A 72,089-nucleotide genomic window follows, 5' to 3' on the forward strand; every position below is an offset into this window, starting at 1 on the left:
ACCACTGCCATTGCCCTGGAGAGACCAGAACACCAGGGTCTGAACATACCTCAGACCTGCTGAGGTGATCTCAGTTGACATACCGGGGACTGCAACCCAGCACCTAGTCTGACAGTGAGAGAATTGTTTGATACCATCCCAACAGAAGAGATAGCCCGAGGCCTGAAATATTAGGGGGCACACGTAGGAAGGTCAGAGATACAGTTTTCCCAGTAACTGTGATGTCATACCCGGAAGTTACTCTGTGTACTGCAATCAGGTGATGTGGGCCTTGGCTGTTATAAAACTAAAACTACTTGTACTAGTAAAAACTACTTCTAATTCAGAGCAGATTTAAGTAAAAATGCAACTAAAAATGACTTATTTTCCTGTCTTCTCTCCCTAAGATGGGGTTTGATTTATATATGGCAAGGTGTACTGTAGGGGCTGAGATATAAAGCACTTAAAAATCAAGAAAGATAAAGTTAAGGCAAAAGCTGCATCATATTCACTCCATTCCGTTGTGCTTATACCAAGTTTCCTTCATATGGAAAAACTATTTACACAACTCTTTAAAAAAAAAAGCCGTCAAACCAATCAACACTATTTGGATAGCAATGTAAACAAGTAGTGGCCAGGAGGAAAACTAAGAATACTTTTGTTTGGTTTAAATGAGCATGCAGAATTTTATCCCCAGTTACCTGAAGCATATCCAGACCTTTTGACTGGAATTCATGAGAACATGGGCTCTTGAAATTTAGAATATTTTCTACTTCTAGTTAGATTACAAATACCTTGAGAAAGGGAGTTCTCATGGTATTTTTACACTTCCAATCCTTGCTAGAAATGGGAGTTGTAGAGGATGTGTAACAATGAAAAATTATTCAATATTTTTAAAGTTATGCCTCAAAGGAACAATTGTTTGGATAGTGTCGGATTTGGCTATAGGCAAGGGTTTCAAACATAGAGACTGCAGGCTAGATCTCACCCACCTGATGTATTCATGTGTCCCTTGTGAGTTATTCAGGTTGTGCAGAATCTCATCTTTCATTGAAACTATAAAAGTAAGTTTCTAGGCTTGTGGCTGCAAAGAAAACCTTCCAAATGTGAACCTAGCATAAACCAATACAGTGTTGTCTTTTGGAGTCTGTAGACAGTCTAAAACAAAGGCTCAGAGAGGCATGAACTCCTTTGTCCCCTATTCAGCTCATTGGAATCTCTGCTACTTTAATGTCAATATGAACTATTGCATTGCTGATTGTATTAGCAGAGGGAATGGAGAAGATGGTGGGAATGAAGTCCGGAGGGATGAGAATTGCTACAGGGAAGGAAATGCAGAGAGGGAAACCAAGACAAACACAAAGACAAAGAAGTTGAGAAACCAAGAAACAAGGGTGGAGAAAGGAAGAGAAACAAAAGGTGAAAACAGGAGTGGCCTAAAGGGGGTGGAGTGCACAGTTTCCAGCTCAGTGATATTGAATGTGCCAATATAAAGTACTAGGAACAGTGACTAAAAGTTTAGTTTTTATATAAAGGCCTGATTCTACCCTTGATCTCTGTGCAAACCTCCCATTGACATCAGTGGGCATTCTGCTGTGGATGGTGGGGGATTTCTGCCTGGGGCCACAAACCATAACTGAGAGTAGAATTCACCGCTCTTTACCGAATGAGTTTGACACCCCCAGTTAAGGCCCACTTAGGGGTTCTATATAGTCCCACACTTAAAGGGCCACCACTCTGTGGTTTGGGGCTCCTTTGTTTTGCTTTTACATTTACTCACTTTTGTGCAAACAAGAGGGGGGGAAATGAGGTGGCTAATGATGGAGCCAAACAGTTCAAGATATCGGGGGTAGGCCTGGTCTCAAGTGATGCTCTCTGACTAGTAGATGAGCTGTGTCATATCACTTATTCCTGCCCTGTCAGGGCCTCCACTACTGCCTGATATCAAAGACGCTGTCCTGTTCACAATGGTTACAGACAGATATAACTAAAGGATCCTTGGGCAGGCCACTGGTGCTAAAGATCACTTACTTTGGAGTGCAAAGTTGAGCAGAACAGCAGGAGGAAGAAGATCCATCCCTAGACTTCTTTTCTCTCAGGGAGTTGCACAGTGATAGCCAGAGGCAGATTAGGGGTTTGTGGGGACCTGGGCCAGAGCAAGTGGAGGCCCCTCCCCATCCCTTCAATCTGCAGTCTCCCCTGCCCCCCGGCACTCCTGCCGGGGAAAATGGGGTCAGGGCATGGGGGCTTGTCCCACTCCACCTGCCCAGCGCTCCTCTTGGGGATCGGGTCACGGGGGCTTCCCCCGCTTCCCAGCAGGAGTGCCGGGCAGGTGGGCAGAGTGGGGCAAGCCCCCACGCCCCAACCCCATTTCCCCTGTAGGAGTGTCCGGCACCTGTTGATGACTTCTGATGAATATTTAAAATCCATCCTATTTAAAGACAAGTTCAGCATTTTATTTCCAGTTTTCTTGTTACTTAGGGAAATTTGCAGGACACCTGGAACTTTATTTCTTAAGAGTTTATCTGCCCCCGCTACTTTTTCCTACTCTATTTATCAGAGATTTAGATACACATGTTTTGTCCAATAGCTGTCTGTCCTCTAAAATGCAATCTTGACTGCTCTGTTGTCAGACTGGAAAATTCTGAAAGCAAATAGAGAGTGATTTTTTTTTAAATCTCAGCAGATTGTTCTTCCAGCTATAGTCCTGACTCTTTCTTGCTTCCCTTTTTCTGCTGCCTCCAGTTATAAGCCTGAGAGTCTCTTGAAAAGATACAATTTTGAAAAGCACATTTAAAAGCCAGAGGTTAACATGCTTCTTTTTAAGAAGACCACAGTCTGCACATACAACCTTTTAAACGCCATCAAAAAATGCTCCAGAGTTTGTAAACTTAGCAGAGACCTCAAGCTTGGAAAAAACTTGTAGAAAGTGACTCTAAAATTAATGCACCAAAGTTTCTAAAATGATCAGAGGAACTAGTTCTCCTTCTAGACACATAAACCATTTTTGAAGCTTTGAAGTCAACCTGTGTTTGAAATATGACATTTTTAAAAAATTAGGAAACCTTTGCAAAAACTAAACCCTCCAATTATCTAGACTCCTATCTAAAGCACTCCTTGTCCAATTAACACCAGACTTCCAGGTAGTAAAAAATATTTCCCTGACTATACACACAAAATTTTTGGTGGAGTGGCTTGGGGGGGGAAGTAGAGATCAAATATGAAAATCAGAGAACTAGTCACAACTTTAATATGCGGTCAAATCCCTGTACGTTGATCAAATATGGGAGTAAGCATTGATTCAAAAATCAGTTTTCATCTGAGGTTTCACTTTGTTGGCATTGAAACAAATCTAATGTTTGTTTCTTTCCCTCCATCCATCTTACTCTCCAGCACTAATTCACTGGCTCTCTAAAAAAGCCTCTCGCTTCAAGTTTGTTTATAAAAATGGGACTATTATATCAAATAGGAGGAATATGCCATTATTACAACTAACAAAACTGAGGACAAGCAGGGTATAGTTTATCTCAAATTGATTTAATTCTACATGACTTGAAATATCCTTTTATATTCAGATAATTAAAATCAATTTCCTGGATATCATCTGAGGGAGTTTAACTTCACTCCATTCAATAAGTCAAGATCAGTCATTAGTCTAAGTAGCAGCTTTAGTAGACATTTTATTATACTCTGGTGTCTTAGTAGAACAGCTCTTTGATAGTTTTTGTAACAAGTTTCTCATTTTCATTCATTCAGTTTAATTTAGACAATTCATTTGCACTGTCTTTATATGAATACTTTACCTAAATGTAGACCATCTCAAATTCTTCTGTTCCCAAATCTCTATTTTGATTATACTGCAAATTTAATTCAATCCTCCTCTCTGGAAAGAATCTATTCTTTTCTGAAATTGATGGAGGAAATATTTAACACTAAGTTATCTCATTTTAATGTTTTTTGGCAGATTCCTCCCAAAATTGTAAAGTCTTCTTCCCCTGTTTCCCTTCTTAAAGGATGCACACTAAGGCCCTATCAAGACTAGGAAAATGAGGTGTGTTTCTCAAACATGTTAGAAAACGTTTTATTTAAAATGATTTTAAGCAGCACTCTGCACCAAATGTAGGCAGAAAGTGGTAAGAGAGACAAGCTCTTGGGCTTATACAGAACAAGTCATGCTGTTAAATCCTCACTTCATTTGCATGTGCTTACATTTTATTCCCATTATCGCCTGGGATGCAAGGCAATAATACAATAAAGAGGAAAAGGAGATTATTATTTAGCTTGAGTCAGTTCAAAATGAGTAGTGGACACTGTAAACCACTCCATGTCTACATAGACTGTGTATCCAAAAACAAAAGCAGGAGGCTAGGTTTTGGGTTTTTTTTCTTGAAAAGTCCTTTGAGACCATGTATACTATCCATGTCTAACAAAAATTCAATAAACAGTCATAAAGATCATTACTAAAATGCACACAAATATTGTAGCATATAACAATGCAAGAAGACTGTAGGAAGAAAAAGCATGTTCCATAACTCTCAGCACTTTACAAACTGATGAAGGATGGTATGATTCTGTATAGAAAGAAAGATGACCAGATGTACCCTGAGGTATCCCCACTGTTGCACAATTGTGATAAATCTTGTACAAAGTATCTCATGTAAGCCAGGTATAATTGGAAAAGTTATAGTCTTCTAAGTATGATTATCCTGTTTATATGCATGTATCATTGTATATGAAGTTATGAAACTTTTCTATATGTTTGTATCTCAACCCTGCTGTGTTTCTGGGTGACACCCCCAAGACAGATTTACATCAAGGCTAGCCAGCCTGCTCAATGGCCCATTAAGGACAATCAGCTCTTCCAGGGACCCCTCCCAAGGTCTCTTCAGGCAGCAGGTAGGCAATGAATGCTTCATGACTCAGCAAGGCGTGTGACCCAGGACTCCATGTTTGTGCCAGTAACTGTCTATGTACCTGGACTAAGAGCTATACATTGCAGACTGTGACATCATTCTTGGCCTTCATTCCTGTGCCACATCTCTGGACAATGATTTCTAGCAAAGGGAAGCTTTGAACAAAGGACTGGTGACCCCTAATCTTTTGGGTGATCCAGAGAAACTTACTGCAAACTAGCAGAATTACCGTCACTGCAATTATCTTGACCTACAGATTCTGAACTCAATTGTGATGCATGTGATCCCTTTAACCAATTAATAACTTTCTTCTTTTTTTATTAATAAACCTTTAGTTTGGTTTACTATAGGAATTGGCTACCAGTGTGATTTTGGGGTAAGATCTGAACTACACAATGACCTGGGGTGTGTGACTGGTTCTTTGGAACTGGATAAACCTTATATTATGCTTTTGGTTTTAATAACCTTACATCAAGAAAGTCCAGTTATCTGGGTGGTGATAGAGGCTGGATTGCCTATAGGGGACTATTGACTCCTTGTTAACTAGTATAGTGATACAGGAGCTCATTTGTTACTGGCTTGGTGACCTCTAATGACAGAATAAACCACCAGTTTGGGATGTGTCTTCCCTGTTTCCTGCACTTTGTCCTGAATTTGGCATTTTCAACTGTGACCCCAAACCAGACACAGTGACAGATGGTATGTAAAGATTCCTGTAAAGTTAAATAGAAGTTTCCAAACCTAAAGGTGGCAACCACAGCATCATAATGAGTTGACTCAGGAAGGAGTAGCTTGAACCAAGATAGAGCCTAGTCCAGGGGTCGGCAACCTTTGGCACACAGCCCATCAGGGTAATCTGCTGGTGGGCTGTGAGACATTTTGTTTACATTGACCGTCTGCAGGCACAGCCCCCCGCAGCTCCCAGTGGCCACAGTTCACCGTTCCCGGCCAAAGGGAGCTGCGGGAAGTGGCGGCCAGCAAATCCCTGCAGCCCATGCCGCTTTCCGCAGCTCCCATTGGCCGGGAATGGTGAACTGCAGCCACTGGGAGCTGCACGGGGGCCATGCCTAGAGACTGTCAACGTAAACACAATGTCTCAGGGCTGGCCAACAGATTACCCTAATGGGTCGCATGCCAAAGGTTGCCGACCCTTGGACTAGTCCTACAAATTGTTGAGCACCCTCAGCAACAGTTTAGCCAATGGAAATTAAGGGTGCTTAGCCCCTTACAAGATTGAACACATAAATAGAAAGGCCCTGTATGAAGTGAAAGGGATGACAACATAATTCGCTCTAAAACTGCCCTTTTCCAGTCTTGAAAAACAATTGAAAATAGTAAGCCAATTTAGATTGTAAGTAATTGTAATGACTCCTTAACTCCTTCACTGCTGTGTTGCTGTGGCATTTGGTAGTTGTCCTTTCAAGGTCTAAGTTTCACTGAACTAGCAATAGAATGTTATGATGTAGCTGGCACCTTGGCTGCCCTGGAAAATTGTGTTTCTCCTGGGACACCTGACTCTTAGGGCAGCCATGAAGCTGTTTACTTCATAAATAAGGAAGATCTGATAGTTAAGGCAGTGGACTGGGACTTGAGAAATCAGGACTCAATTCCTAGCTCTGTCATAGACTTCCTGCATGACTTTGGCAAGTAACTCAGGGTATGTCTATGTTAGAGCTGGATGATGTAAACTCCAGCTTGAGGAGACACACTCGAACTAGCATGCTAAACATAGAAGTATAGCTGTGGTGGTGGGAGGGGCCCTAACAGCCCATGAGTACAACCCTGTCTGAGACCATAGGTACATGTTCAGGGCACCCATCCCACTCCTGTATCTATACTCTATTTTTAGCATGATTGCTAGAGCAGAGCTAGCACAGGTATGTCTCCTTGAGTTGGAATTCACACCCTCCAGCTCTAGTGTATTCATGTCCTTAATCTTTGTGTCTCAGTTCCCAAATGTACTTTTCTGATCTGTTATCTCTTAAGATTGTAAGAGACGTTTTCAGATCTCCTTTACAATGTACATGTACTATGCCTAGAACAATGGAACCCCACCTTGGTTGGTGGCTCTTAGGATTTCTATTATACAAATAAATGATGGTAGTACTCCAAGAGTGATAATTTTGCAATATCTGTGTCTCTGCAATCACACTTGATGGAGGAATAACGTGTGAGACTCAGTTTAAAAAACAAAATCAGTTCAAGTAAGAGTTAATCAAATATTTCAACAGAATTGTCTGGAACTTCTTTCTAAAGGTGAAGGAATATTTGACAGAATAGGTCAAATAAAGCCTACCAAGACAGTGATAAACTTTGTTGTTGTTTACTACCAGCCTTTTGTTCTAGAAGGAAACTTGGAACTTTAGGATTGGATTTTAAAATTTGGCATGAGAAAATTAATTTCAATTTTGCTGTTTCTATGTTAGCTCATGTAGGAAATGCCAAAGCATGTTTAACCTTATGTGGAAACTAGAAAAGATTCCAGTAAATTCAGCAAATGCAATATAAATGGCTAGAGGGGCAGCAATTTTGATTGTAAATTGTTGGAAACGAAGGATGTTATGCCACAAGGTTCAGTAAACCAGTCTAGATGTTGTACTAGATTTGAAATACTCACTAATGGGAAAGGACTCTGGGCCAAAGTCAGACCTGATTTTAGTGACAGTTGTGCTCACTTACCTCTTTCCCTGCTCCTGCAGCAAGCTGTCAGGAAAAAAAAAGGATCCGTGAGAGAGGAAGAGGAAGTAGTCTGCAATGTCCTGTAGGTGGACCAGTCAGAGTGAGGGGGAGAGAACAGTATCAGTGACAAATGAGTTGGGAAGAAAAGAGTGGGGGAGACCACAACAGAAAGAAAGGAGGTATTGTGGGAAGCATATCAGGGAGGGGAACTGAAGGATAGGGGGCAGATTTGGGCAAAGGGGACATTTCCCCCCCAATTTCATAACAAAAGCTCACATGATTTGCTTGTTCTGTGAGTAATGGTATTTGAGGAGCTCAGGATATAATGGTATGCTGCGGAACGCAGCAACTATGATTCAGGGCCCAGTCATGTTATGTGTTCATCTCTCAGCTCCCTTTTTTTTCCCCGGGTTGTTTGTCTTTCGAGCCTGTCTCACTTTCTTAGGCTTGAGGGCATTCTGGGCAGGATTATTTGCAGAACCTCTGTGCATATGCAGAGAGAAATTGTAGTGCTTGAAGCATGAGTCAAGCAGGAAAAGAATTGAGGTGGTGAAATATGACCTCCATTTTACGAAATCTGTCGTGCTCATTAGCTCTGAAAAGAGGTGTGCCCATTTTCTCCTATTAACTGACTATTCCTTCGTTCACATTGTTCTTGGATCGTCTCCCCTTCAAAGAAAAAAGTATATTTGTTAATATTTCAAATATATATACACTGAATGAAACTCTGGCCCTATTGAAATCAATGGTAAAACTCCTATTTACTTCAATTGGATGAGAATTTCACTTGTATATATAAACACTGAATACTGTATGTTTAAAAATAAAAACCCACACTCCTTTTAACTTCAATAGGAGTAAGACTGAACTCTTAGAATTACAAATTCTAAGTTTTATTGTTTTTATACTGCATGGGGAAAAATGCCTTGAATTACAGGTTTTGGGGGAAAAGAAAGTAGAAAAATGTTAGGGATATGCTATGCGTCGCCACTACTTAAATCCCTCAAGTAGTCTCGGTGATAGAGCATATTTTTATTTACAAAACTTAATTTGAATTTTCAAAAGCATTTAAGAGATTTAGAAGGATGTGCTCCTACATCACTTTAAATGCTTTTGAAAATACCATCCCTATTCCCTTTTGGCTGAACACATGCAACTCCCATTAATGGGAACAGAAGTATACATGCTTCAAAGGGAGAGGAGATCTCATAATGTGTATAGAAAAAGGCAGGTATACAGCACATCACTTTAGAAATATGCAGGTGCATGGGTACATAACAAATGGAGTGAACACATTCTATGCTTTCCAAACTGTGGATTAACGATACTAGTACCTAATGTCAATAAGGTTCCCTCTTATTAGCCATTGGATAAAATTACAGTATTTTAAATGTTTTGTAGCCTTCCACATGAGGTTGCGATTTTTTTTTTGGTCAGATCTCAAACGGGGCAAGGCCATGCTTGATCAATACTTGCTGTTTCAGGGAATTTTGTGGGTGATACAGTAGGTGGTACTATTCCCTCTGAGCCAGTGGTAAGCCCTTGACACAGCATGGTATTGGAGGCTTTCTGCTGCTGGAAGTGCTGGATAACCCAGGTCCTTTTCATTTCTGGTCACTAAAAAGTCTATGGAACATTTCTGATAAGTAGCACTGTTCACTCTGGTATCAATCAGATATTCCCATTTGGATAATTATATCTTCATGCCATGAAGTTTCAGTTGTGACAAATCACCATTTTTCAAGGAAAAGAAGTTTCACTGCAAAATTCCCAATCAGCCCTACTTAGAAATGACTTCTAGTGAAAATTGAAGTCCTGATCCTATCTGATGTTTATGCAAATTCCACTGTCTGTCAGTTTGTTGGGCTTTTGTACATATATTGTGTTTCAGAATGCAGCAGGACTTGCATGAGATAGGAAGCTGAGGCATTTGATTAACAAAGGCTCTCATTAGAGAAAATTTAATAAATTAGACTGTGTAGCATGTGCTCTTGCTTCTTATAGAAATACCAGAATAAAACAGCAGGTTTCCTTGAAGGAAAAGCCATGCAAACAACATCAAAATCTCATCAGGAAACTTTAAAACTTCAGAATGAAAGGAACGGATTACCTGTAATTGCCAACCTGTGGAGGAGAATACAACTGCAGCAACAAAGTACCTCTTACACGCTATCTGCATTTTTGCAAGAAAAGCACATTTTCAGAGTTGAGCTCCATTGCAATAGCTCCCTATGTCTTCATAGGTGGACAACTCCTGCAGTCAGATACTGCCTAGGAAGAAATAACACATTTCACAGTAATGGGAAAACTTAACTAGTTCACTCAGTCAGTATATTTCAATATAAAATAGACATGCTTACAATAATGAGTGATGCTGATCAGTGCAGTCTCATGTATGGTAGACAAGTGGCAAGCTGAGATTTGTTCTCCTGCCCCCTCACATTGTGTAAGTCTCTTCTACCTGCTAGCTATGGTCCGACACCCATATTGCAAGTTCTTTAGTGCAAGCGCTGTCTTCTGTGACTTGCCTGTAGAGTGGCTAGCACAATGGGTCCCTGGTGCTTGATTGGGGTTCCTGGATGTTACTGTAATAGAAATAATGTTCAGTATTCATTCCAATGCAATCAAATGTGTGTTCACACTGTATTTCTGATTTTTTTTTTGTTAAGCACCTAGTAGCATTCTATTCTGATCAGCATTGAATACATTACTTCCTAATACATCGAGACTTACTGTAACCACTTCATTGTCACCTGCCCCTGTGTTTTAGGTATCTAATATCCAGGGGCCAAGTCCTGATAACACGTTTTTACAGCAATAGGGGGTAATTGGCAGACAGCTATGTTCCATACCAGGGCAACTAATCCTCAGACTAATCAAGCCCAGTGTAGGTCTGGGGTAGAGAAACACCATGTTCATTAGCTGGGGAGTAGAGGGAGCTCATGCCAAAAGCTGAAGAATTCTTTGCCTGCTTAAAAAGAGAAAAAAAATCTGGGTCTTAGTTTTGTCTTGCTCTCCCATCTTATCATTGTGCTAGAGCTCTAAGGATTATCAAGCACTACCTGACTCTAGTTACACCACAAGTGCAACAGAAGCTGGATGGTTCACCCATTTCCGTGGTATTCTTGGGGAACCAGGGCCTCGGAAGCTCCTGCTGAAGATTGGAGGCAGCAGAATTCCTACTTTATGGCCCACCAGTGGGTCTACTGACTGAAGGAGTGGCTGTCCTGAAGACCCTGGGGAAGCTCTGGAAAGGAACTCCAAGCTCCAGAGGGTGTTGGAAAGAAGAAATGGGAGACCCAGGGCCATATAGACCTCTATCAAGAAGTTGAGGAAAGTGTCTCTTCCTTTTGATGGCTGGAGGAAAGGAACTGGGAAACATGGAAAAGAGGTACATGGACCAAGGCAGTGTGTATACCAACCCTCCACATCTACCATGTACATGTGGACAAGGTCTGACATCAGTTAGAACAGAAATCCAACCCCACTCTGATGTCAAGTGAGTTAAGGGTTCTGTGTAAATGCCTTAATATGGCTAAAAGTGTAAATGTACATATCTAGGAACAGAGACTGTTGGCTATACTTACAGAATGAACAAGCAGAAGTAAGAGGTCTGCTTCTTCTATCACTTGCACTGATGTAAATTGGGAGTAACTCCAATGAAGTAAATGACCCTGATTCTCCGCTCCAATTGAGCTGCACTCTGCGGGAGTTCAGGTATGGAGCAATGCTCCACCTTGACAGCTTCCTGATTCTGGGGCTGGCCAGGGGCTATTACAACCTTTAGCATAAATTAAAGTCATCTCAAGTCAGCTTGAAATTACACTCAGCTGCCAGTGGCTTCAAAGGACTGTTCCGTCAGCTAGGAACTGACTTCAGGGGACCTACTCAAATGAGTAAATGTTACGGATGTGTTTTTGTTTTCAGGACTGAGCCTCAGTTTCACTAGACTTTTTTTGAGAACTCAAGATTGTATTAATAGTTGCTGCTCTAATTTTTATCCTTTGTAGGCAGTGAGCTTCCTAAACCTGGAAACTTATTTTAAAATAACTGCTTGTTTGACATTTTCTTTTCAGCTCATTCAGATCCAGTTTTTGTTCACTTTGCTGAATAGTTAATAAAATTCAAACAGATGTTGAATACTATGATAGTAACGGTTTGAAAACAAACTTAACTGAGCCGGAACAATTGTGGCATCTTTGGTACAGCCACAGAGTTTGCTATCTATGCATTTTACTACACAGGACAGAAAATGCTCCTTAAAGCTTATTGTATTCATCTTGCATAGTAATTAACTGGCTTATTGCTTATAGGACTATGTAGACTTCAAAGTACCCATTCTTGCACACTGAATAGATCTGCAAACCTTTGCTTAATTCTTGTAGGCTCACGGTTGGTATTATTCAGAGAAAAAACAAACAAACAATGGCAGTGATACTATTTAGAAGATTCCTGACTAGACAGAAAATGTTTTACATTACTTTTTCCAAATAGGGAAGAAAATCTAGGAGGACAGAAGAAGGAGTAGGTTTTTGTTCACCCTCTCCCGAACAAATCAAGCCCTTTCATATTTTAACTGTGCATGTTTAATTTCTGTCTAACCTGTCTACCTACCTCTCTCTTTAGTACCTAATACATGATTAAGACAATAAGATGTTAGCCAAAAAGCCATTTTCAGGAAAAAATAATATTTTCAGCTTTCAGAGTTGAGTAACTTGGTAGACTAGAAAACTGGCTTAACAGTTGTCAAAATTGAAGATATTTGTTTTCAGGAAAACATTAGCAAAAATGTTATTTTTATTTAGGGATGAGCTCTCTTGTCAAACATGTTACCGCATGAGAATGTAAGCCCATGCTCTGGGTCTAAGCCTGATGGATGCTGGGACTGCGCAACAGGGAATGGATTGCTTGACAATTGCCATGTTCTGTTCATTTCCTTTGAAGCATCTGGCACTGGAAGACAGGATACTGGGCTAGACGGACCCAGTATGGCCATTGTTATATTCATAATCACAGTGTAATTACACAAATATTACCACTGTGTCTTGAGCTCTCAATTGCCTCCTGAGAGTGAAGATATGTGTAGCTTGCTACTCCTCAGCTCCTTTGCTATCCCGCATAAAGACATATGCGTGTGTCTGGTTCCATTTGTGTACTATCATGCCAGCTGCCAAATGTCTTTGATGAATGATTTAGGAACAATCTGGAGGATCTCATTATGAATTTCAATCTTAAGCCCCCGGCATATATTAGCCAAGAATATCTTCTGAATATTTACGAATGTATCCCATTAACCAGAAGGAGACGCTGACTTGCAGATGTCTTTCCATACAGAAAAAAAGCCAGCCAGAAGTTTCCATTAATTTTTCTCATTATTTGTGATGCATTTAATATTATACTGTTATATGATGCTCACTTAAAAAAAGAAAATAAAGAACAAACAAGTTTAGATGTAGGCCATTTGTGAAGAGGGAATTGTAGCACTGATGAAGAACCCTTAAATGGAAATGCTACATTTGTATCATAGTATAACATACCAATGTTGTTGTTGCTCTTTTTCCCCCTAGATATGAGGATTATTGCAATAGGGAAAGAAAACATTAAATCTTTCTTATATTCTCTCATCCTTTTCCCTTGGGTATGCCATTTGCTGATGTGATGCACTTTTAGTTCTTCAGCTGTGGATGATATTGCAGGTAGACTATGAAGTTGTATTTTAACCTGATCTCCGTTACTACTTAAGATCTTTCAAAGTCTGTTAGAAGTTGTCTAGATTTTTTGAAACTGTGGCAGGACTCCTCTGAGCCTTTGAGGAAAAAAACTGCAATGCCACTGAAGTTCTGCTGACTCATGCTAGGTGTGCTTTGATACACTCAGGATATGAGGCAGGGGTGTGTGTGTGTAGAGACACAATGTGAAAAGAACAGAGACTGAGGGGAGTCAAGTTGAATCCTAGAAATGGCTAAACTTGGGGAAGACGCTTAGGCTTAGGTTTATGTTCTGTTCATTATTTTGGATTTATCAGGAAAGCAAAATCCTTGGTAAGGGGTTGGTTTAGGTTTGGTGTGTGCTGTTGTGTGGGTAGAACTCCTCCCATTTTAATATGTTCTTTTATGTTTCTAGAGCTGGTCAGAATACAGAATTCCTGTCCTAAGGGAAAATCTGACATTTTAACATTTCTCTGTGTCCCAAAGCAGAATGGACAGTTGACATTTTAAATTTTACTGTGGAACAGAAATTCCAACATATTTTGATGTGCAATATTGAAATGACTTTATCAAAACATTTTGATAATGTTGAAACTTTATAATATATATATTTATAATATTTTATAAAATTAAGAGTTGGAATGAAATGAGAAAAATCAAACCACATTACTCCATTTTGATTCAAATGATTTCAAACGCTGTTTATCAAATTTCATCAAATCAGCCACCATGAAACTCTTGGTTTTTGATGATGCAGCATTTTTCAATAGAAAATTGTTCCTCTGAAATTTATGACTAGCTCTGTGTTTCTGATGTAGTCTATATTGTGTTTTCTATGTTTGCTTTGCCCACTCTTCAATTCTAGCACTCTGATTTTGCCTAGCTTAGCACAAGATGGTACATCTTTCCCTCAGTGTTGTTTAATCTTCTTATTTGGGATTGTAGCAAGGCGGTGTGGCTCCCTGCTGCCCCGGAGAGGGTCGAGCCCCTCCAGACACAAGAGTGGACGGAGCCAGGAAGCTCTGAGCCCACCCCTCAGAGGGACAGGCGGTGACCCGGAAGTAGAAAGGCGTGACACGAAAGTATAAAGGCGGGCCCTCAGAGTTCACTAGAGGACCAGCCGCTGGGGAGCCCAGACGCAGCCAGCCTAGCCCATGACTAGGAAAACCCCACAGCCCCAGGTCCACGCAAAGACTGGACTGGACTGCCCTGCAGGCGCTATCCAAGGGAGGTACCGGACCTGCCCTGCACCTGCTATCCAGGAGGGTTATCGGACCTGCCTTGTGCCTGCTATATAAGGAGTTACCGGGCCTGCTGCTTGTCCACTGCCCCGAGGAACCCATAGTGCTGGACCCCCCAGAGGACACTGCCATGACCCAGGTACCAGAAGCAGAGGAGTTAGCAAGTAGCCTGGGGACAGCCGACCCTAGTCTGGCTGTAACTCTGCCAGAGCCCATGTCAGTATGTTGCGGTCAGGATCCCCACTAACCCAGCAGCGGGTAGTTTGCTGCTGTTAGGGCCCCAGACTGGGACGCAGTGGAGTGGGTGGGCCTGTGTCCCCCCTGCCACCCAACTTGTGGGTGACAGTCTCCCCCTCTTCCAGGTCCTTGGAGGCCTGGGCTAATTCATATATGCTGTGTTGCTCTGTTGCTGCCTGAGGGCCTGAGCTACTGACTATTTGGTGCCCGCCCTGACTCAGGGCCCCGGGCCTATGATGCTCATTCCAGTTACCGCAAGGACTGCCGAGGGAGACTCCAGTGGCTGGACAAATTCCCCAAAGTTAACTGTGTGTAATGAGCTGGTGTGGCTCCCCGCTGCCCTGGAGAGGGTCCAGCCCCGGCTAGCCCCTTTACAGGGATATGCAGGTGTACAGCCCATAATATAACTAAGCAATTTTCTAAAATAAGATCTTCTAGCTGAAAGTCTGAAAATAATTAAAATGCATCAGTCGAGCATTTCATGCCAAGAATAACAGTTCATCAGGAGCACTTCACTGTAGAACAATCAATATTCACAATATTTGTTAATTGCTCTCCCTCTCAATTTAACTTACAAAGCAATTTGTTTGGCCCAAATCCAGGTTTTGACTAGAAATTCCATCCTTGACCTGAGAAACCATCCTGATGAAATTTTTCATTGAAACCAATACATTCCAGGGAAACATTTAAGTTTTGACTAAACAGCATTTTTCTACAGCAAAAAGTTTTGCTGAAGTTCTTTTGACCAGATCTACAATACCATAGTAAGGTATTAAAAGGATAAATTACCCCTAAAGTCAAAGTAAAAAAAGTGGGGAATAGAAACCAGACGATCGGACTCCCTAGACCACACAACATGCATGTAATTCCCTTCTAAAGCACAGGCCTAAATAAGGTGAGGATAACTTTTCAGGATGAGCATATAGAGGTCTAAAGCTTACTGTTCACTAATGGAGTTCAGAAGGATGCCTAATGACCAAAATTATTATTTTTATTATTGTAGCGGCCAGCAGCCCCAATCAGATTGGGGCTCCACTGTGTTCAGTGCATGGCAAACACATAATAGTCTCTGCCTTAAGAAACATACAAACTGAAGATGTAACACGTGGTTGTTGCATATAGCCGAAGAGGAAAATACTAAGGCAGCTGGAACAAGACCACATGGCTATGTAGACTAGTTATGTACATAGATTGCTAGTTTCAAAATCTTTTTTGTGATGGGAGGAAGAGATTGGTAGAATACATGAAAATTAATGAACTTGACAGTCTTCAGTAATATTACTTGTTTAGCTGTTGCCTGTAGGTGTTTTCTCCTGACATGTTGGTAGCGATGGTTTTGAGATGATCAACTTGGTCTTGAGAAGCGATTTGATGGAAAATAAGTTTTGTGAATTGATTTTGGGAGCTCGTACCATGCATGAGGGCAACATGGAAGAAGGTAGAAAGGCAGTGATGGGAAATGGATGGTGAAGAGTATGGTGTTGGCTGAACGGAGATGGCAAGTTACAATTCAATAAGAAAGAAGAGGGTAAGTAGGATGGAGTCAAGTTGTGAGTGGCCTTAAAACAAAAGCTTTGGTCTGATGCATTGCAAAAAGGGGGAGCCAGATGAGGGTTTTGGAGAGTGGAAAGATATGTTCAAAATGAGGACCCTGAAAACTGGCTTTAGAAACAGCATTTTGGATGGACTTGTGGTGTAAGTTAGGTGACAGGAAGCAAGTCAGGAGAGGAGCAAGTTACAGTAGAGAAGATGGGAGATAAGAGCTTGGGGAAGGGTTCTGGCACTGTGGACAGAGAGAGAAGGCAAGATTTTGATAATGTTGTGAAGAAATGGTAAGATATGGATACAGCCTGGATTGGCAGGTCTTAAAGGAGATTGGACTCAAAGTTGATGTCCCGGTAACTCCTGGAATACTGGGAGGAAAAAGGTAGCATTTGTGATAGAATGGCTTTTCAATGGATGGTAAGCCAGGTATAGCCAGTTCTGCCTGGGTTCAGTCTATTAGTATAAGGTAATCCATAGCATTTACCAAAAATGAAGATGGATAGAACAAATAAAAGGAAAAGTGCCCTTTAAAATACAAAATACTTGTTAAAATTGTACTAAGGCTGTGTTTGATTCTAGATAATTCAATTTTTCCTGTATGTGGGTTTCTTCTTCTCCGTATATAAACTGGTTCAGACAAAACAAATCCCCAAAATGAAATTGAAAAGCTTCTTGAACTGAACATAAAGTCATATTGGACATAAAGTACCTGTTATACAAAACTCTATTTTAATTTCTTGCAGACAATTCACTGTCAGACTTACTAGTGTGAAGAGGGTATTTCTGGGAGGGATTTGTGAATTCTGCTATCTTGAAGCTGGCATTTCACTGACTAACATAGAGAAGTGAAGGCAGGCTGATTTATCAAATCGCTTTCAGGGATATTAGAGTTAATAAGACCACGGGAGAAAGCAAAAAAATTTTTGTTCATTCTAAGTAATGCAAGTTATTCTGCAATGTTTATTTTCCCCCTCTTTAGATGTCGACTAGGGCTGCAGGATTCACATTCTCTGATCATTGTTCATAGCAAATAAAGGGATAGCATCATCTTGCTTGCCTTTGAGTTATGTGACTATGCCAAGCGGATAAATAAGCATAAAATAATGTGCATTAATTTATAATGGTTTTCCCTTTATTGAGTAATAATGCTTAAGAGCTGTCACAGCAAGTGATCAGTGAACCTCAAAAGCTTTGATTCAAATAAGCATCAAAAATTATCAGACACTTATGACTTTACTTTTGGATTTTAGAAATCAGACACTGCATAAGGAGGATTCAACATAACACTGGCTGATCCCAATTTAAAAAATAAGGAAGAATGAGTATAACTTAAAAATTGGAAACATGTCTATTTGCCTTTTCTAAAAGATTGACAGTCCTTTTGCATAAAGTTGGCATTAGAGAGAAGAATGAATAGAAAAGTTATAAATACATGAAAGAACTCAATCTACTCTTAATTAACAGCATGAAAGTGATTACTCTTGTGGTCTGCGTGATGTTTTGGGATTGAGGAGCTGGGATGGGAGGGTGGCAAAGCACTTTCCTAGGAACACAGATATTGTCATACTGAAACAGACCAATTACCAGCAACAGACCAGCTATTACCAGCAGGATAGTGAGTTTGTGTGTGTGTTTTTTGGAGGGGGGTGAGGGGGTGAGAGAACCTGGATTTGTGCAGGAAATGGCCCAACTTGATCATCATGCACATTGTGTAGAGAGTTGTCACTTTGGATGGGCTATTACCAGCAGAAGAGTGAATTTGTGTGGGGGGGGGTGGAGGGTGAGAAAACCTGGATTTGTGCTGGAAATGGCCCAACTTGATGATCACTTTAGATAAGCTATTACCAGCAGGACAGTGGGGTGGGAGGAGGTATTGTTTCATATTCTCTGTGTGTATATAAAGTCTGCTGCAGTTTCCACGGTATGCATCCGATGAAGTGAGCTCTAGTTCACGAAAGCTCATGCTCAAATAAATTGGTTAGTCTCTAAGGTGCCACAAGTACTCCTTTTCTTTTTGTCTCCACAAGTGGCCAGGACTAGCAGTCTACACCAGGCAATAACATGGAATAACCACAGAGGAAGTGTCTTCATATCCCACTGAAAATTAAAGGTTGACTTATGCCTGAAGCATGAGGATTTATGTCCCTCTCTAAACTTCTGGGTGTCTTATATATATAGGCCTTACTATTGTAGCTCTGGATGGTCTTATTAGCCATATAAATTTCCAGCCATTTCTGGAACCCTGCTAAACTCTTGATGACAGTGAGTCCCCTAGCTAATTGTTCACTGCAAGAAGTATTTCCTCCTCTCAGTTTTAAATTTGCTACCTTTTCAGGTTCACTAAATGTTCCCAACTCAGTCTGACTCTGCTTAAGCTTCTGGAAAGATCTTGTTCAAACTGGGTATGCTCAAAGGCTTAACACAGAGTCACTCCCATGTTCAAAGTTCATAATTTCATTTGCATGGCCACTTTGTCTAATCGTACCAGCCTGATACATATCCTTACAGTCTGCCTGCTCCATGTTTCCACATCATATAGTCTTTGCAAAGAATGTTATTGGTTTGAAAGAAAAGTTCCAGCCTTGCAACTTCACATACGAAATTCATTTCAGTTCATGTAATTAAGTCAATAAAGGAAACAGATACAACAGTTCTAAGCCTTGGACCTTCTGTGAGAATAACTTCACATATGAGGAGTCTAGCCTTCCAGGGGACTACTTAGGAGCACAACGTTAAGCACAGAATCACGCTAGTCCAGTCTCCCTTCTTTTCTCTCCTGTTGGTGTGACAAGATTATTGTTGATCACTGGCTCCTGGCACTCCACAGTCCTCAGGATTGGGCTGGCATTGCCTTCTCCTGATGCTCAGGCTGGCATCATTGCCTGCACTTGCAGGCTCCCCAGCCAGCTACCCCCAACCCTCCCCCCCCCCCACACACACACAAAGAACAGCCCTACTAAGCCTCTCCTCTCCTCAGTTCATACTCCAATTTCATGTATATCAGGGAAAATCAGTCGTTCATAAAAGTCTTTCTATCTTCAGGCAGAATGAAATACTGTGAAGGAATTTGCACTTTATTGGGACCATTCATTGGGGAAAAGGTTATCAAGAAACAGACTGAAACTTTGTCATTCAGTTTCCATTCAGGAATATGTTAAAATCAGCCACATGTGGCATGAAATTTATTCCACTTAATTACATGAAGCAACATGAAAACACTAGCTTGTTTTTTTTCCAGAAGCATCTTATTTTAAATGTGGTATTTAAACTAGCATTGGCCTGTCCCAGGAATCTGACAGAATTCCAGGAACTAAAATGTACATTTTCTTTTAAATTTTGCTTATACTGCATTAAAATAAAAGGTTATTTTAAAGTGCTGATTCTACTAAATTGCACAACATCCAGAATAATTGCTTCCATTTATATCTTGTTTGATCCCCTGGGTTGCTTACTGTATGCCAAGGATTATGCTCTGCAGAGCAAAAAATAAAACATTTAAAAAAAAAAAAAACAATAACCTTCTCTTGCCAAAGGTATTCTGTTCAATGGTAGAAGGCATTTCAAGAGGGCCAATTTCAAATAGCTCAGTTGCATTTTAATTGTTGGAAGCAGCAGCTCATTCCAAAGTGTAAAAAAAAAAACCAAACACCACCACAACAACAAAGCAAAAACACACTTTATTGACTACTAGGGATGGGTGAACCAATAGATATAAAATAGTACTACGCTGGGGTTGGGTAGAACCTTATTGAAGCTAGTGGGCATAACAGCTGCCCTTTATTCAAGATAAATGTAAGAAGCAATTAAACTCCTTTTGGAGTAAGATAGCTGAAACAATAGGAGTCGTCACTCAAAACACAGACCACGTGCAAGGCTGATCAGAAATTGAGCTATGTGGGCAGAGGGGTTTTACTGAGGGTTAAATGAAAATAGAGGGGTGGATATTATTTTGATGGAGCTCAGCGTGTGAGAGACAGAAAGCATAAAAACATCACAGAAGCAGATAGTCAGGACCATGGTATTGAACCCAGGTCAGGAGACACCATCCTTGCGTCCTGTGCCATGAACTACTGCCCATGACCAACAGCCTTACTGTTAAAGACCAACAGGCCCATAGCAGCCACATCCTAGGCATCTGATTGGATAGATAGGAAACACTCTCATTGGGTACCTGGACTATACAAAAGCCTCCACAGGAAGAGGAAGCTGTCTAAGCGGCAAGCAATGCTCTGTGACTCAAATGGCCTTGCCTGACTCTTCCCTACCTGATCCTGCCTTGCTTGACCTTGCCTTCCTGACCTGACCCATTGGATTGGCTCTTCTGGCTACTGATCCCTCTGAGAACTTTGAGCATTGCCCTGGACTGCCACTGGTATGGACTGACCACCTGCACACACTTGACTACTGCTCTGGATTGCCTCCAAACCCCCCTCAGCAATTGGGCATTACACAAAGACAGCCAAAGAAGCAATTGTAACATGACCATGAGAGAGGTGAGAGGGCTTTTTGGGTAGAGAGCTGCCTGGAAAAAGAGTCTTTGAATACTAAGGAAAGACACTGTCTCCTGTTAGATTCATACTGTGTTCATGGAAACACAAAGAATGTACACAAACAAGATTGTAGCAAAGAAACACCTGCCTCCAACTTCTCCTTGTGACTGAAACGACCTGAAAGACTTTGAATATTGGCTAACCAAATGGATTAAAAAGGGTAATATGAACTAATCTTTAAACTTAAATCAATCTGAAAGTATGGATAGCTGGCTCACACCCATGACTTCAATTTTTTGTGAGCATCTGCACTCCACATTTGATAGTGAAAGTGCCGAAGGATGCTTTTCTTTTAATATATCCATCCTGAAAAGAAGCAGGAAGCACTGGAAATCTCATGAGACCGACCAATCTTGCAAAATTTTCAAGCCACTTTTGCAAACCCCAGCAATTTGGGTATTTCATATTGGTATTCAGAACTTTGGCTGTTTGTCCAAACAAAACATCTGACCCTCTTTGAAGTTTGTCCCTAACTACAAAGTTAATAGATTTTTAAGGCCTGAGGGGACCATTATGATCATCTAGTTGGACCTCCTGCATAACACAGGCCAAAGAACCGCAACCAATAATCCTCCATCAAGTCCTCTATGAGTTATAACAATTTGTTTGAAAGAGATCTAGTATTGATTTAAAGACTGCACATGATGGAGAAGGCACCCTGGGTAAGTTGTTTCAGTGGTTTACCCTCATTGTTGAAAGTTTGTGCCTTATTTCAAGTCTGAATTTGATTAGCTTAGATTTCCAACCATTAGATTTGATCCTACTTTCTGCAAGATTAGGGAACTGTCTTTCCTACGTGGGGGCTTGTAGACAATGATCAAGTCAGGAAGCTTGTACCAGAGCAGACGTTTGAACCCAGGTTCCTAGAATCCTAGGCTAGTGTCCACACTACTGGACCAGTCTTCCAATGACTATGTTACACTTTCAGTAGTAATATTTTCACAAAATTGCACTTCTGTTAATTTCAGAAGGCCATTGGGACTGATTGTTTAACAACAAATTGTACAGCCCTTTGTCACGTACTATCAGAGGAAAATGCATTAAAGTAACAACAACTGAACTTAGAGAAATACAAAACACTGAAAAATAAGAACCACCCAAAAAAACCCAAAAATGAAGGTGCAACTTACCTGTCTTTACAAATGTTTTCAAAACTCTAGCCTACTCTTTTCCCAGAAAACAGGAACTGCAGTTGATTGCAGTCATTTTATCTCCAAATTATCTGATGACAGAACAATATAATTACAATGAAGCAAAGCTTGCAACAAGTCAGATTTTCCTGAGTACATAATTTCTCTCTCCACCCACACACAATTAAGCTATATGCTAAAAGGGCTAATTCCTGCTGGTCCAATACACGGACACTCTTACATCATTGAAGTTGTTTTTTTATTATTTTGCAAAGCTGCACCAGTTAAACTAAACTAGCTAGCACTAGTTTAACAGCTAAGTCTAGCTTAATCGAAGCAGAGCAGTCTCTCAGTGGATATTGCCTTGGCATTCTCAGCTGTGACACCAGTTTACTTGTGTGACTCGGGCAAGCAGATGCTAGCCTCTTGGCCCTGTAGCTTATGTGCAACTTAAGAAAACAGATTTCTCTGCCTCTGAAAAAGTTCAGTCCCTCTCTGCACACCTCTAAATTATTCTGACAGTGACAACACACTCATGCAAAATAATTCCTCTTTGGCTGTAGAAGGCACCAGTCTGAACTCATGCCAGATACTCAAGGTATTTAGATGGGCCTCTATTTTTAAAACATGTCTTGGTCAAAGATACTAACAGTAAATTAGGAGCCCCCTGTGAAGTTCCATTATATTAGACTGCAGGGCCCAAGATTTAACAGCCAATTCTCTGGTTTGCTGCAGCCCCTTCATGATGTCCTGATGGCATAAAGGTACCAAATAGTTGGTAGAAATACTCCAGTGTAGGGGATTCCCTGCTTGGCACAGACATGGTGGAGTAGCTCTGTGCCACCCTCTCCTATACCCCTGCAGCTCATCAAGGTGGGTTCTGGGATTAGGGAGGGGATGTCCTTCCTGAAGGAGAAATTCCCCTACTGGCACTGCTCCCCACTCTATAGCCGGGGTGTGAACTCCACAGTTATTCAGTGGGGGGTGAATCAAAATGTGTGCTTGAAATTTTCACATGCTATTTGCCAAGATGTTTTAAATTTACTAAAGTGTTTGGCGAAGTGTAGAGAGGTCATCATTTCTTTAAAATTGACAGGTAAGAGTCATCTGGCACTTTAGTTGCTTCCAGACATTCAGATCATAGTTGTAGTGTGTTACAGCTCTAAAATAGTTCATTGAATTTTTTTTTGCTTAGGACTACATATTTGAGCAAAAACTAAGTGTATCTCTTATTCATCACTGTGAGTGTGTGTGATTAATGAATGTTAAAATATTTAATATCTTCATTCCCTTTTCTGATAATCATTGACCTATGACCAATATTACTTATGTTGCATTAGCTATTTACATGAACAATAGCTGGTTACCTTTAGGGAACACATAATCAATAAAACAAATGTGACTTACATATGTGGTGAATGTCACTTCAGACCATAGATATTAATAAATCAAAATGAAAAGCTATTGTGTGCAAATATTTAAGTGGCTTTACAAAATCATTAGCCGTCAGTGAAACTACACAGAAGTCTTTAAACTATTTCAAGTGCTAATATTTAGGGCAAAGGAATGACACTAATTTGAATGAGATTAAGTTTTTACTTATTATGAGGGTTTATGTTAAAAAAAAAAAAATCTTGCCTGAAGTTGTGGGATCAGATCATCATTACATTCAAAGGTTGGTTCATGTTTTAATTAGAAGGCTTGTTACAACACTAAAAGTTTAGCACAGCATTTGGAGGTGCTGCTGAAGACTGGAAAGATAAGCATCCAAGGAGTGCTAATCCTTCCAGTGGGATTATTTATATAAAGTTCTGGGATGTGTTTTCCAGATTAGCATCTGAATGTGTCTAGGAAAACCTGGAATGATTGGCCATGAATCTGATCTCACACACCCTGGTTTAAATCTGATGTCCTCCATAAAGTCAGTGAAGTTACATAGGCATAAAACTCAAGTAAGTGGCCTTTTATACTCAGATCAAAGTATCAGACAGATTTGGGAATAATTCAACTGACCTGGGGAATCTGTCTGTATATGGAAGTGGTGTGAAAGATACTAATTGGGGGAATCAGGCTGGTGTCGTGAAGGGGGAGAGTCAGAGAGACATTTAGCTTTGGGACAGTGCTTAATTGGATCAATTCTTAGGGAATGGTACATGGAAAGTAGGAATCAATATGGAGTTATTAATTATTGCTAATCTATTTTATTGCGATGTTCAAGATTTTAGAGTTTCTGATTTGATTCAGTAAGTTTGGTTCAAGTCAGTCCAGAGATTTTTCTTAATTGTTATGACAGTCATTAGTTTCAGCAAGTTGCAATAAACCTCTAAAAGTTGTTGTTGTTTTTTTTAACCTTGCTGCCTCCATTACTACCCACTCTACGGGTGCATGCCAGGTTCTTCTCATTATTCTCAGACAATACAACAGAAATGTTGATTCTCTGTTGCTGTAAATGTTATTGCCGGAGATCTGATAGCATCTTATTAATACTCAATTTGCTAATCTACAATTCTCACAAAACACCCAGAACACACGAAGCCTCCTCATTACAAGTCCACCCGGGACCTTATGTGCATACTCAGGGTTGAAAGTTTATCTGCTATCTTTAGCAGCTAGCTCAATCATGCCTGTCTGTGCTGCAATCACACTCCCAGTTGCAGTGCAGACATACCTTCAGAGGTCTTGTCCTGCTTCTCAAGTGTAACTTTCATAGGAGATACTATAGTGAAGTTACAAATCCACAAACATTATTACAAAATATACTACAGTATATGTCAAGGTTCCTTCCCCACTCTGAACTCTAGGGTACAGATGTGGGGACCTGCATGAAAGCCTCATAAGCTTTCTTTTACCAGCTTAGGTTAAAACTTCCCCAAGTTACAAACTATTTTACCATTTGCCCCTGGACTTCCACTGCCACCACCAAACTTTATCTGGGCTCCTGAGAAAACTTAGTTTGGATACATCTTTCGCCCCAAAATCCTCCCAAGCCTTGCACCCCACTTCCTGGGGAAGGTTTGGTAAAAATCCTCACCAATTTGCATAGGTGACCACAGACCCAAACCCTTGGATCTTAGAACAATGAAAAAGCATTCAGTTTCCTTACAAGAAGACTTTTAATAGAAGAAAAAAAAAATCACCTCTGTAAAATCAGGATGGTAAATACCTTACAGCATAATTAGATTCCAAACATAGAGAATCCCTCTAGGCAAAACCTTAAGTTACAAAAAAGACACACAGACAGGAATATTCATTCTATTCAGCACAGCTATTTTCTTAGCCATTTAAAGAAATCATAATCTAACACATACCTAGCTAGATTACTTACTAAGTTCTAAGACTCCATTCCTGTTCTGTCCCTGGCAAAAGCATCACACAGACCCTTTGTTTTTCTCCCTCCTCCCAGCTTTTGAAAGTATCTTGTCTCCTCATTGGTCATTTTGGTCAGGTGCCAGCGAGGTTACCTTTAGCTTCTTAAGCCTTTACAGGTGAAAGGATTTTTCCTCTGGCCAGGAGGGATTTTAAAGGTGATTACCCTTCCCTTTATATTTATGACAGTACATTTATTATTATACTACAAAGTCACTGATTGAAAGATAAATTACACTTGTCAAATAGATGAGCGAAGTTTGATACAGTCCATCTTGTGATACCCAAAAAACACACTGGCCTTGGGGTTTTCAGTTTAAATTGTATTTTGTTTGTGCCCATTCAGTAATTCTCAAGAGGTCAGTAATTTGCAGAGTTTCCCTGATATTTAGTGTGAATACAGTAGAAACTTGTTTATTAAGTTCTATGGGATATGCTCTGGGGACTGATGTCCCAGCACAGCAGTGAATAAAGCTATTGTGGAAATATTGGTGGGGATACTCAGTGTTACAGACCCACAAACTCCTTATGTAGCCTTGACACTTTTTTTGCAACCCATGACTTAATCATGTGGCTTGGCTAGTTTGTATTTGTAACATCATCTGACCAGACGGCAGTCAGAGTTTTCAGGCAAACAGACCATACGTGAGAATCAAATTCACATGAGCAAGTCAAGCAAGATTTTGCTCACAGTTTATGTAAGGGCCTAATCCAAAACCCACTGAAACTCAAAGTAAAGAGAATTGACTTCAGAGAGCATTAGATCAGGCCTTAAATCATTGACCCAATAGCCCTCAATGTCCTATGGTACATTTATTTGGCTTTCTGAAAGCTTTCATTATGCACATTATACACATCCCTTCCTATACTTGCTAACAACAAATCTGCAAAAATAGCTATAAAGTAGCAGATTCAAATAAGAGTGTGATTTTTATTAACCTCTCCTGAGGTAGGTTGTAACAGGGTACACACTGTGCCCCATTGGATTCAGCCCCTTGGCCCTACTCCTTAAAGATTCGGGGACCCTCCAAGCTGGTACAACACCCATGCTCTTAGCTGTATGTCTGTTCCACACCACCAGTATCCCACTATCTACACAGCTTGGCCTCACACCACTGAGCTTGACCTTTCCCTCTTGGTCTCCACCCGCCTTCCTCCCAACCTTATAGCTCCTGCTAACAAGGCTGGCAGGTGTGGTCAGTTACCAGGCAGGCATCAGGCTATCTATCCAGCCCCAGTCCAATCCCCCTGATTGGGGCTGGAGTGACAGGAGCGGATTAAGGCCTCTCTAGCAGCACCCTGCCATATATGTACATATATTACACTAAATAACTCTGGATTGCACGCTTTGAAATTTTTAGATTTGTGTAGCACCTTTTCTCTGTATTCCAGTAGCATTTTCTATAATACACAGTAACCTGGAGCTGCAAAACTGTAAAATGTACATGTCAGGCAGGCTCTCTACTCTATTTTGTAATACAGATTCATTTATTAAAGAAGAAACTTCAAAAATAAATAAGAACTAACTATGGCTGTTTACTTCAGACCCACTGTCTGCTCTGGCCATTTACTGTAAATGATTTTATGTTGTGCTGATTTATATAAAATGACCATACAGCTCTGGCTATCTTTGGGAAAAAAAGACACATTCTTAATAAGAAATAGACAATGTTAGCATTTGTCCTGTAGAGTCGACGCTATGATCATAAAGTGATATTTCCCCATTCTGTTGTTTGCTGTTGCACAGCTAAGTATAACCCACTTTGGGTTGTTTTCTTTATCTACATTTTCTGTTGGAGGTATTACATTTAAGGTAAAGAAAAGGGCATTTATATGTTTATGGAAAGAAACAATGAGATCTGCAAAGGACAAATGAGGCTAAACTGTGATTACTCAACTTTATATCTTCGGGCCCATTTAAATTTCAATTTGACATTATTTATTACTTGTATTACAGTAGAAACCAGGGCTGAGCACAGTAAGGGCCCTCCATGAACAGAGTGGTGGAATTTACAATCCAAGAACTGAATCCTACATGTAAATTTGCCCAAGCACAACCCTGATCTTGTACAAAGCCTCATTAATTTCAGTTTGCAGCTTCTAACCCTGAAGGGAGAAGGCAGACACACAGTGGGAAGGAAACGGAGACCCAGACAGATGAAGTTACTTGCCCAAGGTTACATAGTAGGTCCATGGTGGAGTTGAGAATGGAACTCTTAGGGGGCAGATTCTCAGATGAAGTAAATGGCCATAGCGCCGTTGACTTCAAAAGGCCTATGACAATTTTTACACCTGCTTAGGATCTGTCCCCAGCTTTCCTGACTCCCAGTCCTACGCCTGATCCACTAGATCACTCTGCCTCTTCCACTACTACTGTATGGAAAAGCAGGGTATTTTGCTCTTTATTGGAGATATTGTTTACTTACAACCTGTACTCCTGCCTTTTGGGTCCTGTCCTATGTTTGGATTTAGCCACAGCTCCCACTGAAGACTGAAGGAATTTTTGATTCTGGAATCAAGTCCCATGTTGGCATATATTTTTGTCGACTATATTTCCGGGTTAGTACTTTGTGCTAAAAGTTCAGTACTACATGAATGTAGTTTTATGAACTGTATTCCTAGCTATCTAGTGATGTCTATATTTTAAATTACAGTACAAGGCAATTGTGGCATCAAAGAAAGATACATGCACATCCAAAGTGAAAGGTGTGTGTATTCACATACAATGTTGTGTTCTCTTTTTAAAACGGATTCAGCAGCATTAGTGTCATGGATAGTGCCACAGCTTTACTGCTTGAAGAAGGTAAAAGCCAAAAATATGGTGGATCTGTGCTTTGATGGATTTATCTATTTGAGTAAATTGTCAGCCATGCACAATTGTACCTTATGCAGCATTGTTTAGCATTTGCTAAATTACTGTCTTGTCTACTTCACATTCATTTACTCCAAGGACACATCATTTTTCAAATAAATCTGTTTGTGTATTTTTTGTTTACCACAGAAAATACATTAAACAACCCTATCATGATTTACTGAATGTTTTTCCAAAAGGAGGTACATCTAGTAATGTGCACATCATTCTGATTTTGATTGAACAGTTATTTTTCCACTTCCTTCTGTGCCCCTCTCTTCTGTAAATATCATGTGAGAAGCAACATAATCGAGTGTACACAGTATTGGACTGGGAGTACAGGAGATCTGATTATATCTCTGGTCTGCCAGTGACCTCTCTCTGCCTCTTTCTCCTTCCTCCTTTTGTCTGTCTTGTACACTTAGATTGTGAACAATTCAGTGGAGGGCCTGTCTCTCTCATAGAAGAATGGAGCCTCAATCTCAGGTAGGGCTTTTTGTGCTATTTTAGTACAAGGAATAACAATGACCATACTTTGACAAGACAGTTTTGCAAGATGCACCAGAGACCGGTCACCCATTCTATGTGGAAAAAAGTTGTGGTCTGTTCCTGTGAAAACTTGCACCAAATGTAGTGCTTATTCCTGTGGGAAGTTCCACTGATGGCTCTGATAGTGTACATGCCCCCCCGACTAAGCAGGCAGGGAAGGGGTGAACTGCTTCAAAAGGGAACCAGATGGAGGGTCTTTCCCACTTTGAAGTTATTCAATCTGCCTGCTAGACTCAGAAGCAAGGAGGCAGATAGTAGATTTGGTGTGAGTAGTTGCTGAGGGACTTCTCCCACAACCCTAGGCTGAAGCAAACTCTTCTTGGTTTGCCATTTTGCTCTCTGTTGGCCAGGAAGGCAGCTGTTGGTCCTGACTCTCTCTGTCTTGTCCAGGTTAGAGGAATGCTCCGTGCAGAGAGGTGAATAACTTAAAGTAGCAAGATACAGCATTGTGTGTTGCTATCTGAGTCTGAACCACACCCTTACAATGTGATTAATCATGGCTGCAAACAGTAAGCTTGCTAATACATGTTTTCAGGTTCTGGCCCTTAATTGTTATAACTCCCTCTGCTTGTCCTTTGTAAATACATTAAAGCATCTAATCTGATGATCTCAAAATACCACTGAATCAACGAGTTACCTACTGCTGTCTTAGATAGTGTGCGTATGTAGCCAAGTTTCCCCTTATGATAAAAAGCAGGAAGAGTTTGTGGAAGAGATTGTTTTGTTACTGATTTAATATCAAATAAATAACACAGGGATGACTATACTGATTCCACTTCTCATTTCCACATTTAATTTAATAACAATCAAAATGCATTTGAAGTATCAGCAGACTTTCCACCAGCAATGTAGGGAGATTGTTGTGGCCAACAAAAGTAGTGTAGTCCTTTTAGCACAGGGATCGGTAACCTTTGGCATGCGGCCCATCAGGTAAATCCGCTGGAAGGCCTGGACGGTGTGTTTACTTGCAGCGTCCTCAGGTTCAGCCAATCGCAGCTCCCACTGGCCGCGGTTTGCCGTTCCAGGCCAATGCGGGCTGCGGGAAGCGGCAGCTAGCACATGGGAATGGCGAACCACAGCCAGTGGGAGCTGCAATTGCCGAACCTGAGGACGCTGCAGGTAAACAAACCATCCTGGCCCACCAGCGGATTTCCCTTATGGGCTGTGTGTCAAAGGTTGCTGATTCCTGCTTTAGCAGATGGGTCTGAAATCAGATAAGGTAGGTACAGGGAGTCAGAATGCTCCAATGTTGCTAGAGCTTGTAACAGATCTGTGTGCTGCAGAACTATTGGTTTTAAGCCTATCTGCACATACGTTGCATTGACTAGAGCCCAGAAACTTTGAGTCCAGGAACATAGACCTCACTCACTTGAGACCTTGATTGGTTGTCAGTAATAGCAGGTCCTTCTCCTCTTCAGGTGTTCTGTCAAAGAGCAGTTATTAAATGCAGTTATAGCTACACACAAATCCCACATGTTGAAAATTGCCTTTCCACAAGTTTCTTAACACCTCTGTTAAACAGGAAGATTCGAGACCAGGCAATTATTAATGAGATTGCTAGAGTCAAGCAAGTAGAGGCTTGACTACCACAGCAGCCTATCCTCCCTGAGGTAGGTGTTGACAGGGTAGCATTAGATGCAATTGGCAGGGTAGATGTGGCAGTCATTCAATATGATTGGCAGGGTAGCACATTGTCAACTACAGCTCTGCCAGCGTCTCACGGCAGCAACTGCAAGTCTCACTTCTTAATACAACCTTGCTACCATGAACCAGCCAACTGATATTTTTTTAATAGTTCTACTGAGGGGAGGATGCAAGCACGAAATAGAAAATAAAGTAATTAGCACTGAAATAATCAAGATGTTAGCATAGAATTCCAAGGGTGAATGAGTTTCTAATGCACTAGCCCGATAAGAAAGACTATCTGTCACTAAGTACAGAAATGTTTCAATAAGACTAATTTTTAAGGAACTGATTCAGAAAAAACTTCTAGCTGATCCGAACAAGCTAAAATATTAGTGTCTCATGCTTTTGGTCTTGTCTCGTCTCACCTTATATGTCTTTAAAGCAGACAGGCCAAGGCAAATCCATGAGTCAAATTCAAAGCAAAATATTTTAATATGAACACCAACTGTATGATACAACTTACATTTTTAAAACACTAACAGCTGTCAAGAAAACTAGCATATGCTTGCTTATAATTTCATCACTTTCTAACATTCTTCTGGCTTCTTCTTTGACATTTCAAGCAAGAGTTAATAGCTATGGCTTCTTTGGGAACACATTTGGCTGCTGCAGGATTACTGGATGCCAAAGTATAGAATAAGCTTTTCTCTGTAGCAACATCTGGGTCTGTGCTTCACGTGTTGCTAGGTGCTCAGCAGGAAGGCAACAAAGTAGTGCAGTGAATTTTAGATATTACATCAACATAAGTGTTCTTTTTCCCCAGCAATCCATGAATGAAGTGGTTTGAAAAATTATTTCAGACAGCCTCCTCCTTTAGTACTGATAGCCCTTTAGTACGGTGTGTGGAAAATTTAGTATATAAACATTTTTTTAAAAAAATCCATATGAAGTCTAATGGGATCATTCTTTACTAACCCCCCAAACCAGCTAAATATTTCCTTGGCTAAAAATTGGGTTTTGTGGATCTTTTCTGTGGGAAAAGATCTATATCAACAACATTTTCCCTTTGGAAAATCCAAATGAAATGTTTTGGGCTGACAAACTGAAATGAACCAGTGGCCACGGTCTGCCGTTCCCAGGCAATGGGAGCTGCGGGAAGCGGTGGCCAGCACTTAGATAGTTGGGAACCTCCTTCCAGATGATGTCATGGTATCCTCTCACACTGTAGACACCTTGCTGGGGGAGGGAATCCTAGTTATTAGGAAGAGAAAAGTAATAGTAATCATAGGCACCGACGCCATGGGTGCTCTGGGGCTGGAGCACCCACAGGGAAAAATTGGTGGGTGCTCTGCACCCACTGGTAGCTCCCTGCCCCCCCACCCCAGCTAACCTCTCCTCTGCCGCCTCCCCAGTGTGTGCCCGCCTTTTCCCCCTAGCTCCTAGCGCTTAAGCTGTGAAACAGCCATTTCACGTGGCAAGCGGTGGGAGGGAGGAGGAGGGGGAACGCGGCATGCTCAGGGAGGAGGCAGGGCTGGGGACGGGATCTGCAGAAGGGGTCCAATAGGGGCAGGGAGGAGGCTGAGTTGGGGCGGGGACTTCGGGGAAGGGGTTGGAATGGGGGCAGGGCAGGGGTGGGGAAAGTGTTGAGTCGGGGCGGGGCATGAGCACCCACCGGCACTCGGGAAAGTTGGTGCCTTTGATAGTAATGGGGGATTTGATCATTAGAAATATAGATAGCTGGGTGGTTTGTGATGACCGGGAAAACTGCATTGTGAATTGCCTGCTTGGTGCAAAGGTTGCAGATCTCTTGAGACATCTAGACAGACTTATGTGCAGTCCTGGGGAGGAGCCATTTGTCATGGTAGATGAAGGAACCATCGACACAGGAGTGAGGTCCCAATGGACAAATTTAGGCTTCTAGGGGTATGTCTACACTACGGAATAAGGTCGAATTTATAGAAGTCGTTTTTTTAGAAATTGGTTTTATATATTCGAGTGTGTGTGTCCCCACAGAAAATGCTCTAAGTGCATTAACTCGGCGGAGCGCTTCCACAGTACCGAGGCTAGAGTCGACTTCCAGAGCGTTGCACTGTGGGTAGCTATCCCACAGTTCCCGCAGTCTCCGCTGCCCATTGGAATTCTGGGTTGAGATCCCAATGCCTGATGGGGCTAAAACATTGTCGTGGGTGGTTCTGGGTACATATCATCAGGCCCCCGTTCCCTCCCTCCCTCCGTGAAATAAAGGCCAGACAATCATTTCGCGCCTTTTTTCCTGAGTTACCTGTGCAGACGCCATACCACGGCAAGCATGGAGCCCGCTCAGGTAACCGTCACCCTATGTCTCCTGGGTGCTGGCAGACGCGGTACGGCATTGCTACACAGTAGCAGCAACCCCTTGCCTTGTGGCAGCAGACGGTACAGTACAACTGGTAGCCGTCATCGTCATGTCCGAGGTGCTCCTGGCCACGTCGGCTGGGAGCGCCTGGGCAGACATGGGCGCAGGGACTAAATTTGGAGTGACTTGACCAGGTCATTCTCTTTAGTCCTTCAGTCAGTCCTACTGAACCGTCTTATGGTGAGCGGGCAGGCGATACGGACTGCTAGCAGTCGTACTGTACCATCTTCTGCTGAGCAGCCATGAGATGTGGATGGCATGCAGTCCTTCTGCACCGTCTGCTGCCAGCCAAAGATGTAAAAGATAGATGGAGTGGATCAAAACAAGAAATAGACCAGATTTGTTTTGTACTCATTTGCTTCTCCCCCTCCCCTGTCTAGGGGACTCATTCTTCTAGGTCACACTGCAGTCACTCACAGAGAAGGTGCAGCGAGGTAAATCTAGCCATGTATCAATCAGAGGCCAGGCTAACCTTCTTGTTCCAATAAGGAAAATAACTTAGGTGCACCATTTCTTATTGGAACCCTCCGTGAAGTCCTGCCTGAAATACTCCTTGATGTAAAGCCACCCCCTTTGTTGATTTTAGCTCCCTGAAGCCAACCCTGTAAGCCGTGTCCTCAGTCGCCCCTCCCGGCGTCAGAGCAACGGCAAACAATCAGGCATCTGAGAGTGCTGTCCAGAGCAGTCACAATGGAGCACTCTGATGGGGCTAAAACATTGTCGCGGGTGATTCTGGGTACGTATCGTCAGGCCCCCGTTCCCTCCCTCCCTCCCTTCCTCCGTGAAAGCAAGGGCAGACAATCATTTCGCGCCTTTTTTCCTGAGTTACCTGTGCAGACGCCATACCACGGCAAGCATGGAGCCCGCTCAGGTGACCGTCACCCTATGTCTCCTGGGTGCTGGCAGACGCGGTACGGCTTTGCTGCACAGTAGCAGCAACCCATTGCCTTCTGGCAGCAGACGGTGCAATACGACTGGTAGTCGTCCTCGTCGTGTCCGAGGTGCTCCTGGCCACGTCGGCTGGGAGCGCCTGGGCAGACATGGGCGCAGGGACTAAATTTGGAGTGACTTGACCAGGTCATTCTCTTTAGTCCTGCAGTCAGTCCTATTGAACCGTCTTATGGTGAGCGGGCAGGCGATACGGACTGCTAGCAGTCGTACTGTACCATCTTCTGCCAGGCAGGCAAGAGATGAGGATGGCTAGCAGTCGTACTGTACCATCTTCTGCCGAGCAGCCATGAGATGTGGATGGCATGCAGTCCTTCTGCACCGTCTGCTGCCAGCCAAAGATGTAAAAGATAGATGGAGTGGGTCAAAACAAGAAATAGACCAGATTTGTTTTGTACTCATTTGCTTCTCCCCCTCCCCTGTCTAGGGGACTCATTCCTCTAGGTCACACTGCAGTCACTCACAGAGAAGGTGCAGCGAGGTAAATCTAGCCATGTATCAATCAGAGGCCAGGCTAACCTCCTTGTTCCAATAAGAATGATAACTTAGGTGCACCATTTCTTATTGGAACCCTCCGTGAAGTCCTGCCTGAAATACTCCTTGATGTACAGACACCCCCTTTGTTGATTTTAGCTCCCTGAAGCCAACCCTGTAAGCCGTGTCGTCAGTCGCCCCTCCCTCCGTCAGACCAACGGCAGACAATCGTTCCGCGCCTTTTTTCTGTGTGGACGCCATACCAATGCAAGCATGGAGGCCGCTCAGCTCACTTTGGCAATTAGGAGCACATTAAACACCACACACATTATCCAGCAGTCTATGCAGCACCAGAACCTGGCAAAGCGATACCGGGCGAGGAGGCGACGTCAGCACGGTCACGTGAGTGATCAGGACATGGACACAGATTTCTCTGAAAGCATGGGCCCTGCCAATGCATGCATCATGGTGCTAATGGGGCAGGTTCATGCTGTGGAACGCCGATTCTGGGCTCGGGAAACAAGCACAGACTGGTGGGACCGCATAGTGTTGCAGGTCTGGGACGATTCCCAGTGGCTGCGAAACTTTCGCATGCGTAAGGGCACTTTCATGGAACTTTGTGACTTGCTTTCCCCTGCCCTGAGGCGCATGAATACCAAGATGAGAGCAGCCCTCACAGTTGAGAAGCGAGTGGCGATAGCCCTGTGGAAGCTTGCAACGCCAGACAGCTACTGGTCAGTTGGGAATCAATTTGGAGTGGGCAAATCTACTGTGGGGGCTGCTGTGATGCAAGTAGCCCACGCAATCAAAGATCTGCTGATATCAAGGGTAGTGACCCTGGGAAATGTGCAGGTCATAGTGGATGGCTTTGCTGCAATGGGATTCCCTAACTGTGGTGGGGCTATAGACGGAACCCATATCCCTATCTTGGCACCGGAGCACCAAGCCGCCGAGTACCTAAACCGCAAGGGGTACTTTTCGATAGTGCTGCAAGCTCTGGTGGATCACAAGGGACGTTTCACCAACATCAACGTGAGATGGCCGGGAAAGGTGCATGATGCTGGCATCTTCAGGAACTCTGGTCTGTTTCAAAAGCTGCAGGAAGGGACTTTATTCCCAGACCAGAAAATAACTGTTGGGGATGTTGAAATGCCTATATGTATCCTTGGGGACCCAGCCTACCCCTTAATGCCATGGCTCATGAAGCCGTACACAGGCAGCCTGGACAGTAGTCAGGAGCTGTTCAACTACAGGCTGAGCAAGTGCAGAATGGTGGTAGAATGTGCATTTGGACGTTTAAAGGCGCGCTGGCGCAGTTTACTGACTCGCTTAGACCTCAGCGAAACTAATATTCCCACTGTTATTACTGCTTGCTGTGTGCTCCACAATATCTGTGAGAGTAAGGGGCAGACGTTTATGGTGGGGTGGGAGGTTGAGGCAAATCGCCTGGCTGCTGGTTACGCGCAGCCAGACACCAGGGCGGTTAGAAGAGCACAGGAGGGCGTGGTACGCATCAGAGAAGCTTTGAAAACCAGTTTCATGACTGGCCAGACTACGGTGTGAAAGTTCTGTTTGTTTCTCCTTGATGAAATCCCCCACCCCTTGGTTCACTCTACTTCCCTGTAAGCTAACCACCCGCCCCTCCTCCCTTCAATCACTGCTTGCAGAGGCAATAAAGTCATTGTTGCTTCACATTCATGCATTCTTTATTCATTCATCACACAAATAGGGGGATGACTACCAAGGTAGCCCAGGAGGGGTGGTGGAGGAGGGAAGGAAAATGCCACACAGCACTTTAAGCACAGCACTTTAAAAGTTTACAACTTTAAAATTTATTGAATGACAGCCTTCTTTTTTTTGGGCAATCCTCTGTGGTGGAGTGGCTGGTTGGCCGGAGGCCCCCCCACCGCGTTCTTGGGCGTCTGGGTGTGGAGGCTATGGAACTTGGGGAGGAGGGCGCTTGGTTACACAGGGGCTGTAGTGGCAGTCTGTGCTCCAGCTGCCTTTGCTGCAGCTCAACCATACACTGGAGCATACTGGTTTGGTCCTGCAGCAGCCTCAGCATTGAATCCTGCCTCCTCTCATCACGCTGCCGCCACATTTGAGCTTCAGCCCTGTCTTCAGCCCACCACTTACACTCTTCAGCCTGCCACTTACTCTCTTCAGCCTGCCACCTCTCCTCCCAGTCATTTTGTGCTTTCCTGCACTCTGACATTATTTGCCTCCACGCATTCGTCTGTGCTCTGTCAGTGTGGGAGGACAGCATGAGCTCGGAGAACATTTCATCGCGAATGCGTTTTTTTTTCTTTCTAAGCTTCACTAGCCTCTGGGAAGGAGAAGATCCTGTGATCATTGAAACACATGCAGCTGGTGGAGAAAAAAAAAGGGACAGCGGTATTTAAAAAGACACATTTTATAAAACAGTCACTACACTCTTTCAGGGTAAACCTTGCTGTTAACATTACATACATAGCACATGTGCTTTCGTTACAAGGTCGCATTTTGCCTCCCCCCCACCGCGTGACTACCCCCTCAACCTTCCCCCCTCCCTGTGGCTAACAGCGGGGAACATTTCTGTTTAGCCACAGGCAAACAGCCCAGCAGGAATGGGCTCCTCTGAGTGTCCCTGAAGAAAAGCACTCTATTTCAACCAGGTGACCATGAATTATATCTCACTCTCCTGAGGATAACACAGAGAGATAAAGAATGGATGTTGTTTGAATGCCAGCAAACATACACTGCAATGCTTTGTTCTACAATGATTCCCGAGTACGTGTTACTGGCCTGGAGTGGTAAAGTGTCCTTCCATGAAGGACGCAATAAGGCTGCCCTCCCCAGAAACCTTTTGCAAAGGCTTTAGGACTACATCTAGGAGAACCGCAAATGCCAAGGCAAAATAATCCTTTCACATACTTGCTTTTAAACCATGTATAGTATTTTAAAAGGTACACTCACCAGAGGTCCCTTCTCCGCCTGCTGGGTCCAGGAGGCAGCCTTGGGTGGGTTCGGGGGGTACTGGCTCCAGGTCTAGGGTGAGAAACAGTTCCTGGCTGTCGGGAAAACCGGTTTCTCCGCTTGCTTGCTGTGAGCTATCTACAACCTCCTCCTCCTCATCATCTTCTTCGTCCCCAAAACCTGCTTCCGTATTGCCTCCATCTCCATTGAAGGAGTCAAACAACATGGCTGGGGTAGTGGTGGCTGAACCCCCTAAAATGGCATGCAGCTCATCATAGAAGCGGCATGTTTGGGGCTCTGACCCAGAGCGGCTGTTCGCCTCTCTGGTTTTCTGGTAGGCTTGCCTCAGCTCCTTCAGTTTCACGCGGCACTGCTTCGGGTCCCTGTTATGGCCTCTGTCCTTCATGCCCTGGGAGATTTTGACAAAGGTTTTGGCATTTCGAAAACTGGAACGGAGTTCTGATAGCACGGATTCCTCTCCCCAAACAGCAATCAGATCCCGTACCTCCCGTTCGGTCCATGCTGGAGCTCTTTTGCGATTCTGGGACTCCATCATGGTCACCTGTGCTGATGAGCTCTGCATGGTCACCTGCAGCTTGCCACGGTGGCCAAACAGGAAATGAGATTCAAAAGTTCGCAGTTCTTTTCCTGTCTACCTGGCCAGTGCATCTGAGTTGAGAGTGCTGTCCAGAGCGGTCATAATGGAACACTCTGGGATAGCTCCCGGAGGCCAATACCATCGAATTGTGTCCACAGTACCCCAAATTCGAGCCGGCAACGTCGATTTAAGCGCTAATCCACTTGTCAGGGGTGGAGTAAGGAAATCGATTTTAAGAGCCCTTTAACTGCTTCTTAGAGCAGCTAATCCTGGAACCCACAAGGGGAGAAGCAATTCTTGATTTAGTCCCAAGTGGAGCACAGGAGCTGATACAAGAGGTGAATATAGTTGAACCACTCAGTAATAGCAACCATAATATAACTAAATTTAATATCCATGTGTGGGGTGGGGGCAGGAATACCTGAGAAGCCCACCAGAGTAGCATTTGAATTCAGAAAGGGGAACTACATAAAAACGAGGAAGCTAGTTAATTTATGTCTAACAGAAACAGTCACAAGTGAAATGTCTGCAAGCGGCAAGAAAAAATTGAAAACACTTAAATAGAGGCTCAAATTAAATGTACACTCCACTTTAAAAAAACAGTAATAGTAAAACCAAAAAAGCTGTCATGGTTACAGCAGAGTAAAAGAGGCAGCTAGAGGCAAAAAGGCATCCTTTAAAAAATTGGAAGTCAGATCCTACTGATGAAGATAGAAAGGACCATAAACTCTGGCAAGTCAAGTGTAAAAGTATAATTATATAGGCCAAAAAAGAATTTGAAGAGCAACTAGCAAAAGATTCAAACTAACATTAAAAGTGTTTAAGTACATCAGAAGCAGGAAGCCTGCCAAACCATCAGTGAGGCCACTGGGTGATCAAGATGCTAAAGGAGCACTCAAGGAAGACAAAGCTGTTGCAGAGAATTTTTTGCATTGTCATCACTACAGAAGATGTGAGGAGATTCCCACACTTGTGCCATTGTTTTTAGGTAACAAATCTGAGGAACTGTCCCACACTGAGCTGTCAATAGAGGAGATTTTGGAACAATTGATAAATTGAACAGTAATAAATACCCAGGACCAGATGGTATTCACCCAAGAGTTCTGAAGGAACTCAGTTTTGCAATTTCATATTTAACTGGTATATAACCTGTCATTTTAAGTCAGATTCTGTACCAGATGACTGGTGGATAGCTACTGTGATGCCAATTTTTAAAAAAGGCTCCAGACAACATCTGGGCAATTACAGGCTGGTAAGCCTAACTTCAGTACCAGGCAAATTGGTTGAAAGTACTGTAAAGAGCAGAATCACCAGACACTCAGATGAACCCAATTTGTTGGGGAAGAATCAATATGACTTTTGTGAAGGGAAATCACGCCCCCTCAGTGTTTTAGAATTCTTTGAGGTGATCAATAAACATGAGGATAAGGGTGATCCAGTGGATGGGGTGTTCTTAAACTTTCAAAAGCCTTTTGAAATTGTCCCTCACCAAAGGCTCTTATCCAAAGTAAGGAGTAATGGGATAAGATGGAAGGTCCTCTCATGGATCAGTAACTGGTAAAAAGACAGGAAACAAAGGTAAGGAATAATTTAGCTACTCCAGACGGCTATTGTTCCTAATCCTGAAAGATGTCCTAACCATAATGGGGAAGCCAGCCAATATTGCTACTTCCATCAACTTCAGCTATATCCTGAATATCCTTTGGGCTTGTCTCAGCTACAGGAATAACATCAGCACAGCTACGGTATTGCAGCTCTGCTACTATAGCACCATAGAATAGACAGTTGCTGCAGTGACAGAAGGGATTTTCCCATTGCTGTAGTTAATCCCTCTCTGCCTCCAAAGGGGTTAGCTGGGCTGACCAAAGAATTCTTCCATTGACCTAGTGGTATCTATATCGGGGCTTAGGTTAGCTTAACTATGGGGGGAGGGATAGCTCAGTGGTTTGAGCATTGGCCTGCTAAACCCAGGGTTGTGAGTTCAATCCTTGAGGGGGGCATTTAGAAATCTGGAGCAAAAATTGGGGATTGGTCCTGCTTTAAGCAGTGGGTTGGACTAGATGATCTCCTGAGGTCCCTTCCAACCCTGATATTCTATGAACTATGTCTCAGAAGTATGAATTTTTAACCCCCCTCTCCAATGTAGCCAGCTCTACATTTAGGAATAGACTATAGTAAAAAACAGAATTACCAGACACATAGCTGAACACAGATTTGTTGGGGAAGAGTCAACATGAAGGGAAGCTTTCGTGAAGAGAAATTATCCCTCACCAATCTACTAAAATTTGAGGGCGTCAAACAAACATGGGTAAACAGTGATCCAGTGTATTTGGATTACCAGTAAGCTTTTTACAAGGTCCCTCACCAATGGCTCTTAAGCAAGGTAGGCAGTCTTGGGATAAGAAGGATGGTCCTCTCATGGATCAATAACTGGTTAAAAGACTGGAAATAAAGGTTAGGAATAAGGGGTCAGTTTTCAGAATGGAGAAAGATAAATGGTGGTATCCCCCAGAGATCTGTACTGGGACCAGTGGTGTTCAACATATTCATGAATGTTTGGAAAAAGGGGTAAATAGTGAGGTGGCAAATTTGCAGATGATATAAAATTACTCAAGATAGTTGTCTAAAACAGACTGCAAAGAGTTATGAAGGGATCTCACAAAACTGGGTGACCGGGCAACAAAATGGCAGATGGAATTCAATGTTGATAAATGCAAGTAATGCTTATTGGAAAACATCCCAACTATACATACAAAATGATGGGGTCTAAATTAGCTGTTACCACTCAAGGAAGAGACCTTGGAGTCACCTTGTTCTCTGAAAACATCCACTGAATGTGTAGCGGTAGTCAGAAAAGCTAACAAGGTTAGCAACCATTAAGAAAGGGATAAATAAGACAGAAAATACCATAATGCCACTATATTAATCCATGGCACACCCACACCATGGACTGCACACCATGCAGTTCTGGTCACCTCATTTCAAAAAAGATGTTGTAGAACTGGGAAAGGTACAGAGATGGGCGACAAATGTTTAAAGGTATGGAATAGCTTCCATCTGAGGAGAGATTAAAAGTCAACCTGTGGAACCCATTGCCAGGGAATGTTGTGAAGGCCAAAACTATAATGGGGTTCAAAAAACATTAGATAAGTTCATGGAGGATAGGTCCATCAATGGCTATTGACCAAGATGGTCAGAGATGCAACCCCATGCTCTGAGTGTCCCTAAGCCTTTGACCGCCAGATGCTGGGACTGGATGACAGGGGATGGATCACATGATAATTAGCCTGTTCTTCAGCTCCACCGCCTCCTGCAAAGCTCCAGGCTCGGTCTTCAGCACCCAACTGTCACCTTAGACCTGAGAGCTGGGTCCCATCACCACCCCTGTAGCTGCAGGCTGGAGCTTTCTGCACTGGCGACCCCATCAGAAAGGGGTTGCGAACCACTTTCAGGTTTGACCCACACTTTGAGAACCGCTGGCTTAGAGAAATACAAAACCTGCTATGTTTAGTGTGGCATGAGATTAACATGTTCATTGAAAGTCAAGATCTGGTTGGCATCTATTCAACCAGACCTCATGCACAATAATTTTATATTTGGAAGTAAGAGATAGACAACACCATGAGAGTTTATTTAACATGCATACTGAAAAAAAACGATTTATGTATCAGTCATTCATTTCTGCAATATCAGCAAAATATTAATGCAATTTTTGATTAAAATTTCAATTCAAATGTGATCAATGAATAAGTGGGAAAACAAGACTACATTTTTACTAATTCCAGTAGCAATTACTTTTTGTACAGCTAAATAAGTATTTCACAGGCCAATGCCTCTTAGAATATCATTGAAGATCAAGGATTACTGCCAATATGTTGACTTTTCTGTACTTCAGATGAACAAGCCCTGGTATTTCTTCAGTCTTTTTCTTACAGAATCCATGAGCTTCTTAATTTGGCTCCTTTCAGATTTAATGAAATATCAACTTTGATTATATCTGCAAAGTTGTATTCAATGGCCAGTGGCTCATATGCAAGGTTAATGGAATCATAGAAGGTTAGGGTTGGAAGGGACCTCAGGTGGTCTTCTAGTCCAACTCCCTGCTTGAAGCAGGACCCATCCCCAATTTTTGCCCCAGATCCCTAAATGGCCCCCTCAAGGATTGAACTCACAACCCTGGGTTTAGCAGGCCAATGCTCAAACCATCATGTTGCTTCTTGTTTATTTTTTGCAGCATGTGTGGCATTTCCCAGACAAATAAAAAAGGGCATCCCTGACCAAACAGCTTGTAATCAAAGAACCAGATTTTGGTAATTTCCTGCATGGGAGCACAATATCATGTGGGAGAGAGCCAGAGAACTCCTGTCTACACTTGTGTCTATGCACAAGGAGTTGGCCACAATCCCTTTGGAATATGCCACTAGTACGCAGGTCCTGCCTCCATGAGCATTATAGCTGTCTCCTGATATTAAGTTCAATACACTTTACATCCTTCCCACATTTTAGTTCCAGTACAGTTCTAGATTTTTATACTGACAACACATTACTGCCTTGGAGTAATGGCTTTTCTCTGAACCCTAACCAATTATCAACATTCTTGTTGAATTGTGGACACCAGAACTAGACACAGAATTCCAGGAGCAGTCACACCAGTCCCAAATACCAAGATAAAATACCTGCTCCATTCCTACTTAAGAGTCCCCTGTTTAAACCTCCCAGGATCACATTAGCGCTTTTGGCAACATCTTCATTATTTACTGCTCTCCCACTTTTTGTGTCATCTGCAATCTTTGTCAATGATGATTTTATGTCTTCTTCCAGCTCATTGATAAAGATGTTAGATAGTGTAAAGCCAAGAACTGCTTCTTGGGGAACCCACTGGAAACACACCCACTCAACGATGATTCCCCCATTTGCAATTATATTTTGAGACCTACAATTTAGCCAAATTTTAATCCATTTAATGTGTGCTATGTTAACTTTATCTTCTAGGTTTTTTTTAATCAAAATGTTTAAGGAACGTTGTTAAATCCAAGAAACACCCTGGCCTGGGGTTCAGCAGGTTTCACACTCATTGTTAGATAATTCGGAGTGAAGCAGGAAGGAAAGCAAAGACAATCCAACCAATAAATAATGAAGAAGCCCCTGCAAGTTTTACCCTAAATTTTGTACTTTCTTAATCCATGAAACATTTATAGCACTCCTCTCCAAAACGCTCTACTAGTTTTAGAAAAACAAACAAGGTAACCTTGAACAATCTCAGAACATATCACCAAGAGGCTGAAGAGAAGGTTCCTAGCATGCATGGGGTACCCTTACATAGGTTGGGTTAAGTGGTTTTAGGTCTTTCCCAGCATTTCAGGGTAATTAGTATTACTAATCAAGTTCCTTACAGTAGTAACTAAGGGCCAACCAAGAATGTGGCCCAATGGTGCCAGATGCTGTGCAAACACAGATTAATAGATGATGCCTGCCTCAAAGAGCTGAAAATCTAAACAAACATGGCAGACAAAGGATGCAGGGAGGGGTAGAACACACAAGCAGCATGAACAATTTGATGGCAGCAAATGCCATATTAGTTACATGATATTTCATTGCTAGGAGGGTTTACTTAGGAGGGAATCAGCTAAATGGAAAGAAATGGGAAGGGGAGTGAGGCAGGGGATAGAGGAAAAGGCAGACGTGGAGTGAAGCTGAGAAGAAGAGACTGTGAGGGAGAGGAAGGGTTGGAACAAACCACCATTCAGCACAGGACAGAGAAACCTCAAACAAAAGTGTAGGAAGTTCTCAATGTCCAGCAGTCCCTGCTCAGGCTGCTTCTGCCCCTACCAGCTGGAGTCTCTGGCTGGCTCCTCTCTGCAGTCTTCCCTCAAGGCCACATGGTTGGGGGGGGGGGAGAAGGCATCACCTGGGTCCTAGTGCCCCCAACTTCTGAGGAGAATCTCTCCCCTACTCAATTCTGTGTCCAGTGGGGTTGGTGGGAAGAGGTGGCTTTGGCTGGACTCTACTTTACAACCCGCAATGCAGCAGTCCCTACTTTGGCTGCTTCTACACTCTTCCTGCTGCTGGAGTATCTTGTTCTTACTAGTCTGTTGGCCTTAACTCCATTATAGATAGGGCCCTATCAAATGCATGGTTTGCCATTACACCCCATATTCTTCTTATAAATATGGTTATGATATGAATATGGCATAACTAAGATACTTCATGCAAGATGGCTCATGTAAGTTATCATTGGAAAGGTTATGATTTACTGAATGTGATTATCCAATTTGCACATATCATTTCTGTATTTAAAGTTAGGAATATTGACTATGTAACAATTGCAATTGTGTGTATATTTAGAAGGAATGCCCACCAGATAGTATGCGATCCTCCTGAATAACTCATTAGGAAGAAACAACAAGACTGTGAAGATACTAATCTCTCTCCTTCCTGAGAGGCATTTTGGGATGTAGTTGTAACACTACCAGGTCAGGTGGCCCTGTCACCTGATACAAAATACTACCTTGGTCACTGCTAGTACTTTTCCACCAAGGGAACGGGGATCAAACAAAGGATTCCTGCCTTAGGTAAATCCTTTTTAAGGGCTGGTAAGGGGGTTGATCTGGACTCTTCTCCATTGCCTACCCAAGAAGGAGGAATGCTGAAAGAACCTGAAGGGATAAAGGAACTAACCTGAAGGGAAAGGCGGGGAGAGTGCAGACTGAGACAAGGGTCCAGTCTGTAAAAAGAAATAACTGGAACTCTGAGCTACAGAAACTCTGCATCCTGCCTAATTCAACATTTAGGGTGAGAAATTACATTTTGTAACCTGTTTCTTTAGTGAATCAATTGTGTGTTTTGTTTTATTTGCTTAGTAATCTGCTTTGTTCTGTTTGCTATCCCTTATAATCACTTAAAATCTGTCTTTTTGTAGTTAATAAACTAATTTCTTGTTTAAAACATAACCCAGTTTGTGCAATCCATATTTGAGGTGGGGCAAGAAGCTAAGCATATCTCTCTTCACATTGAGGAAGAGGGTGGATTTTTATGACCTTAGGCTGCGCAGATTTTTCTATACAGCGCAAGACAATATATCTTTGGGTCTGCACTCAAAGGGAGGTGGGCACCTGAGTGCTGGGGCAAGTCCCTTAAGCTGAGTCTTCTCAGTGCTGATTTCAGTGTCTGTGTCTTTCTGCAGCTGGGTGTGGGCTAGAGGAGGCTGAAGAGCCTGACTCAGCAAGACAGGATAAAAGGGGCAAAGGCTGGTGGAACAGGCGGGCTCAGTGGCATCCCAGTACACCAGGTGCCACCTTAAAGGGGGGCAACCCATCACACACAGCCGTGAAAAAGATTCACAGACTGTGAAATCTGGTCTCCCCCATGAAATCTGTCTTTTGTAGGGGGTTTTCAGTATTGCCACCCTTTCTTCTGCATTGCCTTCAGAGCTGGGGAGCCAGAAAGCAGCAGCTGCTGGCTAGGTGCCCAGCTTTGAAGGCACTGCCCTGGCTGCCTAGCTCTGAAGACACTGCCACCTCCAGCAGCAACCCAGAAGTAAGGGTGGCATGGTATGGTATTGCCACCCTTCCTTCACAGCAGCTGCTGGCGGCAGTGCTGCCTTCAGAGCGGGTGTCTGGCCAACAGCCGCTGCTTTCCGACCACCCAGCTCTGAAGGCAGCGCAGAAGTAAGGATGGCAATACCGTGACCTCCTTATAATAGCCTTACGATCCCCACACCCTATCCTCTTTTGGGTCAGGACCCATACTGTTACACCACCATGAAATTTAAGATTTTAATATCTAAAACTGTGAAATTTAAAAACAATGAGGAGTCCTTGTGGCACCTTAGAGACTAACAAATTTATTTGGACATAAGCTTTCGTGGGCTATAACCCACTTTATCAGACGCATGGAGTGGAAAATACAGTAAGCAGGAATAAATATACAGCACATGAAAAGATGGTAGTTGCCTTACCAAGTGGGGGGGTCAGTGCTAACGAGGCCAATTCAATTAGGGTGGATGTGGCCCATTGACAAGAAGGGGTGAATATCAATAGAGGAGTGCTAACGAGGCCAATTCAATCAAAGTGGATGTGACCCATTCTCAGCAATTGACAAGAAGGTGTGAGTATCAACAGAGGGAAATTATTTTTTGTAGTGATCCAGCTACGCCCAGTCTTTATTCAGGCCTAATTTGATGGTATCAAGTTTGCAAATTAATTGCAGTTCTACAATTTCTTGTTGAAGTCTTTTTTTGTTGAAGAATGGAGAGTTTTAAGTCTGTTATTGAGTGTCCAGGGAGATTGAAGTGCTCTCCTACTGGTTTTTGAATGTTACAATTCTTGATGTCTGATCTGTGTCCATTTATTATTTTGTGTAGAGACTGTCTGGTTTGGCTAATGTACATAGCATGGGGCATTGATGGCAAATGATGACATATATCACAGTAGGTAGCTGTGCAGGTGAATGAGCCCTTGATGGTGTGGCTGATGTGGTTGGGTCCTATGATGGTGTCTCTTGAATAGATATGCGGACAGAGTTGGTCTGTAAGTGTAAGAGATCATCCTTCAGGGTAGGTTGTAGATCCTTGATCATCCTTGAAGGACGATCCCTCACTCTCACAGACCTTGGGAGTCAGGCCAGTTCTTGCTTACAGACAGCCCCCCCAATCTGTAGCAAATACTCACCAGCAATTACACACCATACAACAGAACCACTAACCCAGGAACCAACCCCTACAACAAAACCCATTGTCAACTCCGTCCGCATATCTACTCAAGGGGCTATTGTGACTCACTTCTTGACCTGCATGGCCTCCTTCAGAGTTCAGTGATATGTAAATATAAATAGTTCTATTAAAAGTATACTCTGTGCCTACAAAATAAATCTACATACTTTTAATCATGCTGATTCCATTTGTTTCAAGATCAAGAGGACATGATTTTCAGTGGCTTTTAATCATTGAATATATTTATTTTGACTGAATTTAATGTTTATTTAGAGCCAACAACTCCTTCATTATTATCTATAATTCACAGACATTCTCTGCAGTGCTTTCAGTCAAGAACCAGAATAATATAACATAAAGGGGATATATGTGGATTATAGATTCACAGACCATTTACTAGATTTACTTGTAAATGAAGCAACTGAAGCAGAAACAAATTAGACTTCAGAACATATCACACTGTCATTATGTAATTATACTTAGATGTTTCACCTTTCCAATGTAATATTTTCATATTCAAGTTAGCTTCAGTCTGCATAACAGGTCTCTTTCTCTCCTCACTGATACCAGTGCAAATAGGAGTACTCCATCAAAATACATGGAGTTTCACCAGTGTAAGTTCTCCATATAAATGTGGAATGGGTCCCTTCACATTGTAGTCAAAAACACTTTCTGAAAAAAATATACTCCTATCCATACAAGAATTTATTAGTTGGGAGGAAAAAAAATGTTTCTTAGATACTAGCTGGTGTTTAAATTGTAAGCTGTGTACATCTTAGGAAATTCAGCAAAGGCCTGATTAAGTGCCCATTGAAATGCTATTGGATCAAATCCTATAAGATACTGCTTACTGAAAAGTGGTTTGCAAAGTTTAGATTATAGCAGAGGGATCTTCCCTCATTAAAGGAGAAATTCCCAATCCTGCAAATTATAAAGTCTATGTTTTGTTTTTAAGATGTTAAATGAGATTTCAACAGACCTTCTCCTTCAACAGACCTTCTCCATGAGCTTTCTTAGGGACAGTTTTGGCTATCTGGGATGTAAGTCTGCCTCGGCCCTTCTTAAGAAACTGGGGATTCTTCATAGAGGGCCCCCAAAAACTTTGGATGGACTCAACTTACTCTGTGTTGTTCAAATGTCCCAGCAGTTTTGAACTCTTTGACCTAAAGATTCATTTGTGTCTTATTACATGGTCAATATCATTCTCTCTTGCAAACCACAAACTAGATCATAGAAGATCATAGAATTTTGGTCTCAGATATTGAATCTTGCTGTAGAAAATGGAGTAAATTATCATGAATGTCATTATTGGTGGTGTCATTAACCCAAAAAGTTTTAGTGTTATCCTGTGATACATAAATAAAGAGAGAGAGAATGGGTAAATTTTTTCAGAAGTGCTTACGTCCATTTTCAAAAATGACAGCACTTAGGAGCCTAAGGCCAGTTCTATATTACTAACTTACATCGGTATAATTAAGTTACTCAGGGATGTGAAAAATCCACACCGAATGATGCAGATATACTGACCTGACTCCTGGTGTAGACAGTGCTATATCAATGGGAGAGTTTCTCCCATCAACAGAGCTACCGTCTCTCGCAGAGGTGGATTAACTACGTCGACAGGAGAAGCTCTCCCATCGGCATAGTAACATCTTCATTAAAGTGCTACAGCTGCACTGCTGCAGCTTTTTAAGTGTAGACCTACTCTAAGGCTCACTGAAAGTCAATGGGATTTAGGCTCCTAAGTCACTTTTGCAAATGGGATTTAGATGCTTTTGGAAATCGTATCCCAGCATGACAGAAGACATAAGACAAGGAGAAAAGGGGGAGAAATGTAAACAAACAAAAAAGATAATGGGGAAGAGCTAGGTATAAAACCAGGCTTATGCATTGTTCTTTGATCGCAAGTTCTGACTTTTCACTTAAAGCTATGAGTTTCTAATTAGTGCTTCTGAAATAAAGAATGCAGGACAGAAATATGAAAAACAAATGGCATCAGTTAGAGGTGCTGCAATATCTTTCATAAGCTGTTATTTCAGCAATTTTTTATTTCTCTCCTTTGTGATAGATCTTTTAAAGAAACAGTTCTCATAAAACTGTTGCATTGAATTGATTAAAATTTCCACTTTGTATAGATGGCTTCAAAGAAAGCAATGCCTTATAATTTCCTGGGCTGGAAACCACAGGGAGTTCCGTTTTCCACACAGTAGGGGACAGACAAAACTAAACAGCCCAAATCTTTTCAATATCTTCTCATATGGAAGCCTTTTGTGCCACAATCACTCTTGCTGCCCGTCTTTGGACCCATTCTCCTATATCTTTTTGAAAAGGGGAGGGTCCAAACGAGTCCATACCATCTATTTGTTTAGTGACATTAATTATAACAGTCTCTGTGTTTCCTCTTTCATTCTTTATGCATCTTGACCTTTTTTTTTTTTTTTACACTGTCACATATTGAGCAGATTTTTTCATTAAGCTATCCACAGTGACTCCACAGGGCTATTTCCTGAGTGACTAGACTTGATTTAGAATCAAGCAATGCTTAGGAGTAGTTGAAATTATTTCTCCTCTTATGCATTACCTTGTGTTTCTTAACAATGCATGCATTAATTAGATACCACAGCACCCTGAGGGAAATGACAGGCAGGGTCATTTTTACTTTTGTCATTGTTATTTTTAATAACAGTCACGGACCAGTCACAGGCAATAAACAAAAATTCACGGAAGCTGTGACCTGTCCATGACTTTTGGTGCTGCGGCTCCATGGTTTCCCCTGCCACCGTGGCTGGGAGCTACAGGGTTCTCTCCCTCCCCCCCTCGTGAGGCTGTCTTCAGTTGCTGGAACCCTGAGGCCGGCCCCCCTGAGGAAGCTATCCCTGGTCACAGGAACCCTGCAGGGAGACCCTGAGGAGGCTGTCGCCTGTTGCTGGAACCCTGCCAGGGCCCTGCTGGCTGCCAGCTCCAGTCCTGCAGCTCCAGGGACGGAAGCAGAAAATGTCACGGAGGTCTCTGGAAATCACGGATTCAGTGACTTCCATGACATAAACATAACCTTAACCATGATCCACTGGAGATATATACCATTGCACCAAGAGGGAGTGAATGATGATTTGTGAATAAGATTAGTCATTTAAATCTTTCTATGGTCAGCAATAGATTCCTGACAAAAATGTAACTGGATCCCACGCTGGGAATTCTAAAAAAATACGATACTTGAACTACAACTGACAGATACAGACTATTCTTCTTCCATTCAAGTGGTGAAGTCAATGATGCTTTTACAAGTGGGCGGACAGGTCCCAGCTTCAGCTCCCATTAGGATGGATCCATCACAGAGGATGTTAGCTCAGAGAGGGGGGGAAAAGAGAAGATTAAATAAAGAGGTATGTTTGAAGAGTAGGTGGTAAGTTTGTGCAGTAGCCAAAGTCAATATTTATTAGAGTCTTCCTTCATTCTTTATCCAGGTGAAGAGGTTCGAGGTTCTGGTATGAAACATGATGATGGCTTCTTGGCAAATCTGTTACCATGATCACATAAGTGAATATATAGTGTCGGTGTTGAAACTAGAAACGTGGGATTGACATTATAGTTCTGTTTCATAAGCATGTGACAGTGCTGCTCAGTCCAGATTCCTTATTAATTCTAACATCCAAACAGCAGCCTCTGACAGCAGCAGTGGAGACTAATAAAATAAAAGAGAAGCAAAACAAAGCTCTGTTTATCTAATCCATCTGTCTAGGTATTTAAAATTCTCCCATCACTGAGACATCTAAGTTCAAATTATAGACCATATGATATAGGAATTCATATATCAAGAAAAAATAGATCACAGCTTTATGTATAAAATGTGATTAATCATAAAAACAAACATGATTACCCATAAATGAAAGGAAACAAGGTCAAATGCATCTGGCTTCTTATGCAAAATTAGCTTTGTTGTAAACTACATGGGGATTTCTTCATGTCTTTTCATGAAAGTGCGTGGAAGGAAGGGCCACAAGAAAGAGTTCCCAAAATCCAAAAGGAATCCACAAATGATGCTTTTCAAAAACAAAGCTTTTACAGAAACTGCAGTTAAATCAGCACAGACAGCAACAGCTGTAGATGCTTCAGAAAACAGAAGATTTAGAAGCCAGGGACATTGAAGAATGTGCTAACTATACTATGCTGCAAATCCAAATGTAAAGTGTTGATTCATTTCCTTAAACCAAAATGAAACAAAAACCCCTCTTAAAGATGGTGGAATTTGTGTGTCAATACTAAGCTCCTCAGTTTCCCCTTCTGTGAAACGGGCGTGATAATATTTCCCTTCTTCTGTGAAGTGCTTTAAGATCCATGAATGAAAAGCACTATGCACCTTTTCCCTTACTAATTAACATGTTATTACACCTATAACGTTGTTATGTCAGGAAGAACATTGCTGCAACTTACTCCAACTGATCAAAAATTTAAGACTTCCCTTTCACTTATTGAGGGAAGTGTGAATTTTTATCCTGCCTAACAGCGTGACCTTCGATGGATTTTTTAGGCTTGATCTTTAAGACTAAGAAATACATTCAAGCTTTCAATTGAGAGGGATGCTATTGGGCAAATGATGGTAAACTACTGAGCTAGAGCCCCCAAGCTTTGAGATGCTTGTTCACAATTCTGGTGACTGTGGCTGAACATTGCCCAAAAGCAACCTTGTTTTTTCCTCATGTGTAGTTCCTGTCATGAGATCAAAACTCAGATCCATCATGCAATATTAACATGCCGATCCCCGAGGCTGTACCATGTAATCTGAAATCAAGTCTTACAATCTACATGTGAAAAAAGGTGTTGTTTCTGAGAGGCTAAGGAAAAAAATCAATCACATAGATCCACTAGTAGGACAGCTGGTCACAGACTGGGAGCTTAAAATGAAATTATTTTACCATGGATACACAATAAGAATTCATAAGGTTACATTTTCAAAGCAGTGTGTGGGAGGTGCATTTCATACACAAAATGTAGCTAGTAATGAGATTTTTGTTCAAACCACCCACACACTGCTTGGCAACCCTAGAGTCCAATTGACAACATACTGAGCCTGATTCTCCTCTTACTTAAACAGATGTAAGTCAGCAGTAACTCAGTTGCCACAGTGGATTGACACCAGCATACCACCTGTTTAAATGAGAGGCTAATAAAGCCACTCTCTGAGAGTGAGAATACTCATTTTAGGAGTGATGTCAATCATTCAACCTCAGATGGTTTGAAAAGATACACACTGGTTCTTTCAGGGGTTGCACTCTCTCCCCAAATAAATTTTTATTTGTAGATTTTTGTAGTATAGAAATGTTTTAAAGACAGTCTGAACTTTGTATGGGCATTAGTTTTACAGATTCCTTTCTGCTTTTAGAGTAAATTTCATTAATCTTCACATTTTTTAAAAAAGCATTTCCCTTCCTCAATTCTTCTCTTAACTGTATTTCATAAACTGTCACTTTTAATATAGACAGCTCACCATTAAACACAACAAGATATGACTTTGACTTATTAATTCAGCAATAACTTTTGGATTATATACTGTGCTGCAACAGGAACATGACAGCATTTAACCATTGGAACAATTTAGCAAGGGTTATGCTGAATTCTCCATCAGTGGCAATTTTTAAAAATCAAGATTATATATATATATATATATATATATATATATTTTAAGAAATGCTGTAGGAATTACTTTGGGGCCCGTATTACATAGAAGATCAGAAGGCACCATTGTGATCATCCAGTCTGGTCTTAGAATCTAGGATATGAAAAGCTTTTTACTCCTGATAAGACAACTCATATTACTCTTCTATACTCACCAGATACTTCCACTAGACTGAGACTGGACCAGTAGTTTAAATTATACAGTATGTGGGGTGAAGCGCCTACTTTCACTACAACTCTCTTGCTTTATGTTCAGTATGGAAATCTAAGACATGGGGCCATGTCCTTCTGCTCTGGACTACACAGTCATTCCTCAAGAAACTATTGCAAGATATTCATTATCATTCATTCTCTAATCGCCCCTTACTGGGGAAGAGAATTTAGAAGCTGCTAGTTAACTGATAACAGTAGCATCTACTATTTCCCTTTTGTTAGTTCCTAAAGCAGTCAAACTTCAAATCAGAATATGATACAGACACAGTGTTAGTTTATTGATCTCCTCGGAGAAATTGACAAGAGATCAGACATCTGTCCTGACATATTTATTTCCTGTGATTTCTGTTAGTGGCCTCCAGAACAGTTGTTCATGAGGTGCTGCTAAGTCAACGACAAGACCTGGCCTGGTGGAATGCCTGGTCATTTTAAAATGACTACACTCCTTCAGAGCTGGCCAGAAAAGAATTTCCATTTTGTGGGAAATTCTGGGTTGTTGACATTTTATAGAATCATAGAAATGTGGGGCTGGAAGGAACCTCAAGAGATCATCTAGTCCAGCCCTCTGCACTGAGACAGGACCAAAGTATACCAGACAGGTGTTTAAAAACTTCCAATAACAGGAACTCCACAACTCCCCTTGGAAGCCTATTCCACTGCTTAACTAATATTTCTTTTGTTTCATTTCACATCAGAACAAAACGTTAACACTACAAATTTCTGATGAAAGAAAACACTCTGTTTTCGTGTCCACCTGCCAGCTGGCCTGGTAGCCAAGGAGCCTGATGGCTAACCAAAGATCTTGGCAGCCAGGGGGCAAACCAGTGAGGAAGTCAGGTAATCTGCCTGCCCACCAGCCAGGCTGCCAGACAGCCTGCCTGGTTTCCATGAAATGTTTTGACAGAATCTGCATATTCCCACAATATGTTTCTATTCCATTGAATCATCATTTTCTAATGAAAAACTATTCCATTGCAAATTTTTCAACCAACTCTCCAAGCATTCCTTTCAAAGAGATCCCAAAAGATTGATTGACCATCACCACAGGCTCTCATTTGGATTGACTGGTAGGTAAAAGAATTTTAAGGACCTGGTGGATTTATGCATCTTTGATTAAACAAAATTTCCTACAGATAATTCCCTGCAGCTGATGTTAAATCCACAAAACATACATGAGGGTTTGGTGGAGGCTTAAGATACAAGATGAAGTAATTTAAGAAAACTAATTAAAAATGTAGACATACTAAAGGGAGAACATAAATTGAAGTGCACCACCTCTCTGAAAACTACCTTTGTGGAAGTTACCTTGAGAAAAATCTGTTTATAGTCACTCAGAATTCAGATAAACCATACTTAGCTTACACACACACACAAAAACCACCTCCACAAAAAAACAAAAACACTTTTTGACAACTGTCAGCCCTGAAAACACTGTTTGGGATCTGAAATTCAAGTTGTGTTCTTTCTGGTCCAACAATAATAAAGCATAATCCTTTAAAAATCTGACCTCGGACATACCTGTGAAACCTCCATTGTCTTCTCTGGGTTGCAAAGTTGCAGCTTACAGCAGAATTAGGCCCACAATTCGAATTTAGTTCACGTAATTATATGTAATGCTCTCTCTCCTGTAGCAATACTACATCTGTATTTCTAACAGAAGGAAAACATTTGTCACTCTCATAGATATTACCCTGACTACAAACAAAATATACATGTGTTGAATAAAGTAGTACTATTCTGTACTCATTTTTCCAGAGTAGAGCTTCATTTTAAGCTTGAGAGACCACTAAAGGAAACCTGAAAACTCAATCTAGTTCACTTATCTTAATATTCCAGCAGAGGACTTGCTTCTGCATTTATTTCAATGCAAACAGGTTTAGTCTTAAATTGTTTGTATGTTTTTTTCACATACTTACAACTCAGTCTTAAAGACACTTACACATTACTATCTGAGCGCATGAATAGTGCTATTGAAATAAATAGAACTACTTGCATACATAAGTGCTTACAGAATCAGGGACATAGCCCATAATCACCTTCTTCCTAACAAACCTATTAATTGTATAGATAGGAATCATTCCCAGCATATGCCTCTACTTACTAGTGGCCCTTTAAATTCTAGAGGGAAGCTGCTCCTTTCACTTAGAGTAATCATTTTGCAAGCTACCATGAACTTCTGTGCAAAGCAGCATCTTTTTTTCTCTTTGTAGGAAGTGTGGAGGCCCTATTCATTGTCCTTATCTTTCTTTATTAGGTTTCTCTGGGCTTTTATGTTATGTTTTACCTGTTTAAGAAAGTTTACTAAGCTTACCAGAACTTGGTATTTGTAAAGCCTAATGTTTGAACTGTGCATCTGATTTCACCTCAGATCATCTGTGGTGGCCCTTGAGTGGCTAATGGTTATCAGCTTGCAAATTGGCAACCAGATGATAGGCAATAAAACCAGAACCCTCCTCCCCCTTCTACCATTGCTCATCTCAAAATAATTATGTGGGGAAATGTTTCTAAAAGCATTTGTAGGTTTGCTAGTGGAAGAAAACAAAGGACATCTCTCCACAGGTTAATAATCTAGAGAGCTAGGAACTGAAAAGAATGCTTGCACTAATCTTGTTTCTCAGAATGCAGTAATGGCTAACATAAACTAAATAATAGTTCAACATCAACCAGGCTCTCAGAGCCTGTGCTCTGATGAGCAAGGCCTTGTGGTTTCATTTTTTATTTGATTCTCTGATTTTGATTTTGAGATGGAATGACTTTGAATACTACAAAAGAGATCTAACTAAAAATAACCATGCTCGTGTGCTACCTTTTTTCTTTATATATCTAATCTATTGGGAAAGCAATGTGCTGTTGTGATTTGAGTAAAGAACTGAGGAGTCAGGAGATCTGGGTTATTTTTCCATTTCTGCCACTGAATTATTGTGACCTTTCATAAATACTTAACCTTTATACCACATTTCACCTATGTATAAAACAGGTACAATAAGAGTTACCTGGGAAATACATAGGAATAACAGTCCATGAAAGTGTTTCATAAGTGCCAAATAGTATTTACAAAATGAAATATTTGGCTAGTAGAAGATCAACCCGAGCAAACATAAATTAAATCAAAACCTTTCCCCTGTGCCAGGAATTCTTAAATACTGTTACAGTATTCTTCTGTAAGGCTCAGTTAAAATATTTAGGCCTCCCCTGGTGTTAGGGGAGACATTGGCAGTGCAGTAGAATGCCTACGCCATTGCCAATACTGGAATACTGATTATTATGCCTATTGTCAAAAGCACCTGTAAGGCCTTTGTAGCAGCATTAGCATAACTCGGCTGGCCAGGAGAGGAGGGGGAGTGACCATTAGAACTGAGCATGATCCTGCACCATCTTGTTTTACTTCTTTCAAACTGCTGAAGTATGCGGTTTTGGAAAGACAGGAAGTCTATCTATATTTGACTTCTGGTGTGTGTGTATGGGGGCTCAGGCAACTACAGTCTCTGCAAAACCACATCTGTATAACTAGTGGCTTGAAACTTCTTGCTTAACAAACTGCTTGCTCAGCAGTTATTGGTGATTGCCAAGCTATGTGACATTTTGAGCATAAAAAGGGAAAGATGTCTGAGTGATTTGGATTTGACCTTCTGGACATCTCTTGAAATCCCCACAAATCCCCAGAGACATGCGGATAGCTGAACTTGAACTTTGTTGTTTGACCACTCAAGACCATGGGGAACTATTATTTGGGAGCGTTCTAAACCTTTTGCATATTTGTGTGTGCTTGAGATCTAATAAAATAGTATATTTGGATTGGGTTTCTGCCAATCTTTAATCAGACAGATGTGCTGTGTCCCCCTTTGATTTGTTCCTGACGCCACTTCGCAAAGAGTACAGTTACCCCGACCTTTGGGTTGAGAGTACCTCAGGTAACACTAGTACATACCATTTAAGAAGGTGCGTCAAGGGAATCATCACTTGCCCTATTCTCCTAAAAGGATTAATCTGTGTTTGGAAGTGTGGACGGGGCAGCCCCTCATTTTGTTCTTCTTCCTAGATCACTTGTACTTCAGACTCAGACTATATTCAGTACCTTACTGCACAGGTCTACTTTGGCTTAGACCCACATAAAATGATCAAGCAAGCAAGAAAAAAATTCTTTTAATTTTCACTGAGTAGAATCTGCCTACCTTGGAAGAGATTGTACCTGCAGAATTTGAGAAATATTGCCCTCAATAAATGAACCTTGTTAGGATATAGATATTCAGGCCAGTCTGTAAAGGCCTATACTCTAAGAATTTAGGTGTATTCTTATCACTTGGCTAGTTATAGAGGTACAAAAGAAAGAATCAAAATCACTGTCTGCCAGTGTAAGGGCCTTCTCTTACTGTGAGTCTGAGGCCCTGTGCTTAGGCTAAGGCCTTTGGCTAAGCAGCAGAGGTAGCCATAAGCTAGGAAGCGACCTGTCACATCCTCACATTCCAAACTAGTCACATTGAAATAAGGTGCTATTGGGCTGTTAGGAATACAATCCTGTCCTGATAATGCCTATCACCTCCAGAGAAAGGGAAGTGCCTAGAAAATGTAAAAGGAAACTTAGTTTGATAGCATCCTGTCTGGCAAGAACTCACTTATCAATAGCTGGGATGTGAAATCCTCACTTCTGTGTTGTCTTGTCATTGTAGTTCCCACTTTGCTATTGTTTGTCTGTATAATCTCTGTCTGGTTCTGTGATTGTTCCTGTCTGCTGTATAATTAATTTTGCTGGGTGTAAACTAATTAAGGTGGTGGGATATAATTGGTTACATAATCATGTTACAATATGTTAGGATTGGTTAGTTAAATTTCAGGAAAATGATTGGTTAAGGTATAGCTAAGCAGAACTCATGTTTTACTATATAGCCTGGAGTCAATCGGGGGGGGAGTGGGAACAGGGAATGTGGGTAAGGAAATTGGAATCATGTTTTGCTAAAGGGGGAGATGGGAACAGGGAATGTGGGTAAGGAAATTGGAATCATGTTTGGCTAAGGGCAGGAATGGGAACAGGGACACAGGTGTAAGGCTCTGTGGTGTCAGAGCTGGGAAGGGGGACACTAAGGAAGGAAACTGGAATCATGCTTGCTGGAAGTTCACCCCAATAAACATTGAATTGTTTGCACCTTTGGACTTCAGGTGTTGTTGCTCTCAGTTCATGCAAGAAGGACCAGGGAAGGAAGCGGGTGAAGGAATAAGCCCCCTAACAAACCTTAACAAGCAAAATATTTAAATATGGTGATAAGCAAAAATGCTATGCACCCATTTTCATTGCATCTGTGATACCTGAACTATCCTGATACCTGAACATTCTGAAGTTTAAATTGTGTTAGCCAGATTCATAATAAATTGTTTGTATGCTGTTTGTGCTTGGGAAAAAAACCCCAAGAAGTAATTTGCTTGTGTGATGCTAATTTTTTCAGTTTATTCTATAGATATTTAAATTCACGGCTGAATATTTTGTTTGACTATTAGCAAGTTTAAACTTCATAAACATTTAGTAAAAGTATGAGTGTATTAAAATGCAACAAGCTTTAGACAATTCTGAAGGGTTCATGTTTAGCTATTCCACCTGGAAGCAGGCAGGGCACACCCTGACTGTTTTGTAGAAGCAATGCACACATTGCTCTATCCAAGGACAAGGGCTAGATATGAACCATGAGAACTTGATTGTTGGGACAGCAACTGTGGGAAGCTTTCTTAGCCTGGGCTCAAGGCCTGAGAACCAGGATTGTAGTAGATAAAGGATGGTAAATAAGTATATTAATCAACGTCATACATTCCTTTGTGTATCTTTTTGCGGTAGCAGTGTGTAATGCTTAGGGGGGAGAAATATAATAAAAGGAGAAGGTGGAAGGCAGGGGGGCAGAACAGCCCATCTCAGCTGACCAGCCTGCTTGCTTGCATAAAGCTGTGTTCTGTCTCATCATTGAACCGCCACACAATTCTCTGAGAAAAATGCTAGAATTTTATAACACATTAATTTACAGAGCTCAAAGATAAGACTTGACAAGAGCATTACATTGAGCAGGTGAGAGTAATCAGATTAAAATTTTTGCCCTAAATGCCCGAAAACATAATGCTTGTTAGGTTTTTCTTCTATTATATAATGTGGACAAAATGAAAACTATATCATTCATAGTCATGCTTTGAAGCACACAGCCCATAACTTACTGACCTCCATGTAATCAGCTCTACAGACATGAGCCTAAGCATTAATCTAGATATTTTTTTTAATATTGCTGTTCTTGGAACTGTTTCCTGCTAATTAAATGCCTGCAATCAAACACACTAACAGATGATTTTAGCAGGACCTTCTACGCATGTTCATACTCTCATTCTCTTTATATACAGGGGCAGGGTATTTTCCACATACGCCCATGCTGCCCTTTTTCATAAGTGATCCCACTGACATCAGTGAAGTACTTGCATAAGAGCCACAGAATTTCTCTCTTAGGGCTTGTCTACACTGCACAGCTTTTAGTGACATGGCCATGTCACTACAGAAGACGATAAAGTATGGGCCAGATCAGATGAGAAACATTCACATGAAGGATCTGACACATCAGAAAAGGGCAGATAAATAAACAGTGACAAGTTTTTAAAGTGCTTGTACACAAATGCTAGAAGTCTAAATAATAAGATGGGTGAACTAGAGTGCCTCGTGTTAAAGGAGGATATTGATATAAGAGGCATCGCAGAAACCTGGTGGAGTGAGGACAGTCAATGGGACACAATCATTCCGGGGTACAAAATATATCGGAAGGACAGAACAGGTCGTGGGGCGTGTGGGGGGGGGGAGTGGCACTATATGTGAAAGAAAATGTAGAATCAAATGAAATAAAAATCTTAAATGAATCCACATATTCCATAGAATCTCTATGGATAGTAATTCCATGCTCTAAGAAGAATATAACAGTAGGGATCTATTATCGACCACCTGACCAGGACAGTGATAGTGACGATGAAATGGTAAGGAAGATTAGAGAGGCTATCAAAGTAAAGAACTCAATAACAGTGGGGGATTTCAATTATCCTCATATTGACTGGGTACATGTCACCTCAGAACGAAATGCAGAGACAAAATTTCTCAATACTTTAAATGACTGCTTCTTGGAGCAGCTGGTACAGGAACCCACAAGGGGAGAGGCAACTCTTGATCTAGTCCTGAGTGGAGCACAGGATCTGGTCCAAGAGGACCAGACTATATGGACTATCTGGTCCATAACTATAACAGGACCGCTTGGAAATAGTGACCATAATACAACAACATTTAACATTCCTGTGGCGGGAAGAACACCTCAACAGCCCAACACTGTGGCATTTAATTTCAGAAAGGGGAACTATGCAAAAATGAGGAGGTTAGTTAAACAGAAATTAAAAGGTACAGTGACTAGAGTCCAAGCTGCAAGGACACTTTTCAAAGACACCATAATAGAGGCTCAACTTAAATGTATACCCCAAATTAAAAAAAACACAGTAAAAGAACTAAAAAAGAGCCACCGTGGCTTAACAACCATGTAAAAGAAGCAGTGAGAGATGAAAAGGCATCTTTTAGGAAGTGGAAGTCAAATCCTAGTGAGGTAAATAGAAAGGAGCATAAACACTGCCAAATTAAATGTAAAAATGTAATAAGAAAAGCCAAAAAGGAGTTTGAAGAACAGCTAGCTAAAAACTCAAAAGGTAATAAAATGTTTTTAAGTACATCAGAAGCAGAAAACCTGCTAAACAACCAGTAGGGCCCCTGGATGATGGAGATACAAAAGGAGCACTTAAAGACAATAAAGTCATTGCGGAGAAACTGAATGAATTCTTTGCTTCAGTCTTCACGGCTGAGGATGTTAGGGAGATTCCCAAACCTGAGCCGTCTTTTGTAGGTGACAAATCTGAGGAATTGTCACAGATTGAAGTGTCATTAGAGGAGGTTTTGGAATTAATTGAGAAACTTAACAGTAACAAGTCACTGGGACCAGATAGCATTCACCCAAGAATTCTGAAAGAACTCAAATATGAAATTGAGGAACTATTAACTATGATTTGTAACCTCTCCTTTAAATCAGCTACTGTACCCAATGACTGGAAGATAGCTAATGTAACGCCAATATTTAAGAAGGGCTCTAGAGGTGATCCTGGCAATTACAGACCGGTAAGTCTAATGTCAGTAATGGGAAAATTAGTTGAAACAATAATAAAGAATAAAATTGTCAGACACATAGAAGAGCATAAATTGTGCGCAAAAGTCAACATAGTTTCTGTAAAGGAAGATCATGTCTTACTAATCTTTTAGAGTTCTTTGAAGGGGTCAGTAAATATGTGGACAAGGGGGATCCAGTGGACATAGTGTACTTAGATTTCCAGAAAGCCTTTGACAAGGTCCCTCATCAAAGGCTCTTATGTAAATTAAGTTGTCATGGGATAAGAGGGAAGATCCTTTCATGGATTGAGAACTGGTTAAAAGACAGGGAACAAAGGGTAGGAATAAATGGTAAATTTTCAGAATGGAGAGGGGTAACTAGTGGTGTTCCCAGTGGGTCAGTCCTGGGACCAATCCTATTCAACTTATTCATAAATGATCTGGAGAAAGGGGTAAACAGCGAGGTGGCAAAGTCTGCAGATGATACTAAACTGCTCAAGATAGTTAAGACCAAAGCAGACTGTGAAGAACTTCAAAAAGATCTCATAAAACTAAGTGATTGGGCAACAAAATGGCAAATGAAATTTAATGTGGATAAATGTAAAGTAATGCACATTGGAAAAAATAACCCCAACTATACATACAATATGATGGGGGCTAGTTTAGCTACAACTAATCAGGAGACAGATCTTGGAGTCATCGTGGATAGTTCTCTGAAGACATCCATGCAGTGTGCAGTGGCAGTCAAAAAAGCAAACGGGATGTTAGGAATCATTTAAAAAGGGATAGAGAATAAGACGGAGAATATCTTATTGCCCTTATATAAATCATGGTACGCCCACATCTTGAATACTGCGTACAGATGTGGTCCCCTCATCTCAAAAGAGATATACTGGCATTAGAAAAGGTTCAGAAAAGGGCAACTAAAATGATTAGGGGGTTGGAATGGGTCCCATATGAGGAAAGATTAAAGAGGCTAGGACTTTTCAGCTTGGAAAAGAGGAGACTAAGGGGGGATATGATAAAGGTATATAAAATCATGAGTGGTATGGAGAAAGTGAATAAGGAAAAGTTATGTAGTTGTTCCCATAGTATAAGAACTAGGGGCCACCTAATGAAATTAATGGGTAGCAGGTTTAAAACAAATAAAAGGAAGTTCTTCTTCACTCAGCGCTCAGTCACCCTTTGGAACTCCTTGCCTGAGGAGGTTGTGAAGGCTAGGACTATAACAGGGTTTAAAAGAGAACTGGATAAATTCATGGAGGTTAAGTCCATTAATGGCTATTAGCCAGGATGGGTAAGGAATGTTGTCCCTAGCCTCTGTTTGCCAGAGGGTGGAGATGGATGGCAGGAGAGAGATCACTGGATCTTTACCTGTTAGATTCACTCCTTCTAGGGCACCTGGCATTGGCCACTGTCGGCAGACAGGATACTGGGCTGGATGGACCTTAGGTCTGACCCAGTATGGCCATTCTTATGTTCTTACAGCTGTGCCAGTAAAAGTCATGCAGTGTAGCCGCTGTTTGTCAGCTCTCCTGTTGACAAAAAACTTCCACCCCCAAAAAGTGGTGTTTGTGTTGTTGACAGGAGAGTGCTCCTCCCAACAACGCGCTGTTCACACTGGTGCTTGTCATGGCAAAACTTCTGGTTTTTTTGTGGGGGGGAAAGGGGGGAGTTAACACACAAAAAAAGACTGAAAAGACAAAAGTTTTGTTGTTCAATTGCCAGCGTTGCATAGCCTTAGTCTGAAACTAATTTTCACACCCCATCAGTGTTTTGTACAAGGAGAGTGTCAAGGTTCCTTCCCCACTCTGAACTCTAGGGTACAGATGTGGGGACCTGCATGAAAGACCCGCTAAGCTTATTCTTACCAGCTTAGGTTAAAACTTCCCCAAAGTACAAACTTTGCCTTGTCCTTGAACCCTATGCTGCCACCACCAAGCGTGTTAAACAAAGAACAGGGAAAGAGACAACTTGGAGACGTCTTCCCTCAAAATATCCCCCCAAGCCCTACACCCCCTTTTCTGGGGAAGGCTTGATAAAAATCCTCACCAATTGGTACAGGTGAACACAGACCCAAACCCTTGGATCTTAAGAACAATGAAAAAGCAATCAGGTTCTTAAAAGAAGACTTTTAATTAAAGAAAAGGTAAAAGAATCACCTCTGTAAAATCAGGATGGTAAATACCTTACAGGGTAATCAGATTCAAAACATAGAGAATCCCTCTAGGCAAAACCTTAAGTCACAAAAAGACACAAAAACAGGAATATACATCCCATTCAGCACAGCCTATTTTACCAGCCATTAAACAAAAGGAAATCTAACGCATTTCTAGCTAGCTTACTTACTAACTTACAGAAGTTCTGAGACTGCATTCCTGATCTGTTCCCAGCAAAAGCATCACACAGACAAAAAGACGCTTTGTTTCCTCCCCCCTTCCCTATTTGAAAGTATCTTGTCCCCTCATTGGTCATTTTGGGTCAGGTGCCAGCGAGGTTATCTTAGCTTCTTAACCCTTTACAGGTGAAAGGGTTTTGCCTCTGGCCAGGAGGGATTTTATAGCACTGTATACAGAAAGGTGGTTACCCTTCCCTTTATTTTTATGACAGAGAGATTATAATGTCTTCTTTATTTTGAATAGAGCCAGAAATCTGTCTTTTTATTTGTTTTCAGGAGTCTCTGATACAACAATTAGGTAAATGCAACAAAATAAAATTATTCATGTGTGAGAGACAAACTTCAGCAACAAGACAAATGGGGGTGCTAAATGTACAGAAAAGAATAAATATAAAGCACTATGGCTGAGAAAGAAAAAGTTAATTCCTCTGTGATGGAGCAACATCAGATTGTGTATTTTTTTTTAAAATGCACCACTGATCACAAATATTGAAAAATTCACCTACACATATGAAAGAGGCTTGAAATAAAAAGATTAACAGTCTAGAACATAAAAAGCTATCTGAAGGAAGAAATTCTACTTTTTCCACTATATTAAATTTAAACCCCATTGCCCCATACCCAATACCTTACACAAATCCAATCTGCCTTACATTTCTGCCCTTGTTTCATATCACACGCCAGACACGTTATTAGGAACACAGTCCAAATGTCAAGCTAAAATTAGTGAAATCAATGTAAAACAACAACTACTGAATATAAAGCTCAATAAAGTCTCATTCCACAAGGAAATCCTATATTGAAGATAAAATCAATCAAAACTAAGCAAAAATGGTAATTTGGTTAAAACTTTTGATCAAATTAGTACTACGGATACATATTCAACCTCAAGTATTTTATAATCCTGTTCACTTCTAATTTCATATCCTGTGTATTTTATATGCATTTTTTCTTAAATACGTTACTTCTCTTTATTCCAATTGTCTCTGAGAATCTTTATTTTCTAAATTAGACTTGTACAAAATGTTACCTCCAGACTCTCTTTGAGAGTACAATATATATCTTCTGACTGTCACATTTTCTGCTGGTAGAGTTAGAAATTGGTTTTAGCAGCAGCCCTCTTACTAATGGCAAAAATTCCATTGCTAGAGTATGACAAGCCTTCTCACCATTCCCTACCTGAAAAGTGACTCAGGGTCAAATGCCATCTCTCTGTGAATTAAATTTCTGTTTTCAGTAGTCCAGATGTCAATTTCAGTTTGCAACCTGTATTGAGGAGAATTATTTTGTTTCTTGAGTAGGCAATACACTACCTTAGTCTTTTGTTAGCCTTTTTCAGCCTTAGAACATTCTACTTTCTACACTGAACATGTTTTGGTGGCAATGCTTTTCTTCTTAGATTACTGTAGCTACAGCTATGGATATAATATGGGAGTATGAGACTTCTATACTCAAACATCCATTTTGCAGATTATGTAAAACCAATAAAACATTGCTTCCAGCTTCCCTTTTAGAGCCCAGTCAAAGCTCCTGCCTTTGCTGGTGTCAGGGGCATCCATGTTGCAAGTGGTTTGCTAGTATAATATTCTGGTATTCCTATACTGGTAAAGTGCTCTTACTCTAGACCTGACCTAGTACTGTACCTAGAACTAGATTGCCCCATAAACAGCCGTTTTCTGGCTGCAAACCACAACACAGTCTCCTGCGTTCAGAAGTACACTGATTGTTACCCATACTAAACAGCATTATATGAAACGTATGTTTATGCTGAAATAATTGGGTCCCAATATTTACTTCAAATGATTATTTCATGACGACTTAATCATGAGGATAATATTTTACAAATATTACCTGTCACAAATGTAGACCAAACATACACAAAGGAAAGGAGGTGTATTCTAGTTGGGTGACTACTAGCAAACATTTTCTGCTACTATTTGAATTTTTAAACATCTTATGCCTGTTTACACCCCTTTCCTGTTCTGTTTAGGCTTTTATACGGCATCTATCACTGTTATAGCTGAGCAAATGAGATGACCCAGGTAATTATAGGCCTGTCAGTCTGACGTTGATCCCAGGTAAGATAATTCAGTGGGTGATATGGGACTCAATAAAGAATTTAAAGAGGGTAATATAATTTATGCCAATCATCATGGGTTTATGGAAAACAGATCCTGTCAAATTTACCTGCTTTTAATTTTTTGAGATTAACAGTTTAGTTGACAAAGATAGTAGTGCTGATGTAATATAATTACATGTTTATAAGATGTTGGCTTCGTACCACATGACATTTTTATCAACAAACTAGAACAATCCAAAATCACCCTGGCACACGTTAAATTAATTAAAAGCTAGCTAACTGATAGGTCTCAAATGTAATTATAACAGGGAATCACAATGGAGCAGGTGTGTTTCTAGTGGGTCTCTCAGGGATCTGTTCTTGATCCTATGCGATGTAACATTTTTATCTATGACCTGTAAGAGAACCTACAATCATCATGATAGTTTGTAGAGGACACAAAAATTGGGAGAGGGGTGAATAATGAAGAGGACAGGTCATTGATATAGAGTGATGTGGATCGCTTGGTAAACTGGGTACAAGCAATAGTGAGAGACTCAACAAGCTGAATCTATGTAGTTTAATAAAGAGAAGGTTAATGGGTGATTTGATTACAGTCTGCAAGTACCCACCTCAGGAACAAATATTTGATTTGGGCTCTTCAATCTAACAGAGAAAGGTATAACATGATCCAAGGGCTGGAAATTGAAGCAAGGGAAATTCAGACTGGAAATAAGGTGTAAATTATTAAGTGAGGGTAACTAACCATTGGAACACTTTACCAAAGTTGTGGTGGAGTCTCCGTCACTGGTCATTTTAAAATCAAGATGGGATTTTTTTTTTATAAAAGCTCTGTTCTAGGAATTATTTTTGGGAAGCTCTGTGGCCTGGGTTATATAGGAGTTCAGACTGGACAATCAGAGTGCTCCCTTCTGACCTTGGAACCTATGAATCTATAAACCAATAGATTTACTGGGTGAGATTTTTCAAAAGCTCCTGAATTCCTTGAGAGAATAAGTCCCATTATTTTTCCATGGGATTTATTCATCTAAAACTCTCAGGTGGAGCTGCTTTGGAAATATTTTTTTTCTTGTGAAACAATTTTTGTTTTCAGCTAAATTATTCTTCAAAAATGGTTCTGCAAAAAAATTCCATTTAGTTGGAAAGCCATTTTCCATTGAAAAGGTATTCTGAATGGGCAATTTCAATCAATTATACACTTAAGTGCTTTTGATAATCCCACCTGTTGTCTCTGAAGCTAGAATACAACTTTGTGTTCTAGCATTCTATTCCAGATCACTCCTGCTGTGAGACAGTTAGTTTAACCATTGCTAAATAACTACTGTAATTTGGGAAATAAACACTTTGGTGTAAAGCTATTAAGCTCTAGCAAAAACAATAACATTCTTTAGTACATGTAAAATATCGTCCTCCAGTATTATTTTATCTTGCTGATTCCATGTTTCCTATTTACTTTACCTTGAAGTCTTTCTTGCTGCAGTTACTTAACCTCCACTGTCACCTAGTGGCCAGAGAAGTTTATACAAGCAGTGGATGAATTAGTCAATGTTTCTAAAAGATTTCATATTTCACTCTATTTAGATCATTTTTGGAAATGTTTGTCAGAAATGAACCAGTCAATACCAGTCCTTTGCAGTTGGCTTACAATATGAAGAAACAAACTTTGCTTCATAATCTACTAGTAACTGACTTGGACAAAGAAATAATGAATAGGAAAAATGGTAGTGTCCAGAATAAATAAATAATTAAATATCAAGGGGAATATCAATAGAGTAAATATTAGGATATTGCCATCATATTCATTGCCATTACCCTTAGTAGATCTGTCAGTGACCATGTATAGCTTTGTTTATTCTATTTGCACTTTCCACATGAACATGCAAATTCAGGACAAAGCTCAGTCCTTCACACTATTAGGCTGGTAGAAAATGAAAGATATATGAAAAATATAGGCTTAATCCTAGGAAAAATAATCATGTCACCTCATTCTTGTGTGACCCCTTTTGGGCCCTTCCAAATAGTGAGAGGAATAAAGGAAGAAAAGTAACCAAATGAACACTCAAAGGACAAACACATATCAAGGAGAAAAAATCAGGTAAACAGGAAATAGATATAGACATGCATGGCCGCATTCATTGCTGGTGCCACTCCATTAACATCTGTGGAGTTCTTCAGGGATGAATGTGGCTCACCATCTCTATTAAGCAACAAAATAAAGTCAGTGCTTGGACCTAAATTCTACAGCCATATGTGCAATACCTATTTGTTAAACATTTGTATGCAGCGCCTTATATTTAATTTAATTTACACAGGCCACATACAATAGGCTTGCTTGTATAAATTATAATGGACACAAATTCCCCATCTGGGCCAGGTAAGGTTGAGAGTACATGCCATTAACATCACAAGCCTTATTCCCAAAACAACTATTTAACTAACTCTGAATTGCCTATATGTTTATCTTAAAAATAAATAAATACAATACAAACTTGTTAAGGTATGGGAAAGCATAGTTAAAGCACCTAACAACCTTAACTCTACTCTGTTGTGACCTCCAGCCGGTGGAAATATTATTTTTTCTAAAATCATCTAAAAAATCATCTCGGACTACAAACACTAAAATCCCTTATCTAGAATTTCATTGTTATTATATGTATAATAATAAGGGAAGAAAGAAAACTTTTTTTTCAGCTAAGTATTACATTGTTTTGAAGTTCATACAGGTATGGAAAGAACAGATCTTAGTCATTAGCTATTTAAATATCTCTGGAATAGGATATTATTAACAATTGTATTATGGTAGAACCTAAGAGCCATAACCAGGTTAGGCCACATTGTGCTAGATGCTGTATAAACCACATAATAAATGACAGCCCTGCTCAAAAAGCTATCTCCATTTTCCAATGGCAGGTGCTAAATAAAATGCAAAATAAAATATGAGTTCAGCTTCTCCTGGCAACACAAAGAACTGAGGAGATTGAAATTTACTTTGAATATATCTTTGGGGAATTCTGGACATTCAACTGAACTTATAAATGAAAGCAGAATAGCAAGAAGGACCAGAGAAGTATGTTAACTGTAGCAATTCTTGTAATGTTATTATGAAGGATTGCAAACTATTCAAATGTGTAAGGCAATATTCTCTAGGGTACTGAAGTTATTGGGGGCCTATAATCTTTATAAGGGAATTTAGATTTTAACTAAACATAAAGATGGATAAAAATAAAGACTAATAGTTTGATTTTAAATATATTAATTACATAATTAATGAGAATAAAGAATAAACGTGTTCTTAAAATTGTCAATATTGAATGTAACTGGTAGTGAAACTGGGAGTTCTGACTCTCTTAGTGAGATTTTTTCATAGCTTTTGATTCTCCTTCAGTAACATTCGATATTTAAGCTATGCAATAGGAAACATTTTACCAATTCTCCCTCTGTGCTAGGAAAATCCAAAATCTTTTTAATTCCATTTGTTTTAACATTACAAAAATGTTATACTTTTGTGATATCTTGTTATAGATTTCTGGTTAACTTCTGTTGAGTATTATAATGAGATGAGTGGGAATGTGACAATCAGTGTCCCCATAAATGATCTAGAGGTATACATATGGTAAATGCAGATGATACTTGGAACACAACTATATAAAACATGCATTTTTAAAATATTTTTTATTATCCTGTCTCCTGCCTCACCTAGCACATAATTATGTATCAGCACCACATGCATTTGGAAGTGCTCTAATACATTTTCTGAAAAGAAGGTAACTTATTCTTTAAAAAGCTGCCAGGACACTGTAAGACAAGGAACTTTTGGCTGGAGAAGTTTGAATAATACAAAATAAATAATGACCTAGAGCAGGGGTCGGCAACCTTTGAGAAGTGGTGTGCCAAGTCTTCATTAATGTAATGTTTTGCATGCCAGTAATAAATTTTACATTTACGGGGGCCCCCCGACGGAACCCCAGACTGGCAGTGGGCTGAGCAGGGCCAGTGGCCAGGACCCCAGCTGGCAGGGGGCTGGGCGGCTGGAACCCCAGACCAGCATCGAGGTGAGCGGGGCCAGTGGCTGGTATCCCAGGCCGGCAGCAGGCTGAATGGAGCCAGCGGCCGGGACCCTGGCTGGCAGCAGCGTGCCAGTAAAAATCGGCTTGCATGTCGCCTTTGGCACGTGTACCACAGGTTGCCGACCCCTGACCTAGAGAGATACTTTATAGAACCATATTTTAAAAAACGCTGGATTAATAGGTTTGTTAAATTCATGAGGGTAGCTACTATTGGCTTAAATACATGCTCTGCGCCTGATTTAAAAGCTGTTACAGATTTAGATGCAATTTAGAAATATATATGCAAGATGTGCAATACATTCCTGAGCACCCTCATAGCAATAATTAAGGAAAACTGTGAAAGCAATTGATCACACATTTCTTTATTGTTTAATTCTCAAGTTTACTTTCTTATATCAAATTTACCTTTTCAGTGTAAATACCATCTAAAATTAAAATTATATAATTTAAGAGCTAAAGTTTATGGGTATAAATTGTTCATCATAATTCTTACAGTGCCAGTTAGTTGGACTATGAAGTAACTGAGTCCAAGGCTAGGTCAGTCCAAGCACCAAAGTTACCCTCCCACCTCTTCATTTGTAATGCCTTTCTATCCCATTATTTCCTCTGCTCCCTTTTGATACATCAGCAGCTTTCACAACAGCTTATCTTCACTTTACCTAGAAGGATTGTTATGAATTGGTTCATAAAGAGACCTCAGAGTGAACGACCATTGCATTTCTACCCTGGCCCTGATATCTTTTGTATTTAGGTCCATTTCTATTCAGGTCAGCACTTAAACATGTGCTCAACTCCCACAGTAAAAATATGTAAACTGAAGAAAAGTCAGATATCTTACTAAAAACAAATTTGTGAAATACACGTTCCGCACATGACTCAGAATTCATCTGTAGCAGGTGTTAAATACTACAAGATTATCAGCCTCCATTCAGTTTGCCAAAGCTTGGATTTGTATTGAAACGATTCAGGGCCTGACGCACCGGGGGAATTACTCCAGTTTAATGCTTGTCATTCCATTGAAATTGATGATGACATAAAACTGGAGTAACACATTAATTAATCAAACCCTTAATTTGTATATTCTTTTCTTATTTGGAGTCTAATAGATTTTGAGCTGAACCATCTTGTTGTGAAAATGTTTGCCTCTAGGCAGCTGACATCCATATAGGACTCAAACTTTCTTGAGTTATATTACAGCCTGAAGCCTGTTCAGAGCCAAAGTCCATATACATAAGTTCAGAACAAAGACAATGTACAGAAGACAGAGCAAGTTAATCTGTCAAAGATAATTACTTTCTGATGTAATAAAAAAGGATGAACAAATACTAACTCTGCTCATGGAAACTAAAACAATATCTGAAAGTGAAAGGATGTTCTTGTGGCTAAAGTATAGGACTAGGAATCAAGATACCTGGGTTATATTAGCAAACAAAAACCACAGTTAGTGGCAGTTGAAGTTTTTCTCCAACTTCATATTGCCTACAGTGCTATTAAAAACCAACTCCAGCACTCCATAAGGCTTTCACGTCCATCTTCAGCAGATACTAAAAAGCATTGGTACTCCATCTTTATCAAACTTGAATTCTAATACAAAATCCTACCAGTGAAATGGGTATTTTGGTGAGTCACATCAGAGTTTACAGATTATTATAGTTTCCAAGCACAAAAATCTGTTCTGTAGACACCTTTGGACTGTGAATCATATACGATCATGCTATCCCCCCACATAGATCAGCAGCATTATTTGACACACATCATCTTGACCTTCAGATTCCTAGTTTAGACTCATACTATTTGAGCTGCAGCAGTAAGTGCTAGTTCCTTTACTAAGCAGTCACGGGAAGAAGTCTTGACATACACTTTCCCAGTGGGTTACATAACTCTTAGGCAGCAGTAGAATACTGGTGATAAGGGATCCTGGAGTTCATTTCTGATCCTAGGAAAGGATTTGCTTTATAGTAGTAGTTAAAGATAAGATAACCCAAAATGATTTATTCATTCAGAAAGGCACTGTGGAGCAATGTCTAACACTTTGCCACCACACTGCTCATTCGTTTTCCAAAGCCATAATATATTCAAGTTAAAAACTGTGTTAAAGTGAATACTAGTAACTTAAAGACAAAACATTATAGGGAAGTTGTAATGATCCTAAAACCAAGTGTGACAAACTCAGGAAATTCAGTGTTAAGATTGCACTTAAAAGAAATCCAAATACTTCAAGGTATATAGATACACAATTAAGGCATACAACCTTATCTCTGTCCTATAGTGAAATTGTGTAATAATATAATTATGACTAGGGAATTTTAGTGTTTGTGGCTTCAGATTAGACAACATTTATATTTAAAGACAGATCCATAATTTTCATATCCTCCCAAGATTGTTTGGTGCCTTCACTGTGCATTTCCATACCTTGAATTATTTTAAATGGTACAAATTCTATAGATCCTGGTTACATCCATTTTACTCAATCTATTTTAGTCATGCATATAAAAGTGCTATTCTTAACAATTTTTCATTCTGATATTTTTATTTTGTATTATATCATATATTATAATTATAGTTGGTTGGAAACTTCCAATAAAACAATGTTGCTGGAAAATGCTGACTTGCTGAATCCAAAACGTTTCACGGAAGCAGCTCTTGTTCAATGAACTTTCGGCGAATCAAAGCAAATCCATGGGAAATCTATCCGCTCACTGGGCTGCAGGGGAGCCTGGTCTTCGAAGGTTTCAGAGTAGCAGCCGTGTTAGTCTGTATCCACAAAAAGAAAAGGAGTACTTGTGGCATCTTAGAGACTAGCAAATTTATTTGAGCATAAGCTTTCGTGAGCTACAGCTCACTTCATCGGATGCATGTCCGTGAGCAGTAGCTCATGAAAGCTTATGCTCAAATAGATTTGTTAGTCTCTAAGGTGCCACAAGTACTCCTTTTCTTTTTTTGGTCTTCTAAGGTTTTCAGTTTTGGGACAGCCCTGCCATGCTGACTACTAGACTCCAAGGGGCAGCTGACATCCCAGACCCACAGACCTTAGGAGTGGCAGCTGAGTGAAAGT

The 72,089-nt window shown here is 40.9% G+C and overlaps 1 protein-coding gene across 1 annotated transcript; it reads right to left on the reverse strand.

The window, feature by feature from the left end:
- Nucleotides 1–1,181: 1,181 nt before the first annotated feature.
- Nucleotides 1,182–37,730, reverse strand: LOC140906108 (uncharacterized). The gene is made up of 3 exons (XM_073329616.1): nucleotides 37,147–37,730; nucleotides 36,328–36,558; nucleotides 1,182–1,297 (listed from the first exon to the last, which is right to left on the reverse strand). The coding sequence occupies exons 1-3, from the start codon at nucleotides 37,727–37,729 to the stop codon at nucleotides 1,182–1,184; spliced, it is 930 nt and encodes a 309-aa protein (XP_073185717.1). The 5' UTR covers nucleotide 37,730.
- Between the last annotated feature and the right edge of the window lie 34,359 nt (nucleotides 37,731–72,089).

The sequence above is a fragment of the Lepidochelys kempii genome, chromosome 2 (genome assembly GCF_965140265.1).
Source record: "Lepidochelys kempii isolate rLepKem1 chromosome 2, rLepKem1.hap2, whole genome shotgun sequence".
In the NCBI taxonomy this organism is placed as follows: Eukaryota; Metazoa; Chordata; order Testudines; family Cheloniidae; genus Lepidochelys; species Lepidochelys kempii.

Bases quoted from the DNA above. Each gene is read 5' to 3' on its own strand.
- LOC140906108 (XM_073329616.1), bottom strand. From the start codon at position 37,729: ATGCAGAGCTCATCAGCACAGGTGACCATGATGGAGTCCCAGAATCGC. The intron at 36,559-37,146 runs GTGAGTGTACCT...TTTCTCCACCAG, and splicing joins AGGCGGAGAAGGGACCTCTG to CTGCATGTGTTTCAATGATC. The intron at 1,298-36,327 runs GTAAGTGGTGGG...CCTTCCCTGTAG, and splicing joins TAAGTGGCAGGCTGAAGAGT to CAATTCTCATCCCTCCGGAC.